Source organism: Primulina tabacum, chromosome 6, assembly GCF_025594145.1.
Source record: "Primulina tabacum isolate GXHZ01 chromosome 6, ASM2559414v2, whole genome shotgun sequence".
In the NCBI taxonomy this organism is placed as follows: domain Eukaryota; kingdom Viridiplantae; phylum Streptophyta; class Magnoliopsida; order Lamiales; family Gesneriaceae; genus Primulina; species Primulina tabacum.
This window is the reverse complement of record NC_134555.1, coordinates 7,946,554-8,018,642: the sequence shown is the minus strand read 5'-3', so window position 1 is coordinate 8,018,642 and position 72,089 is coordinate 7,946,554. Positions and strand designations below refer to the sequence as shown.

The 72,089-nt window shown below is 36.0% G+C and overlaps 6 protein-coding genes and 1 pseudogene across 8 annotated transcripts; 6 read left to right on the top strand and 1 right to left on the bottom strand.

Moving 5' to 3' along the window:
* The first annotated feature begins 20,387 nt into the window (after nt 1–20,387).
* LOC142549091 (putative galacturonosyltransferase 10) lies at nt 20,388–24,983 on the top strand. Of its 2 annotated transcripts, none has more exons than XM_075657852.1 (2): nt 20,388–20,792; nt 23,430–24,983. In XM_075657852.1, the coding sequence occupies exons 1-2, from the start codon at nt 20,640–20,642 to the stop codon at nt 24,879–24,881; spliced, it is 1,605 nt and encodes a 534-aa protein (XP_075513967.1). In that variant the 5' UTR covers nt 20,388–20,639; the 3' UTR covers nt 24,882–24,983. The 2 variants fall into 2 exon arrangements, with proteins under 2 accessions (XP_075513967.1, XP_075513968.1); XM_075657853.1 differs by lacking the exon at nt 20,388–20,792 and adding an exon at nt 20,817–20,952.
* Nucleotides 24,984–46,023: 21,040 nt separating this feature from the next.
* LOC142548053 (formiminotransferase cyclodeaminase-like protein) lies at nt 46,024–47,875 on the top strand (annotated as a pseudogene).
* A 2,378-nt stretch (nt 47,876–50,253) lies between these two features.
* Nucleotides 50,254–53,092, top strand: LOC142549994 (uncharacterized). The gene is made up of 3 exons (XM_075659238.1): nt 50,254–51,252; nt 52,666–52,815; nt 52,997–53,092. The coding sequence occupies exons 1-3, from the start codon at nt 50,254–50,256 to the stop codon at nt 53,090–53,092; spliced, it is 1,245 nt and encodes a 414-aa protein (XP_075515353.1).
* A 1,881-nt stretch (nt 53,093–54,973) lies between these two features.
* Nucleotides 54,974–55,873, bottom strand: LOC142548052 (serine/threonine-protein phosphatase 7 long form homolog). Its single transcript, XM_075656417.1, has 4 exons — nt 55,576–55,873; nt 55,386–55,498; nt 55,216–55,303; nt 54,974–55,115 (listed from the first exon to the last, which is right to left on the bottom strand). The coding sequence occupies exons 1-3, from the start codon at nt 55,864–55,866 to the stop codon at nt 55,300–55,302; spliced, it is 408 nt and encodes a 135-aa protein (XP_075512532.1). The 5' UTR covers nt 55,867–55,873; the 3' UTR covers nt 54,974–55,115; nt 55,216–55,299.
* Nucleotides 55,874–62,675: 6,802 nt separating this feature from the next.
* LOC142549993 (uncharacterized) lies at nt 62,676–63,350 on the top strand. The gene has a single exon (XM_075659237.1). The coding sequence runs from the start codon at nt 62,676–62,678 to the stop codon at nt 63,348–63,350; it is 675 nt and encodes a 224-aa protein (XP_075515352.1).
* Nucleotides 63,351–63,458: 108 nt separating this feature from the next.
* On the top strand, nt 63,459–64,421 carry LOC142549991 (uncharacterized). Its single transcript, XM_075659236.1, has one exon. The coding sequence runs from the start codon at nt 63,459–63,461 to the stop codon at nt 64,419–64,421; it is 963 nt and encodes a 320-aa protein (XP_075515351.1).
* Nucleotides 64,422–66,217: 1,796 nt separating this feature from the next.
* On the top strand, nt 66,218–70,621 carry LOC142549090 (protein ULTRAPETALA 1-like). Of its 2 annotated transcripts, XM_075657851.1 has the most exons (5): nt 66,218–66,377; nt 66,619–66,883; nt 68,213–68,537; nt 69,685–69,739; nt 70,241–70,396. In XM_075657851.1, exons 2-4 carry the CDS (start codon nt 66,643–66,645, stop codon nt 69,689–69,691), a joined length of 573 nt encoding a protein of 190 aa, XP_075513966.1. In that variant the 5' UTR covers nt 66,218–66,377; nt 66,619–66,642; the 3' UTR covers nt 69,692–69,739; nt 70,241–70,396. The 2 variants fall into 2 exon arrangements, with proteins under 2 accessions (XP_075513966.1, XP_075513964.1); XM_075657849.1 differs by lacking the exon at nt 69,685–69,739 and having other exon boundaries at nt 70,241–70,621.
* Nucleotides 70,622–72,089: the final 1,468 nt, after the last annotated feature.

The following is a 72,089-nucleotide window of genomic DNA, read 5'->3' as shown; positions in this document are numbered from 1 at the left end:
GTTACATCCAATAAACTAGGGATTTTACTATGATATTCATGACAATAATATTTTATGCAAATATGTTCAATAATAAATGTCGTTTTTATTAATAATAAAAACATAATCTAATTACAATGCTTTAAGGGCACTATTCCCAACATCCAGACTATAAATAACATATGACACCAAATGATAACAATAAAATACCATTAAGAAATACAAAAATTAGATTTCTCTCCTTCTTAGACCTAGTTAACACCAATATAAAATTCATACAAATGTACGACATTTGCTCACTATGAATAAGACGTATTTCACGTACAATATAAGAACCTAGCCGAAATGTCAATCTCCTATATGAAGTGCACCTATCACAACACCATTTAATATATCTCTTCATATGCAACCATAGTTAAAATTCATGCATTATATCTATGGTTCTAGCTACTCCATTGCTACAAATCAAACAAAGATCATGTACCTTAATAACAATTAACAACTCATGCAATGGATGTAGAATGAAAAATTTATTCTATTTAAAAAAATATTCATCAGGAACATTGAAAACCTCATTTTCAACCATTCAATTTTCACAACTATCACAAAACAAATAATAATCATGCAACTTGGACATGCAACTCGTTCCATCCATGCAATATTTTAACACGTCACAAGAATTCAAAGCTAATGCATACAATTCATTGCTACTGCTAAGTCTTATCCATTTTAAAACTTGTGGCAAATCAATATTACCAACAATCAAGCTTACCACATACAACTTCTCACGGCTCTCACATCCATAAAGACTAGACACGATTGTAAAACTTAAATCATGTCCCTTAAATATCACATTGCTAGCCATGTTTCCAAACTCTTGAAAACAGAAAAAAACATAACTATGGTAAGGAAGCAATTCATATCTCATGGTCGTTTTGTTGGCAACTAACTTACCTCATCTCGATTGCTTCTAAATTCATATGGGTCAACAACACATGGCATTCTTTGATTAATATAAAAATATATATTTATTAAATGTTTTGTATAATATTTTATAGTTTAAAGTGTATTAAATATTTAAGTTTTATAATAATTTGTATAAAAAAATATATGTTTCATATGATTGTATTATTTTTGTTATTTTTTTACATGTTCGGAAAAACAAAAACAACTTTTTATAGAAAAATGAGAATGAGATGATACTTAAATATGTGTAAAGATGATTTCAATGTCCACAATATTGATGAAAAGCTTGAGATAAAACTCTTCTCACAATTGAGCAACAAGTGAAGTGGTACCAATAGAATTACAGTTTTACCAAGCTTGAATATTTTGACCATATCTATCACAATACTTAGTAAAAAAATATGAAAATTTACCACAATTCAGAAAATTTACCACAAATATATGTGTGTATCAAAATAATTTTTAATCTGTGATTACAGGTACAACATATTGAGCTATTGAAGAAGTCAACTTGGTACCTTAACAGTGGATGCTCAAAACATACGAAAAGAAATCATTGACTATCAAATTCCAAAATCAATTTTGGAGATGATTCCAAATGTTAAACTGTGGGTAATAGTAAGATTATTCATTATAATATTGTCATAAATTATGTATTATTAGTTTAAATCAAACATGAGAAAACTCTAATGGTAAATAAGTTAAAAAGTTATTGAGGAACTGAGTTTACCAACAAGATGCTTAAAACTTACCTGGAAGACAATGAAATCAAACACGAGTTTCTACTGCAAGATTACCCCAACAAAACAGTGTTACTGAGAGATGTAATAGAACACTCAAGGAAGCAGCTCTAACCAAGCTAGCAGACTCTGAAATTTCTCAACGTTTTTGCTGAAGTTGTCAACAATGCTTGTTATATTCAGAACAGATCGATGATCAGCAAAAGGTATGGAAAGATACCCTATCAGATCTGGAATAAAAATAAACCAGAAAGCTCATACTTCAGGGTATTTGGGTGCAAGTGCTTTATTCATAACAATAATAAAAATCATTTAACTGCCTTCGCTACAAAATTAGATGATGAAATATTTTTAAGATATTCATCTGTTAGTAAAACATATCGTGTTTTTAATACTAGAACTTTTTCTGTTGAAGAATCGGTTCATTTAGAATCGTTAATTATCCCAAATATACCCAATGCACACTTAAATGATCTTTCCAATATAATGGAAATTATCACTCTTTCAATCTGACAATGATGATGGGATTTAGATTAGACGAACAGATGACTTGCACTGCGAGCTTGAGATTCCTACAAATCAACCTGATGGAAAGACAAATCAAACTTGGGAGATCAAGCTGATGAGAAAAGAAATAAAATACAATAGATCGAGCTTATATCCATATCAAAGTGAACCAATTGTAGATCAAGTTCTAAATCAAACTGAATATGTTGGGGGACAAAATGATCATATTCAAGAACTAAATTATACTCCGATAAATTCAAGTCTTCTTGGACCAAGTTACCGGTGGAATAAAAAATATTCACTTGAGCTGGTCATAGGTAATCTTTCTGCTCCATTAAGATCTATGAAACATATGATTGATGAATTTTTTCATATTTTATTCATATCATAGAATGAACCTAAAAAAATTGATGATGCTGTAATTGACTCAAATTGGATAAATCTCATGCAAGAAGAATTAGCACAATTTGATAGAAATAAAGTGACATTTAATTCCCAGACCATCAGATCAATCGAACAAGATGGGTGGGTTTACAAGTAAACTTTATGAAAATGGTATTGTGATCAGAAATAAAGCAAAACTAGTACCACAAGAATATAAGCAAGAAAAATAAATAGATTTTGATTAATCATTTGCACCAGTAGTTAGATTAAAAGCAATCGGAATATTTCTTGATTATATTGTATTTAAGAACTTCAAAGTATATCAGATGGATATTAAAAGTTTATCATTAAATGGTTTATTACAAGAAGACATGTTTGTTGAATAACCTCATTGATTTGTGAATTATGTACTACGTAATTATGTGTTTAAATTAGATAAAGCACTATATGGTTTGAAATAAGTTCTCAGAACCTGGTATGACACGTTATCCAAATTTTTAATTGAGCATGACCTCGCCATAAGTACAGTTGATAAAGCATTATTTAAATTCAGTAAACGAGATCATAATATGTTATTTCAAATATATGTAGATGCTATTATTTTTGGGTCAACTAATCTCAAACTCTGTCAGAAATTCTCCAAGATGATGGAAGACAAATTTGAAATGACCATGATCGGTGAGCTGACATTCTTTCTTGGCTTACAAGTCAGACAACTTTATACTGAAATCTTCATAAATCAAGCTAAATACACAAAGGAACTCCTCAAGAAGTTGGGTATGGATAATTTCTCAGCAGCTTCAACACTTATGGGCTCCTCAATCAAGCTGTATAAAGATGAGATTGGACCATCTGTTGATGTGTCACTATTTCGAGTATTTATTGCTTCCTTATTATACTTAGCTGCCAGCAGACCAAACATCATATTTGATGTCTGAACATGTGCTAAGTTCAAGGAAAATCCTAAACAATCACATTATATTACTGCTAAATATATATTGAAATAGCTTAAAGGTACTCAAAATGTTGGAAGCTGGTATCCAAAATATTCCAGTTTCAATTTAATTGGTTTCTTGAATGCGGATTATGCATATTGTAAAATAGATAGGAAAATCACAAGTGAAACTTGTCATTTCTTATGTGACAGACTAATCTATTGGTTCAGTAAAAAGCAAACATCAATTGCTACTTCAACAGCTGAAGCAGAATACCTAGTTGCCGAAAGCTATTGTGGATACAATAACAGCTCAGAGACTGATGTTCAAGTTGATGAGTCTCCTATCTTCTGTGACAACACAAGTAGTATATCAATTACATATAATCCAGTACTATATTCAAGAACCAACATATTGACATAAGACACTATTTCATACAAGATCATGTCATGAAGAAGAACATCAAACTGGAACATGTCTAAACAGATCAACAAGTTGCAGAGCTTTTCACCAAGTTATTACCCAAGATTAAGTTTTTTACATTAAAAATATTTTAGGACCGATAGATTTAAATTGATAATGCATGATCTTGTGGTGAACTTTCATATTAAGATGATAAAACAGTAGTCGAGGTCATAAGCTCAAATGATCTGCCAGCTCGAGTTATCCGACAGCTCAAGCTGGTGATCAACTCGACTTTATCATATAGACCTTAACGGTCAGCAAGTTGCCGAATAGCAAACTAACAAAAAAATTCAACTATCCGCATTATTATGACACATATCTCATTTAATTTTACGCGACACATTTATTTACCGCCTCAAATGGCACGAATCTGGCGTTTCAGTTTTTACCTTTCAAATTTTAAAATTCACCACAATCATGATGACACGTAGATTGACACGTTTGTCTTACACGAAAAATATATCCATAAGTTTTTCAATTCATTTTTTTTACAGTTACTGATTATCGTCTTCCTTGCTAATCAAGCTTACAAGCATTTTTATTTCTCTCAAAACTACTCACTAACAATCAGAATGTCTTCATTCATCAGCAATGCTTTTAAAATGGACTTCGATGCAGTTTATCTATTGTTGTATGATGATATGCTTGCCATGTTCAAAACTCTATGAGCCACAATACTGTAAGGAATTCTTGGCTGCTCTAGCCATATCTATGAAGAAGAGATGTCTTAGTTCTTTGCATCTACAAGGATTGAAAATGAAGCTGTTTTTTACACTATCGCCAATCAAAGCTTCTACTTTAATGAACAACAATTCACTAACACCTTCGCTTTGACAACGTGAGGAATCACAGAGTTCAACAAATTTTCATTTTCAACCATTGAAGTAACGAAAGTCGAGTTTTCACTATCGGATGCTCCTCTCAAATCATTCGGAAAAAAGAAATATATGAAGATTTAATTCAGACTATTGAATGATTTACTGGCCAAACCCCTGACACCAAAGGCATGTTCCTTCGATGCCTTCAAAGTGGAAAGATTGGAAATGATGACCGCTATAACTGCATATATCAAAATCAACCGGTCTGTTGTCTTATACAACATATTAGTGACAATGGTTTCTCATCCAGACTAACATCACCAAGGATCAAATATGCCGACTAATGGAAAAGACTCAAGAACAGCTTGGACTATCAACCAATCTGCACGTTCATAAGATGCTAAACAAAAAGTCTATTGATATTTTCAAATAAAATAACATCATCACTACATATGATCTGTTGAAGGTAAAGAAAGAAGTTAATGAAGAAAAGAAGAAGAAATCACCTAAGAAGGCACCAATCAAAAGAAAACTAAGAGTTGAGGTGTCTGACTCAGAAGACACTGATTCTGATCAAGAGAAGCTATCTCACACTCAAGTCTTATTGGTAGCTCCTTAGAAGAAGAAAAGAACCAAGAAAACCAAACTGATAAAGTACTTCAACGAACCTATCATACCAACTCTCATCCCAACTGTTCCGACCAGCAAGATTCTACAAGGCGTCAAGATAGTTGAAACAAATATTGTTTCTCATGAATCGGACTTACCTCATATTGACCCCAAAGCTAAAAGAAATGACAGAATTATTGAACCACCCAAGCTGTTGTCAGCTGTTCAAACGGGTATTAGTCTGACCATACAGGAATTTGAAAACATAGTTCAAATTCAGTCGAAGAAGTTTGATAAATGGGCAAACTACAGAATGATTGGACATTATTCAAAGATCAAGACTTTGAAAAACTCGAACAAATGACAGCTCAAGAAATCAAGTTTTGGAATGGATTAAGAGTCAGATCATTCTTGAAGCTCTGAAGAGAAGAGATTTTCCGGCCATGATGATAAAGGAAAGTGGTTTAAGGCTCCTGATAAGCAAGTAAAGACAAAATTTCAATCCTCAAAACCCAACAGCACTTGGTGACTCTACAGTCATCAGTCAATTGGAGATGGACGCACATTGGCTGTCCATAAGAGTTAATCTGAACAGAACTCCAATTACCTCTATCTATTGAAGCACTTCATGAAGAAAGCTCTTCAGATCACATGGATTTGGGGGAATAAATCAATCAATTCGATAGGGAAGAACAAACGATGACTCAAGCTGACCAAAGACCACATCTGATCCCTCCATTGATCAGATTCTCAAAGAGGTTTTGCACCAGAAACAAAGTGAACAAATTAAGAATGACCCAGTGACCTCGCTGTGACACCCTAATCAAAGGTGCATAAATGCATTTTAAAGTTTATTAGTATAACTAAATTTTATTATTTTCATTTTAGAATTTTACCACAATAATTTTTAATAATAATAATCATTTTTACCACATTATTTTTGGTACAAATTTTATTTGTCCAAAGTATCTAGAAATACCTTAAGATACATCACAATACAATTAAAAAATTTATCAAGTACTATGAGGTTCTCATTTCAAGACCAAATACCCAAAATATAATAAAATATTATAATTAAGCTCAACGCATATGTTAAGTAATTAAGTACAATAATCATTAGGTTCAATGTAAGATAATTTATAATTAGGTTCAATACATAGGTTTAATGTAATATAATAATTTGATTCAAATTATATAATAATATTAAGTTTGGATAAATATTATCTTTTTTATTTAATAAATAAAACAATAGATATGAATAAACATGGAATCCACTATATATATCTCTTCACACTCTCAATTCAGAAATCAACCGAAGAAAGAAACAGAAACGAGAGAAGAAAGAAACGAAAGAGGAAAGAAGAAAGGAAGGGGAAAAGAGAGAAAAAATAGAAGAAAAATCTATAAACCTTTCCGAAAAATTCCAAAAAAATCACCAACTATTCACCTCATATCTTAAAGCCATGTAGCACTGGAGGTGATGTAGAAAGATCAATCAAGAACAAGAAAATCAAACCAAGATATTCCGAAAAACGACAACAAAATCCCGTTTCAAGCTAAGTAATCTACGCTCATCTTTCTTATAGCTACACACCAAACTATAGGTTGACTTGAACACAAAAATTGTACACATTGTTGCATAGATAAGGTACATACCGTCCGTCCTCCATAAATATTGACGGAACTAACATTTTCGAAATGCCGGAGTACCTTAGTTTTTCATAAAACGATATTTAAATCTGATATTGATCGGATAGGAATTTGAAAATATTTTCAACATAAGAATTAAAGATCTAACAAAGTTACATAAGCTGGAAAAAAACCGGCCGCATATGGCCGCCGGAAGGCCAATCATGCGCCAGAACTGTCGGCGCGTGTACCTCACGCGCCGCCGTATCGTCGTTGTTTCGGTGGCCGAACTTTCCTGGTAATGTTTCCGACTTTTTGGCCAACTTTCGTAATGTTTAGAGATATTTTCTAATTAATATGAATTTTACGAACTTAAGTAAAATCAACCGGTTAAATTTTGAACAAAAATAATCTGGAAATGATTAGCTATTTACTTAAAACTCTAATTTATAAATCATTCATAATATATTTTTAGGACTTGCTCCAACAATTCGGATTACTAATCAAACCTAAACTGTAAGTTATCAAGTGAGGAAATTACTATTCATTCTTCTATTAAAGCCTTTGGCATTTGGCCTGAAAATTTCAATAGCATTTATTTAATGTTCAAATATCATCCACAGTTCATTTCGATTACTGATATACATTCTTGCATATTTTATGAATGGATTGATATACCATTAATGAATGGAGTCATGGACAATAGATTTTGGTCCGGAAATTGAGTCCACTGGACAATGTGGCTTCGGCCCGGAAAGTGAGTCCAATGAACAACGGGTCAAAATTCCCGGGTATATGATTCATCTGAACAACGTGCACCGAATATTTCGGTCCCGAGAATGGTTCACCCGACTCGTAAAAAAGATCTTATAATTGCTCAATTAGAGCCACCAATGTTAAATCATTAAATTTTTATTTATCTATTATTCTTGGTAAATTTAACATTGCATAGAATTCATAATATCTAATTTGGTATGCCTATTACTTCATGCATAATTATTATGAAGCGCTATTTTAACTTATTTAAAAGCTATATACTAATTTAAACTCACTAAGTCCTCAAAAACTTAATCCTCTGTTTCTTTTTGTCTATTGCAATTTTCAGACACAGGAACCCCAGAATTGGAACATGAGGAAAATAACTGAAGCTGAAATAAGAGTATTTGAAAGTTGTGATGATCTGTTTATAAATAAATCTTAAACTTCCGCTGTAAAATAATTGTACATATTGGAAATAAAAATGTAAATATTTGTATATAATCTTAGTATAAAATATTTAAATTTTTATCTACAATATTTTTTAATAATAATAATAGTAAAAATAAAGATAGTAGTTCAATAAAGAAATATTGTAGAAAATGTGACACTCAGTAAGGGAATAATTATGAATTTCTAAACTGGGCATCACAGAGGTGGTAACAGAGCCAAGTTTCTTAGAGTCTAGAGACAGGAGCCTAAGGTTTATTATAATGTCATAAGTTAATCTTTATGTTTTCCTCATAATTGAAATGTCTCCTTTCAGGATGACGGAGTCTAGTGGGACATCAAGGAATAAACAAACTATAATCATCAAACAAATGGAGGAAGAAATAAAAAAATTAAGCAAAGAAAACTCGGATTTGAAATGCCTAGTGAATATGTATCGGGAGCATTTTGAAACCTTTGGAACAACTAAAAATTTTCATGGATTTATTGAAGAGCGGATGAGGGCTGATAATCTAGCATATCAGGGAGATTTGGGTCATGTACTATATGAAAGAGACCATACCCTTATATATTTACTAGACATGCATGAATTCTATGACCGAGGTTTGATTAGTTTCTTAAAAGGAGTATCACATCCTTCGATCAACATTGACCACTTAATCATGCATGGGCGTGAACTGGTTTATCAATCTATCCAAGGAATGGAACCTGGTGTTATCGGGCCATCTTACACAAATCAAGATAATCATACCACAGCTCCTCCCATCACTAACACATTTGAAACCGGAGGTAGTAGTTTGACTAAAAATATTCCACAGGATGTACCAGCCTCTTTTGTAGAATATCCTGGAGTCATGAACACAACAATAGATCAAAACCCCTTTATGATAGAAAATTATCTTTTGCCATCACCGGAAGTTGAATTTCTTTCTGACCTCATGTGGGAAAACTTTGTAGATGAACTTGTTCCAATGACTATCATACCTGAAAGCGAAAATGTTAATGAGCTTAGTTATGAACCGGACCCAGTTGAACAGTATACATCACTGCCGAATACGGATCAAAATGTTACCATGGGAACCACAGGCACAAATGAAGGCACGAGCCACACAACTTTTATAAATCTCTCAGACGACGATATATGGAGACAATGACTATTTGGCACTAATATATAACTAGTATTAATAATCATCATCTTTTGTAGGTATGATGATTATCAAGGTCATTACTTTTTGTAGGCATGATGACCCAGTTTGCTAGTTCTGTTATGATTAGGTATTGTAAATATTTGAAACATGTCTTGTTTATAAATAAAACTGACTGCTTACCCTATAACATAACTATGTACATTTATGATATATATATATATATATATATATATATATATAGTGCAAGATATGTTCAAAAAAAATTCATATTTTATATTTATGTGTTTAGAATGACGTCTTCACAAATAGTACTCAAGCCAGAATCAAACAAGAAATTCCCTCTCAAGATGACCACAACTCGGCAACTAGTGGAAATTCCAGAAGCGCTCAACACAATCCCCACAAGAACAAAATGTACAAAATATGTTTGAAATAATGTATCAATTTGTGCAGTTTTGTTAGCAAAATCCACCACGACCTCGTGATCAAGATCAAGAACATCACATTGAGGCAAATGATCGAGCTCTTGAGAGATTTTTGATATTCAAACCGCCAAAGTTTGAAAGCAAACCAGATGCGTATCAAGCAGAATCTTGGCTAAGCAAAATCAACAAAATATTCTCTATTCTCAATTATTCTGAAGAACAAAAGGTGAATTTTTACACTTACTTATTTGAAGAAGCAGCTCACAACTGGTGGCGTACGGTGGAACATAAGTGGATAAAAAATCACACCCCAAAAATGTGGGACAATTTTCTGCAAGCATTCAAAGGTAAATATATAACTCAAGTTATATTAAATACCCGAGAACGTGAATTTATGGATTTAGTCCAAAGTGACATGACCGTAGCTCAATATGAGGCAGAATTCCACCGTCTTATACATTATGCACCACACTACATGGAAGATGAGATAAGAAAAAGAAAAAATTTGTTCAAGGATTAAATCTAGATATTCATTGGGCAACATTGTCCACAGAAGTCGCCAGTTATGTTTCTGCTGTCAATCAAGCTCTACGAGTAGAAGAAGACATCAAGGCACTTCTTAAAAAAAGAGGAAGAAGAAAAGAAAATCAGGAAGCCCAACCTTTTTGAAGATAACAATCGGAAAAGAAAATTTGAAAAAAGAACACAACCAGTCGGGCAAGAAGAAGCTGTCAAATGAAAAGTTCCAAGAAACAACAGTAAAAAGTGTGGATATTGCGGATTACCAAATCATGAAGAAGAAAAGTGCTAGAGAAAAGGTGGGAAATGTCTTATTTGCGGAAGTGAGCAACACCGTATTCAAGATTGTCTAAAAAGAACGCAGAAGACTCAACCCACAACAAAGCCAAAGATACCCGCTCGAGCCTATGCCCTCTTAGGAGACAAAGAGGAGGAAGTTGACCCCACTGCAGTCGTAGAAGATACTGTTACCATATTATCCAATTCTGCAAAACTTTATTTGATCCAGGAGCTACTCATTCTTTTATCTCAAAGTTTTTGTTCACAAAGTACCACTGTTATCTGAGCAGCTACCATATAGCTTCAAAATTAGCTCACTTTTAGGGACAACAATGATTACTGACATCATTTACAAAAACTGTCCCTTAAACTTCCAAGAAAAAGAATATCTAGCAGATTTGATTGAATTACCTATCAAGAACTATGATATTATTCTTGGAATGGACTGGTTATTTAGACACCAAGCCTAGCTCAATTGCTACACAAAATAAGTTTATCTTCAAACTTCTCATCCAATCATTTCCAAAGCTAACCATACCATGGGAACAGTATCAACAGCATAAGCTAAGGATATACTAAAAGACAACGGACAAGGATTTCTAGCTTATTTGATAAATAAGCCAAATGATCAACTCAATATCTCAGAAATCTCAGTTGTACAAGAATTTCCAGAAGTTTTTCCTGAAGAGATCAATACTTTACCTCCTCAGGTAGACGTAGAATTTTCCATTGATCTAATACCTGGAGCACAACCCAGATCTAAAACTCCGTACCGAATGGCACCTTCAGAGTTAAAAGAATTAAAACTTGAATTACAAGAGCTCCTGGACAAGAAATACGTTCGGCCTAGTACATCTCCATGGGGTGCTCCTGTATTATTTTTCAAAAAGAAAGATGGAACTCTAAGGATGTGCATTGATTATCGAGAACTTAACAATATTACCATCAAAAACAAATATCATCTACCACATATCGAAGAATTATTTGATGTCTTACAAGGGTCTCAAGTATATCCAAAACTTGATTTGCGACAAGGATATTACCAATTGAGAATTAAGGAGGATGACATCTCCAAAACGGCTTTTAATACCCGTTATGGACACTATGAGTTTGTGGTAATGCCATTCGGATTAACCAACGCTCTTGCAGCTTTCATGGATATGATGCATCGAATATTTCAACCATTCTTGGACAAATTCGTCGTCATATTCATAGATGACATTTTGATATTTTCAAGAAGTCATGAGGAACATGCTCTACATCTACGATTGATTCTCAAAACTTTGAAAGAACATCAATTGCATGCCAAATTCAGTAAGTGTGAATTTTGCCAGAAAAAGTGTCATTTCTTTGCCACTTTATCTCTAAGGACTGGAAGTAGATCCTGCAAAAATAGAAGCCATATCTCACTGGAAACAACCAATCAACATCACAGAAATTAGAAGTTTTCTCGGCCTAGCAGGATACTATCGAAGATTCATCAAAGATTTTGCGAAAATTGTTGTTCCCCTGACACAGCTAACTAGCAAAGACAACCCTTTCTTGTGGAATGAGGAGTGTGAGAAAAGTTTTTGCAAATTAAAAGAAATGCTTACTAGTGCACCTGTATTAGCTTTACCAGAAGGGAAAGAAGGATTTGTGGTTTACACAGATGCCTCAAAAGAAGGCTTCGGATGTTTATTGATGCAAAACGATAAAGTTATTGCATATGCATTTAGAAAATTAAAAAATCACGAGTTAAATTATCCCACTCATGATCTGGAATTAGGAGCAATAGTGTTTGCATTAGCAAAATGGAGACACTACTTGTACGGTTCCACTTTTGATATTTATACAGACCACAAAAGCTAGAAGTATTTATTTACTCAAAAAGAGCTGAACATGAGGCAAAGAAGATGGATTGAATTTTTGGAAGATTACGATTGTTCCATTCTTTATCAATCATGTAAAGCTAATGTAGTGGCTGATGCTTTAAGTAGAAAGATTAGCATAGCTTGTTTGGAAATGAAAGAAGTAAGAGATGGGTACACATCCATTCACGTGGGCACTTGGCCGGATTGAGAATCGAACCTGAATTTCATACCAGAATTAAGCAAAATCAAGAATTGGACCAAGAAGTTTCAAAACTCCGTACTGATACAAATTTCGTCACCAATTCACAAGGAATATTATTCTATCATGACCGTATTTGTGTGCATAGCTCAATGAAAAAGGAAATAATGGAAAAATCACATCAGTCTCGGATCAGCATTCATCCAGGAGGATCTAAGATGTACCAAGAGATTAAAAAATACTTCTGGTGGAAAGGAATGAAACGAGATATTGCAGATTTCATTTCACAATGCCTATCTTGCCAAATGATAAAGGCTGAACATCAAAGACCAGCAGGTCTTTTGCAACCACTTCCTATACCAGAATGGAAATGGGATCAAATAACTATGGACTTTGTGACTGGATTACCCCAGCTCCCAGGAGGTTTTAATAGCATATGGGTTATCGTTGATCGCCTAACTAAGTCAACACATTTCATACCCATAAGTCACAAATATGGGATGGAAAAACTGGCTGATCTCTATCAGAAGAAAATTATACGGTTACATGGTATCCCCACTACCATAGTATCTGATAGAGATCCGAAGTTTATGTCAAGATTATGGAAACAAATTCAGGAATGCCTTGGTACCAAATTAAATTTTAGCACAGCAGCACATCCGCAAACTGATGGTCAGTCTGAACGAACCATTCAAATATTGAAAGACATGCTTCGTGCATGTGTACTGGATTTTGGGACAAACTGGGGAAAGCACTTGCCTCTAGTTGAATTTTCATACAACAATAGTTATCAATCCTCAATAAAAATGGCACCATATGAAGCAGTATATAGAAGAAAATGTCGCTCTCCTCTTAACTGGGATATGGATGAATGGAGAGGCACAAAGAATGGACAAGAACGAGCAATCAGAACTGACATTATACAAGAAGTATCGACAAACTACAACTTATCAGGCAACGAATACAAACAGTTCAAAGTCGACAGAAGAGTTATTCAGATAAGAGGCGGAAAGATTTGAAATTTGAAGTCGGAGATTACGTATTACTAAAAGTATCACCAAGAAAAGGAATCAAGCGTACTGGAAAGTAGGGAAAGTTGCATCTCGATTTGTAGGACCCTTTGAAGTGATAGGACGAATAGGCACTGTGGCTTATCGTCTATCTCTACCCGAAAATATCTCTGGTATACATAACGTATTCCACGTATCACAATTAAGGAAATGCAAAGTAGACTCATCCCAATTGATTGACCACCAACAGATAGATCTGGAAGAAAATCTAACCTATGAAGAACAACCTGTGAAAATTTTGGACCAAAGAATAAAGGAACTTCGTGGTCGACCAATTCAGTTGATAAAAGTCTTATGGAAAAACCACAACATTGAAGAAGCAACGTGAGAAACAGAGAAAGATATGAGATGTCAATATCCTCATTTATTCCAATAACTCTTAAATCTGGGGACCAAATTTTTAAAAAGAGGGTATATTGTGACACCCTAATCAAAGGTGCATAAATGCATTTTAAAGTTTATTAGTACAACTAAATTTTATTATTTTCATTTTAGAATTTTACCACAATAATTTTTAATAATAATAATCATTTTTACCATATTATTTTTGATACAAATTTTATTTGTCCAAAGTATCTAGAAATACCTTAAGATACATCACAATACACTTAAAAAATTCATCAAGTACTATGAGATACTCATTTCAAGATCAAATACCCAAAATATAATAAAATACTATAATTAAACTCAACACATATGTTAAGTAATTAAGTACAATAATCATTAGGTTCAATGTAAGATAATTTATAATTAGATTCAATACATAGGTTTAATGTAATATAATAATTAGATTCAAAATATATAATAATATTAAGTTTGGATAAATATTATCTTTTTCATTTAATAAATAAAACAATAGATATGGATAAACATGAAATCCACTATATATATCTCTTCACACTCTCAATTCAGAAATCAACCGAAGAAAGAAACAGAAGAGAGAGAAGAAAGAAACGAAAGAGGGAAGAAGAAAGGAAGGGGAAAAGAGAGAAAAATAGAAGAAAAATCTATAAACCTTTCCGAAAAATTCCGAAAAAATCACCAACTATTCATCTCATATCTTAAAGCCATGTAGCACTGGAGGTGATGTAAAAGGATCAATCAAGAACAAGAAAATCAAACCAAGATATTCCGAAAAACGGCAACGGAATCCCGTTTCAAGATAGGTAATCAACACACATCTTTCTTATAGCTACACACCAAACTAGAGGTTGACTTGAACACAAAATTTGTACCCCTTGTTGCATAGATAAGGTATATACCATCGTTCGTCCCAAAATATTGACCGAACTAACATTTTCGGAATGCCGGAGTACCTTAGTTCTTCATAAAATGATATTTAAATCTTGTATTGATCGGATAGGAATTTGAAAATACTTTCAATATAAGAATTAAAGATCTTACAAAGTTACATAAGCTGAAAAAAAACAAGCCGCGCGTGGCCGTCGGAAGGCCAATCACGCGCCGGAACTGTCGGCGCGTGTACCTCACGCGCCGCCGTATCGCCGTTTTTTCGATGGCCGAACTTTCACGGTAATGTTTCCGACTTTTTGGCCAACTTTCGTAATGTTTAGAGATATTTTCTAATTAATATTTGTGAGCTTAAGTAAAATCAAACGGGTTAAATTTTGAACAAAAATAATCTGGAAATGATCAGCTATTTACTTAAAAATCTAACATATAAATATCATTCATAATATATTTTTAGGACTTGCTCCAACAATTCGGATTACTAATCAAGCCTAAACTGTAAGTTATCAGGTGAGGAAATTATCATTCATTCTTCTATTAAAGCCTTTGGAATTTGGCCTGGAAATTTCAATAGCATTTATTTAATGTTCAAATATCATCCACAGTTCATTTCGATTACTGATATATTTTCTTGCATATTTATGAATGGATTGATATACCATTAATGAATGGAGTCATGGACAACGGATTTCGGTCCGTAAATTGAGTCCACTGGATAACGTGGCTTCGGCCCGAAAAGTGAGTCCAATGAACAACGGGTCAAAATTCTCGGATATATGGTTCATCTGAACAACGCGCACCGAATATTTCGGTCCGGAGAATGGTTCACCGGGCTCGTAAAAGGATCTTATAATTGCTCAATTAGAGCCACCAATGTTAAATCATGAAATTTTCATTTATCTATTATTCTTGGTAAATTTAACATTGCATAACATTCATAACATCTAATTTGTTATGCCTATTACTTCATGCATAATTATTATGAAGCGCTATTTTAACTTATTTAAAAGCTATATACTAATTTAAACTCACTAAGTCCTCAAAGACTTAGCCCTCTGTTTCTTTTCGTCTATTGTAATTTCCAGACACAGGAACCCCAGAATTAGAACATGAGGAAAATAACTGAAGCTGAAATAAGAGCATTTGAAAGTTGTGATGATCTGTTTATAAATAAATGTTAAACTTCCGCTGTAAAATAATTGTACATATTGAAAATAAGAATGTAAATATTTGTATATAATCTTAGTTGAAAATATTTAAATTTTATCTACAATATTTTTTAATAATAATAATGGTAAAAATAAAGATAGTAGTTCAATAAAAAAATATTGTAGAAAATGTGGCACTCAGTAAGGGAATAATTATGAATTCCTAAACCGGGCGTCACACTCGCACTATTCAAAAGATCTTTCTAAAATTTCATTGCTTACAACATCAAAGATGCTGCAAAACCCTGGACATCACTATTATTCCTTAAATAACTCCAACATTTGTTCTAGAGACTGAGATCACACTGGCCATACAACGGAAATCAGTAGCAATAATTAATTCAAGTTTGACGTTGCATCCCCGACAGTACAGACATGTGTCTCACCTCCTTAACATATCAATACAACAAATCAAACGAATTAAGCATCTTCAACCCAGCTCCCATATATTGATGAGATAATTCAAAACATGTTTCAAATTCCATCCATCAGTACTCCACAAAAGCAACCAGCTCTAGAAAAGAAGAGATATCAATAGAACAGATCGCTGATGACCCTGAACTGCAAATACCTATACCCATTCAAACATAACAAGAAGCGCCTGAACTTGAGATGACACACACTTCTCCACCAACCTCACCTCCAAAGTTCTAGGATCAAAATCAAGGATATAATCCATAATTTCCATAATTTGATTGAATGCATTTCATTCATCAATCATTGATGAATATGCATAATGACATCAATGGATTTAGGGCCGATTAGATGGAATCTTCTCTGGATCTTGATCTTTTCAAGACAAATCTTTCTAAACAGATTGCTGAAGTACTCAAGATTATGAATATGCAAGCCAGTTAGATATTCGAACTTAAACATACTCAAAACATACATATTGTTGATCTTATCTGCCGAATTCAGAAGCAATAAGTTGTGCTGACAAGACATAATGAAACCCTTGGTATTCAGATCTCCGAGATGCTTACATTTTACAAGGTGGAAAGAGTGATGTCAAAAAGAGGGAAAAGACGAAAGAACAAGACTAATCTAAACCTTCCTCCTTGTTATCTCAGCATAAGAAGTCACATGTTGGAAGTTCTAGTGATAGTGGTCGTTGTCATCATCACATCAGCTCAAGTAGCACCTACAAACCAAGCCATAACCCTCATCAACAGTTCAAGAAAGGACAAACCAGAAGATATAATTTTCATAATTTATTGTTGTACATTAATGTGTGTTCTTAAAAGTGGAAAAATTGTTAAGGAAAAATTTAAATCTAAGTTTTGGTGATCACAAACTAAAATAATATAACTCAAGCGCATATTAATGGAGACTATTAAACTGAACTAAACAAGACTACAAGTACGGTGAAAAACCTGCGATGTTTCCAGCTAAACTGATTTATAGATCGAGTTGTTCAACTATTTCAATCTGATAGAGATTATTCATCAGCACGACTTGAACCAAGTTGTTCGAACAGAACAGACCAACTTGAAGATCAATCTGTAAACATTCTGTGTTATCTATGGGTTTATAAAAAAGTTATCAGCAGTTACCAACAAGAATAAACAAAAGAATATATGTTTGTTACTCTTTTCAGCCACTGTCCAAAGTATTTGAAATAGCCGACACTATATTTGGAAAAAAATGACACGTGGCTATATCCGCATAACTGTCGGCTACCAAGTACATCTGTGAGTACAAGATATTTTATTGTCGTTGAGGACCAACACCTGTAAATAAAGAATGTATCAAGACTGAAGATCTCTTGGAAAAACTACTAGTTCTTTAATAATCTTCGTCAAGCATTCAAAGCGCACAACATCCCTCAAAAGATTCATTATTAACTTGTTCTTGCACACACTCAGTTTCCTATCAGATCAATTAAGGATCAATATTATACATTTTGTATTCTCCCTTATCTTTTTACGCACGAGTGTTGTTGTAAATCAATAGTAACTGTCAGAAGTTTGTTTCTGAAAAAATCAATTTGAAAAAGAGTGCTGGGAGTTTTTGCTCATTAGGTTTTGTGGAACCGAACTGAAGTGGGTTTGCACAAATTTTTGTACCAATCAAATCTTTTAGTGAAATCTTTCTGAAAATAGAATAAGGGGAGACATAAAAGTTTATCTTTCGAACCTCCACGAACAACTTTCTGCCTCTTTAATTAGTACTATTTACTTGTGCTTCTAAGACTATTATTTGTGCTGATAAGTGAGCTGAAGAAATTGGGCTGTTGCTTTTTATATCATACTCTCTAAGTAATTTGAGCAGTTTCCGAACTTAGAACACATTTTTGGTAGCTCAAATTACTCAATCTGATTGAAATATCGACTTGAATGGTTAACACAACTTAAACTTAACATTATTTGACATAGTTTGCATAACTATTCATTTACCCCTATAAACTATTATATTCGATCTTAACAATTATTTATTTTTTCAAAAATAAAATAACTCTATCACGCTATCTTGAACGGTGTGATAGAGTTAGATATATTTTTAAATAAAAAAAATGCATCACGTCATCCCAAATAGTGTGATACATTACATGTTCAAATTATTCACACATGTCTTAATTTAATTATTAATATTATCTTTCACGATAAACAATCAAAAAGCCCCACACAATTGGGTACAAAAGTTTGCTAGTTTTATTCATGTGATAAAGACAATTTAAAGGTGAGAGTAGTTTCTAAGGTATAGAGTTTGTGTATTTTTCTTGACGATCATGCTCTTTTCATCGCTCTCGTCGGTCCTAGTGGAAACTTGGAATCATATGTAGATCGGACTTTAAATTATGAAAGCATGTATGTTTATACGTTTTTTTTTAAATAAATTTTGGTTAATTCGATTTTAACAAGTTCGGTTTGATTAATTGGTTTGTTCGGTGTTAACCGAATATGCACTCTTAAATCTATTTGTCTGTCTATTCAGGGACTTTTAACAATCTTTGCGGCCTCTATTTTTATTGGTTGGTTCGTGAACCGAATTGCACCCTTAGTTCTATTTGGCTATCAAGGAAATTTTGTCGTCGCTACTTTTTGTTAGTGAACATAAAAGTATTTAAAGTCAAGCATACATTTATTTTTCATCAAATCTCTTTTAACCATTTTAATAAATGGGTTTGAGGATTGAGTCATGAAACACACCCATTTTTCTCTTATGTCAATATCATGTAATCAATTATGACAAATTATCAATTGTATAACTACCGTAATTCATGACCTCAAATTCATTTAGTGAGAATTACATAACTCCAGGGAATTTGGAAATTTTCGATTCTATCAATTGAAACAAAGTCAAATAGTTTGAGATACACGATCTCAACTTCATCCATCCATTCAAACACAACTTATTTTTCCGATCATTCCGTAGTTATTTCAATTTTTTTTAAAGATTTTTTTTTTGGAATAAAATTCTCTTGACAAAAACTTGCGTGAGACGGTCTCACGGATCGTATTTTGTGATACAGATATCTTATTTGATTCATCCATGAAAAAATATTACTTTTTATGTTAAGAGTATTACTTTTTATTTGTGAATATCGGTAGAGTTGACCTGTCTCACAGATAAAAATTCGTGAGATCGTCTCAGAAGAGACATACTCAATTCTCATCTATATAATAAGAAGTTGAATTGAACCAATATTTATTATTTTCAAAAATAATGATTTTCCCACATTTATTTTAAAAACTCTGTCCAAATTAGGGGTGGGAAAAAATACCGAAATACCGTACCGAAAAAATACCGAACTTACCGAAAAAATCACCGAAATTTTCGGTATCGGTATCGGTACAGAATATTTTTTTTTCGGTATTTCGGTATATATCGAAATACCGAAAATAGTTTTTTATTATTATTTTTTTTAAATTTAAATTCGATATACCGAAAAAAATGTCGGTATACCGAAATTTTCGGTGTCGGTACGGTACCGGTATGAACTTTTTTCATACCGAAAATTTGGTATACCGAATGTGTGGTATACCGAATTTCCGGTATCGGTATGAAAAAATTTCATACCGATATTTTCGGTACGATATACCGTACCAAAGATATACGATACCGTAGATCGGTACGGTATACCGTACCGTACCCACCCTAGTCCAAACCGACAAAAGGAGAGAATTGGCTGTTATTTTTGGATCAAAACCTCAAATTTAGGATACACCTATGAAAACTGAGTGGTGAATAAGTGAACTTACGGTAAAGTTTGAGGACTGAATGGCAGTTAATGCCCAGCTGCCTCGACGTGTGACATATCTCATTCATCACCACAATTCCACCTGCTGCTTCACTGAATTCCTCTCTTCTTTGCTATTACCATCACAAACCCACTTCTAATCGTCCTCCCAGTGTAAAAAACTTTAAAATTTTCACTTTTATATGATATTTTTCAGGCTTTATTTGAAGATAGCTTTGGAGGAGTATTTTATAATACATAAATAATAAATGAGGCGCCGAGGCCCAGATTTTAGGAGACCAGTGAGGCGGCGATTTTCGAACATAATTTGGATAACTCTTTGTGGGTTAGTGATTTTTCTGTTTATCGTGGTGCTGAGCAGAGAGAATCGGAAACCCAGTCCAAGATCGGTTTATACTAAGGTACATTTCGATCTGTATATATTTCTTGTGATGTCATCTTAAATTTGGGTTATTTGAGGTTCGTAATATTCTCTCTTTGTTAATAATTGATGAAAATACTTGAGATGATGCCACGGAGAAGTACAGAACGATGTCTTGGATTTTTAGTGGAAACTAGAAGGTGAACTGTCATTATCTTTCATTAAGATCGTAAAACCTCTTGTATTCATGATTAAACAATCTTCTTGGTGTTCCTTGTGTTAATTGTTCTTTCTTTGTTTGGTAAGTGGTACCTGCCCTTTCCGGAAAATTTACTTGTAAATGATTTTTTTTTCATTCTTGTAACCTATGAAGTGCCAAAGCCGCAGACTTTTTTTTTTTTCATTTGCATTTGATTTCTTTATGAACCTTATGGTTTTCTAGCTGTGGACTGGTGGTGATTGTGGGCCCATTTTCGAGGCACAACTTTGTCCGCCCAATATTTTTCATGCAAGCATTGGTGTGTTGAGGATGCATGGATAAAATTATTTCATGAAAGTGAATGACATGAAAATTGAAAGTGGAATCCATATTAATGCTTATAGTAGGCAAAGAATTGAAGAAATCTTCCCTCTGTCTGTGAGTTCTCCCTTGCTTGTTGATACAAGTGAAGTCTTTGTAGAACTATTGCAAGTTGAATTGAATAAAAACACTAATTTAACTACTGTTACTGCGATTGAAGGAGCGATACCTTTCCTAGTCCTCATATGACTTGTATATTTACTTGTGAATGTGATTGATCAATTCTTCCATTTTAAAGTCAAATGATGATGCAGTAGAAACTATTCAACCGTTGGAAAATGAACTCTTTCTGTCAACTGAACTGAAATTGGAGCAGTTATAAATCTACTCTCCACAAGATATGTGAAGCATGTGTTATTAGATATTGTTTACGAGATACATTAAATGAAAAGCTGTTGGCGACATTGGGAAGCTTGAATAGGAATCAAATTTATCAAAACAAAGTGTTTGCAGAGCGCCTTGAGTAACTGGCGAGATTGAACATATATATATATGTGGTGGGGGTATAATGGAGGGCTTAAGCTGCGTAACCACCTTTCCACTCAGATTTAGGTTTTGAATTTGAAGATATATGTAAGTATCCTATGCTCTCACCATACATGCATTGTTAAGATATGACTTGGGCCTAATCCATTCCAAAAGTTAGATCAATTGGGTGAATTGTCAAAGTTCATATTCTAAACTCTCAAAAACTTAATCTAGCCGATCAGTGACATCTAACACACCCCTCTCACGGAATGAACAAATGGAGCATGAAGTTTGCCACACCCTTCTCACGGAATGAACAACTGGAGTATGAAGTTTATAAAACATTAGCAGGTGACTCTTAAAGGCGGTCCAACACATAACGGTGGCATGTGTTCTGACCATGTTAAGATTAGAACTTAGGTCGAACTCTGCTCAAAAGCTAGTTCAAGAAGGGAGGATTGTCCAAGTCTATATATACAATTTTCAAGAACTTAATTCAGCTCATGTGTGAGATCTAACATGTATGTTTCTCTCTACATTATCCTCATCTCCTATTAGATAATTTTGGTCAATGTATAGAATCCTTGAGATGCCATCAAGACCCGAAGGTAGATTCGACTCTTGGTGTGATATATATGGTCATTAATAATTGTATTGATCGAAAATGAAAGGACTTCTTATAAGTGAACAGATCTAGTGGTGCTTCTCTAATTACTTGTAAGTTGATCATAGCATGAGGTATAAAGGAGTCTGCAATGTGCAGTATTTTCATTGTATTTTGTGATTTCTTTTTTACACCTTTAGCTAATAAGTGGTTAGAAACTAGGACTATTTCCTCATGGCTTGGTTTAATATTTATTATCTTGGATGATGACTAACATTTTAAATTCTTACAAACTGAGTAAGAATTTTTGAAGGGGATGAAAGGGTGAAAATTAAGATTCAAGATCTCTTGTTGGTCAAAGGCATATATTTTATAGCTAGTTTTATGTAGCCTATTCAAGGAAATTTGGTTCGACTAATTCACTCAAAATTACCAGTGAATGCAAATTTGGGACACCTTTAATTATTTTTAATATTAAGTTTTTATGCCCTTTTGTTTTAATTGAGCTTAATTATCTTTTGAAAGTCTGTTTGTGGTTCCACCTTTAGTTTTTAATTGATAATTTAATTTTTATAGCCTTTAGTTTTTTATGTATTGCACAAGATGGTATCGGACAGGATGTGTAACAGCAAATTCATGTTTAGGTGCTGAAAGTTGTTAAACAACTTTCAACATGGGTTGGTATGACGACTGCTTGCAATCTTATCATTTTAAGGAATTTTTATGTTTACAAAGCTATTCAGCAGTTATTAAATCCGAAGCACTGAGTTAACAATCACTCAATTATCCCAAAAATGATGTTCTTCGGAAAGGTTATGGAAGCTAGTATTGAACTGCCTCTGGTTTTTTAAATTTAATTCCTGGTTTCCTCAACAAGATAGGCCACTGGGCATTGACTTATGTGTCTTGTTCATCATATTATTTCTCTGTTTGGCTCACTCTTAAAATTGTTGTTTTGTTCGCGATGCTATTCTAATCTAGAGTTTAAGTTTCCATAATTAATTCTGTGCTATTCTATCATGCAGAGATCATTTAGACATGATAAGATCATAGAAGGGCTTAATATCACTGACGAAATGTTGAGTCCGGACTCGGTAACAAGGCAACTGAATGACCAAATTTCTCTAGCAAAGGCATTTATTGTCATTGCAAAACACAACAACAACCTTCAATTTGCATGGGAGCTTAGTGCTCAAATCCGCAACTCAGAGATCCTCCTCTCGAATTCTGCTTTACGAAGAACTCCTTTGACGACGAGTGAATCAGAGGCAGCAATTCGTGACATGGCACATTTACTTTTTCAGGCTCAGCAACTCCACTATGACAGTTCTACCATGATCATGAGATTGAAGGCTCAGATCCAGGGTCTCGAAGAAGATATGAATTCTGCAAAAGATAAGAGTTCCAAATATGGGCAAATTGCTGCAGAAGAAGTTCCGAAGAGCCTGTATTGCCTCGGTGTGCGATTAACAAGCGAGTGGTTTAAGAACGGTAATTTACAGAGGAAACTCGAGGAAAAGAGTCGAATAGCTATGAAACTCAAAGATAACAGTCTTTACCATTTCTGTGTATTTTCTGACAACATCCTCGCAACATCGGTTGTGGTGAATTCAACTGCCTCAAATTCCCAAAACACTGATAAGGTTGTCTTCCACATCATTACTGACGAGGTGAATTTTGCAGCAATGAAGGCCTGGTTCACGATGAACAGTTTCCTAGGAGTGACTATTGATGTTCAAAAGATAGAAAACTTCACCTGGCTAAACGCTTCTTATGTTCCTGTTCTTAAGCAGCTTCAAGATTCTGAAACAAAGAGCTACTACTTCTCTGGCACGGGTGACGATAACAGGACTCCAATCAAATTCCGGAACCCGAAATATCTGTCCATGCTCAACCACCTCAGGTTCTACATCCCCGAAGTTTTTCCCGAGTTGAAGAAACTGGTGTTTCTCGATGATGACGTGATTGTCCAGAAAGATCTTTCGCCTTTATTTTCTATAGATCTAAATGGGAATGTGAATGGAGCAGTCGAGACATGCATGGAAACATTTCATCGGTACCATAAGTACTTAAACTACTCCCACCCTCTAATTCGTGAGCATTTTGACCCAGATGCATGTGGATGGGCCTTCGGGATGAATATTTTCGACTTGGTGCAGTGGCGTAAAAGAAACGTCACCGGCATCTACCACTACTGGCAAGAAAAGAATGTGGACAGAACCTTATGGAAACTCGGGACCTTGCCTCCTGGACTGTTAACCTTTTACGGATTGACAGAACCGTTGAATCCATCATGGCATGTGTTAGGATTGGGATATACGAGTGTCGACCCACAGTTGATAGAGAAGGGGGCTGTGCTGCATTTCAATGGCAACTCCAAACCTTGGTTGAAGATTGGAATGGAGAAATATAAACCTCTTTGGGATAAATATGTGGATTATAGTCATCCTTTATTACAACAGTGCAATGCCCATTAGTTTCAAATTCATGGTTTACATAACATTTGGACACCAATTCTTTGTACACTGGATGAAATGTGTAGAAGTAATTTATGATATGAGCAGGGCACGTTCTTTTTATTTGTTCCTTGTTCTAATTTGTTGTTGTAATGTAGTGTTATAGATTTAATTATATTTGTTTGATAAATGAATTTTCTAACTTTCTTGATAAAAAGCATTGGCATATATAAAATATATGTAGCAATAAAACCATTGTATCGATGTTCCATGAGTAATTTTTAGTATACTTTTTTTGTAGTCTTGTTTTCGACTCGTGATTTCTATCTATATTTTGGAAATCACCGTGGGTGAGAATCTCCTCGTCTTCGATTTCCATGACAAAAGCGATCGTAACCGAACATTGATGGTAGGGCCATGGAATTTCTTCCAGAACTTCCAGAGGGCTCAAAGGGCTGCAAAATCCTAACAACGTGGCCTTTGATGTAACACCTATGTGGATTCAGTGTCACAACCTACCGATTGCATTCATGAACGTAGAAATCCTACGAGTTGTTGGATCCATGATCGGCATATTAATTTTCAACTAATCTACTTCTAATCTTACCCTAAATATTCTTTTTTATTTGATTTATTTAATTTTTTTTAATTAGTTATTGAATGTGTATTTTTTAAATTTAGTGATATAATTATAATTATATTTGATATAATTAATATTATATTATTAATAATTGCGATATTATTATTAAAATGATTAATTTAATTATTTTAAATATAATATTGAATCTATATTATACGAACTGAAATAGAAATAATTAAAATTGGTTAAATAAAATTAATACATGATATTAAATTAAATAACATATTACAAATACAACTTCAAATATTTGAAGGACCATATTCATCCCATAAATTATCAATTAAAGCATTTTGTAATGCATAGTGAAAGTCTTTGTCTTTTTTTTAATCGAGCGAGAAATTTTCGAAATCTGATCTGCTCATTGATAGCTATTTCTATCATTGGAGTCGGTGTTTCCCTAGCATTTTGAATTGGTGCACTAAGATCACGTTCATCTTCGATTATCATATTATGCATTATATATAATACATGCTTTCATTATATCATTAAAAATATTTTTCTTCCAATCATGTGCTGGAGATGCCACAATCACAAATCGTGATTGAAGAACGTCAAATACACGCTCCACATTTTTCCTGCATGACTCTTGTTTCATCGCAACATACTGCTTCTTTGGACCACGCGGATCATGGATAGTTTGCACAATAGTTGTTCATTTCGGTTAAATACTATCAGCTAAATAATATGCAGTGTCATATTCTTCTGTTCCAATAGTATAATGAGCTCGATGAGAAAATCCTTGTGCAAGATTGGAAAATAGACTGGAAGACTCTAAAACTTATATCATTATTGGTTCCAGGCATACAAAAATATGCATGTCATATCGAAAGATCGTAATCACCTACCGCTTCTAAAATGATTATTGGAAAACCACTACGACCTACCTATTGTCCCGCCCAAGCCATGAGGCAATTTTTCCACCTCCAATGCATATAGTCGAGACTTCCCAACATTCCAGGAAAACCTCGTTGCTTGCCAACATAGAGAAATCTAGCAATATCATTTGCAGTAGGTGATATCACCTGCTGCTCCACAAAAACTTCCATTATAGCTCGACAAAAGCGTTGCATACACTGAATTGCAATAGATTATCCTATTTGGATGTATTTATCAGTAGCATTCGCATGTAAGATATATGCTAGATTTCTCAATGAAGCTGTTGCTTTTTGATTAGTCGATAGCCCGAGCCGTCCCAAACTATCGCTTCTTTGTATGAAATAAACATGGTGATTCTTTATGACATCTATTATCCGAAGGAAAAGATTTCGAGACATTCAAAATCTTCGTCGGAACATTGCTTCATTATAGACTGGATTCTCAGCAAAATAGTTGTTAAACAACTTATGATCATCAATTCCACATTCACGTCGAATGACTATATGACCTGGAAATGACCCTTCGTGTGTGACTTCTTGTTCTTGTTGGATGATGTAGGCAACAACTAAATCTTGTTCTCGAGCTATAGTTGCAATATTGGTCTTCTTCTATTTTCAAAGTTTTCAACAAATTAATATTGTCTTCATTATTTGACAATGAAGATGAGTCAGATGAGTTTTCATCAAATAGAGAATATGTATTCATTTTTAATTTAGAAAGAAGGTAAAATCTGTATGAAAGTATGATACTATAGTTACATTATATAGATGTCTTGTAGATGCATTTTGGACTGGTAGATGAGTTTGGAGTGGTAGATGAGTTTTGACTGGTAGATACATTTGGACTGGTAGATGAGTTTTGACTGGTAGATACGTTTGACTGGTAGATGCGCTTTTGACTGGTATGGTACCTTCCCATTATATATAAACTTCTATTATAAACATTACAATCTACAACCAAAAAATGTCGTTGTTCAAAGAAATTCAATGGACTCCACTTTCCGAACAACTAATTACGCTATTGAAGAAGACAAATGCATGTCTCATGTTTATCTTGACGTTTCGCAAAATCCTATCATCGGTATAAACCAATCCAAAGAACGATTTTGGAGTCGGATTGAAGAAGCTTTAAATGCCGGCAAATCGAATAACATGCCAGTAGGCAATATCAGATCATTGCAATGTCGCATGCAAGTTATCCTTCGTGCTGTTAGAAAATTATGTGGATATGTTAGTATAATTGAAAAGCTGAAGTCGAGTGGCACATCTGAAGAAGATATTGTAAGTATTATTATTATATTTACATGAATACTCTAAATCTATTTTTTTATACAAGTAATATATTTTGTGCAGTTGAATATGACAAATGATTTAATTATGCAAGATAAAAATTTCACTAAAAGATTCAAGTTAGACCATGTTTGGCTTATAATGAAAGATGTGAGAAATTTTCGGCCAACGACAATGCATCAATGCTAGTATCCAAACAACGTGTTACAAATTTGGATTCATCACAGTCGGATACTCAATAACCAGAATATCCAATATCAGGTTCCCCTGTAGTAAATTCATTCTCAATTAATTTAAGCAGTGATGAAAATGTAGGTGGAACTCCATCTCAACAACCTCTTGGAGTGAAAAATTTCAAATTAAAGAAAAAAGAGAAAAGAGAAAAAAATTGTTTCGGAATTAATTTCTACGATGAAAGAAGGACATCGCGAGCTTATCAATGTATTGCAAAAGATATCTATTGATATGCAACAAAATTATGATATTAAGCTGTTAGCATTGCAAAATGAGAAAAAAAAAAAAAAACTAGAAATTCGTCAACAACAAATAGAAAAAATTTAGGAGGAAAATAAAATTTTGTACATGGATCTAAGCACAATTGGCGATCCAGAAATGCGTCAAATTGTTCAAAATGAACGAGCAAGAATTATGCAAAAAAGAGATGCAGAACGTCGTTAACATGAGGGCATCGCATTTGGAAAATATTTTGGTGATTTTGGAGGATCTGAATCTGGATCCGATTTTCCAAATTATTGATGATTTAGTTTGTTTATCTTTTATTATATTTGCATTTAAATTATCTAAATTCGAATTCATATTTTTATTTTAACTGTGTGGTTGAATGTATAAATATTATTCAATAAATTTTTGTGTTAGATGTTTTATTATAAATTTATTTAAAATCTATTTATAAATTTTTATAATTGAATATTTCAGTTTTTATGATTAAATATCTAATTATAAAAATAATATAATAATATCATATTATTATATAAATAATATTTATAATTTTTAATATAAGTATTTATAATAAAAAAAAAACTTCCCTCTACGTCAATTTTGGCGCAGAGCTCATGCTATTTTGACGCAGGGTTTGGAGATGTCCTTAAAAGGGCTCCTACGACGGGCAAGAAGAAAGACTCAACTTTTGCTAATCCGAAATCTGCCGAGCACCCACCATGAAAAGATGACTCCGCTATAGGAGAGCATACACTACATAAAGTTACTGAGAAAACATATGACGTTGTGTTCCATAGGATTAATGATCAGGCTTTCGAAAACATCACTAAGCTAAGCCCAAAAAATTGGCAACGAGGGGACCGAGGCAACAATGGTGAGCATAGTAAAAGCATCTATCGTGGGCAGAGCCCTATGGGCCGGGTACCAAAATGAAATTGGTCAGTGGCTAAGGACCAAATAAAAAACAGGCACAGAACTATGAAATGGAGTTCGAGGAAACCTCTCTATCGGCGGAGGCTGGATCTCAATGATTCGCTTAGCTTGGAACGCCCGAGGGTTCGCTTAGCTTGGAACGCCAGAAGGCTTAGGAACCCTCGAGTATTCAGGGATCTATGGCGTATAATAGCAACGGTAAAAGTGGACTCATTTCACTATGGAAAGAAGAGGTAGATATCACAGTAAAATCCTTTTCGAGAAGCCATATTGATTGTACAGTTAGCGAGGCTGGAAAAATATGGCATTTTACCGAGTTCTATGGCCACTCCAATGCGAGCATGCGACATCTCTTATGGGACCTGTTAATACGGCTAGGAGCCTTACAAAAGTTTGAGGGATTTACCATGGTTAGTTGGAGGAGACTAATGAAAATCTGCCTTGATGATTGAGAGATATGGTCTGTGGTGGACTGGTGGGGAAGTCTACACTTGGTACGATAAACGAAGGCCAAGGGACATCATCTTTGAACGGCTCCATCGTTTTGTTAGTAATTTTACATGGTGAATGCTATATCGAGCCATCACAGTAACATTTCTTGAGTTTTATGGGTCCAATCATAAACCACTTTTCTTGGACCTTGACACACCAGAAACTCCACAACTCCCCAGGCCTTCCAAAGGAAAAATAGGTTCCATTTTGAGCACTGTTTGGAAAGTTGGAAATGGTGACTCTATAAGAATTTTCACGGACAAATGGCTACCAAATCTGAAGGATCCCATATCTGAGGTTGGAACTCATCTAAATCCAGAAGACAAAGTCAGTAAGCTGATCCAACAAGACAACTGGACCTTTCATAAGAGAAAATCTACCGTCCTACATTGCGGACCAAGTGCTTGAGCTTCCACTAAACTTGCAAGTATAAGAGGACTCTCGCTTCTGGCCCAAGGTTTTGAAAAGAATTTATATAGTAAGAAATGGATATAGGGAAGAAATAGGAATGCATGAACCTCTTATGCACAGCACCGATCATAGCTCATATGACTGGTGGAAGTTTATGTGGTCTCTTAATTTACCACCAAAAGTCCGCATTTGCTGGTGGCGTCTTTCAAATGATTTGATACCAACAACTGCTAATATGACGCATCATGTACCAACATCGCCGAGTTGCTCACATTTTGAGTTCCACTACGAAAGTACTATTCATGCTTTATTTCGACGCCGAACTCCAAAGCTATATGGAAAAAATTGGTTTCTGGGAACCTATTAAGCAATTAGGAGATCCTGAAACTAAAAATTTTATCGGATGGTTGAAAATGCAAGTTGCTAGGAAATCATTCGAGGAGTTAGCAGTTATCATATGGGCAATTGGAAATCCCGAATGGAACGAGCGCACGAGACTAGTAACGACATGAGGCACGGGATGTATTAAGATTGGATTTTGATTCATGTGTCAATTATGAGAATCACAAGTTTGGCATTGGAGGAATGACAAGTGACTGGAACAGACACGTCCGCTGGGCTTTCAGAAAACAAATCCTAAGGCCGTTATCAGTGAAAGATGGAGAATTAAGAGCAATCAAGGAGAGACTTCATAAATCAATCCAACAACGTGAGATGATTAACCAGATAGCTTCAGACTCTTAATTATGTGTCTTTTCTTTTTAGCGAAACAAAATTGTCTACTTAATTATAGATTCTAACCCATTTTAGTCCCTAATTCCAATTTTACCCCTGATTTTTTCCTTTGGCCCCTCATGATTCTGCGAAATAAATTAAATCTTATACCTTTTGACTAAAATGATGCTAGGTTGTGTCCACCGGATTTTACATTGTTTGTTTTGAAGATAATTGAAGAGAATGATTGATGTCTTCAACTTTTTTTGTCTTTGTATTTATAAAAATCTTGGTGAACTTGAAATCATGACTTCAAACCTGTAAATTATTATTTTTATTATTGTTGCTAGTTGTTGTCTCGAATTATTGCTGCTAGATACCTTTTGGCGACTCAATAGCGGTTATGTCTTTATTATTAGTGGTTGATTCACATGCTCTCTTTAATATTTTTTGGGGAATCTTTTGTTTTTTTTTTGTGATCCTCGAGGACATGTTTTGCATGGTCCTTCACCACTTGGATTTATCTCTGCGATATGCTTATGGTCATATCTTGGCCGAAATTCCTTCCCAAATTCTGGCTCTTATGGGTCAGGCATATATTCAACGTTCATCTCCCAATATGAGTCATATTGCAGAATTTTCGGCGAGTTTCTTTGCATCCAGGTAGCTTGTTATTTCACATAAAATTTATTTTATTTTCGAATGCCTCTTCTGCAAATACTATAGTTTTTTTCGGTCATTATGTTTAACAGGAAAGATCCATCAAATGAATTTTGATAAAATTTTAGTGAAAACTTAACTTTGTTAACTCTATGAGACAACCCTTATTCCCCATGTTGTCCCGAGGAGACGTCATCTTAAATAAAATCGACATCAAAAGGATTGCCATATGTGAGCCTTTCCCAATCTTGATTTTGTAGCATTAGTAAATGACCTCCTGATCTTGATAAATGGAAAGCCATGTGTGATCCTTTCCCAACTAGTTTTGGTGTTGCACTGAAGAAGTATAGCTCCAAAATATCTCATCTGTAAGTTTCATATGCTATTTCCTGGATCTATTTTGGTAATAGTTCTATCCCTGGGAAACCGGGTGATGTGGCATAGACTGAGAGAAGATCCTCAAATTCCTAACATAAATTGACATCCTTAGGATGGTTGTTGGGTTGCACACATACTTGGATATCTTCTTACTACATCAACCCGACCTGTAGCCGAATAAATTTCTGATGTAGTTTTTAATTTATCCCAATTCTATAGATATACCTAACTGATAAATTATAGACTCGTTAGTGTCAACCTTATATCTACCCTTGTCAGTTTGAGGTCGAAGATTGATCTCACCATCCTAAGGTGAAATGTTGACTTGATTACTCGATATAGGAATCTGAAGCCTCAATTTTTGCTGGGGTAGACTCATCATGAAATGATCCTGAATTAGCACTTGTGCTAGAGGTATTTGAATAATTAATTAAACCCTAAACCTAATACCTCCTCTTGTGGCTGCCCTCCCACTTTCTCCAGCAGCCTCCTTACGTTTTTTACAGCATCTTTCTCTCCTCCTTTCAGCTGCAAGTCACGGTCCCCATAGATTTTCAAAAAAAACCTCCCCGCCTTCCCGGCTCACGTCTCGCGCGTAGTCCTTCGAGTTTTCAAGCGTATAAACATTAAAGCATGCCATGTATCTCCTTTCTCATTATTTACACCATATTTATATGCTGATGTGTTTGCCATATATGTAGATTTCGTAGACCTTGCACGATTAAAACGTTGTTGCTTCGATTGCTCATGTAAACACATGTTCTTGCGCATAATTCACATTGTTTGTAAGGACCGTGTATCGTATTATCGTAAATCTTATGTTGATTATCGATAATTAATGAAATTGTTATGCTATTAAGTGTGAGGCCCGAGGCCGAAGAGGCCGGGGGGTGATCGTCGGTGCCATGATATTGCACGGACAATGAGCGGCTCCTGGCAGGCTTCTAGGTGGAGGGAACATGAATAACCGATCCCACATCGGAATGAGAGGGATTCCGAGACTGTTCAATGTAATGGACTGTACAGTTAAAGAAGGCTTAAAAGATTTGATTGGTAATACTCATATCACAAAGGTGCATCTTCTTTTCGGTAGCTTATCACATAAAAACTCCAAAGTTAAGCGTGCTTGACTTGGGGCAATTTTGGGATGGGTGACCTCCTGGGAAGTTTCCCAGGGTGCGTGTGAGTGAGAACATAAGCACGCTGGAAAGACCCGTCTTGATACAGTGAGGACAGTCGACGAATCTGGGGCGTTACAGTTGGTATAAGAGCCGACCTCTCTTAGTACGGTGTGGTTCGGGAACGAACCAAGCGGAAGCTGGTGGGCATGTGAGGCCCGGGGCCGAAGAGGGCGGGGGGTTATCGCCGGTGCCATGAGATTGCACGGACAATGAGCGGCTCCTGACAGGCTTCTAGGTGGAGGGAACATGAATGAATCGATCCCACATCGGAATGAGAGGGATTCCGAGACTGTTCATATCTACAACTTTTATGTTGACCACTTTCTCTAATTCAAAAATTAAAATATAGTTTCGGGCCGAACAAGTCGCGCTAAGGGGCAACTTCTGCGCGCCCGAGCGCGTGACCAAGACTTCGGTCGTACCAGGCACGCCCGAGCGAGAATTTTGTTCCGCCCAGGTGAGAGTCCCTCGAATTGCACACTATTTAAGAATGATAAGGATGAGTTTTTCCATATGTATCTTTTTATTTCCTCTGAAGCTTCGAAGGGAAAAGTTAGAATTCAAGTTCTATCGTTTGAATCTATCTCGAAACATTGTCCAAACTTGAAACAAATTATATATTCGGAATCCTCGCATCTAGAGCTCTCTTTTGAGGTAAGATTCTTCTAGTTTCAGCACATGTATTTATTGAAGTGCTGGAATAGCATGTATTTGAAGTCGAGATCCATATATGCGATAGAATAACCGACAAGAAACTCGTATTCAAAGTTGGAATTGAATTATGTTATGATTTAAATTTGATATGAATTTACAAAGTTTCAAAAGATATTTGAAACTCATATTGTTGATTTTGAATTATTTTGTTGATTAAAATGAATGTGTTACTGATGTAGATAGATTTTTATACTGAAATCTAAGGCTACAGTGGACTGGAAACAAAGAATTAAGGTATGTTGCGACCGAGTAACATACGACAGGTATCTGTATCATATGATATATGTTTGATTGATTTGATTGAGAATATGTGTCTATGTGCCTTAATTTTTTGAGTTGATGTGGCATACATGACATATACGTTGAGCTATGATCCTTGGATACCTATTATGACTGGATTTGATTCTAAGGTTTGTGAACACGATGCTATGTTTGGCATTATGTGGCCCTTAAAGTATAGTCATTAGTGGCCCCGATGATTGATTGAGATTTGGGATTTGATGGCGCTTTGTCGACGCTATCATATGAGTATCCCTGATTGAGGCCGGTGAGCCAGCTCGAGCATTGATTTGATAGCAATTCGATTGATTCTGATATATGCTCAGTGGATGAGCATTTGACCTGATACCTCCACGACATGCATGCATTGCATATCATATATCATTGTTTAGATACTTGTGGTATATATTATGGTTGTTGCATACGGAGCTTTGTTCACCCAGATGTGGTTGTTGTTGTCTTTGTGTGTGGACAATGACAGGTACTACAGGATATCAGGAGACCGGAGAGGGTGCTTCTGGAGGAGTCACTGTTTGAGCTAAGTTTTAGTGGTCTTTCCCAGTATATATATATGTATCTATATACCGAGGCATGTCCCGAGGATATGAGTTTATTTGTATGTATTTGTTTTGGATTATGTGTGGGCTTGTTTTATATTGTGGCGTGATGAGACGCGACTATATTATATACTATTTTAAGTATTATAATTACAATTGACACGTTTTAGGCTCACTGTAAAGAAAAATGTTTACTCGTTTTTCGCTGTAATTATTTAACCTTAATCAAATTGCATTGTAATAACAATTAGGGGTTAAGGGCCCCACATAGTGTATGGTATCGGAGCATTGCTGGGAATGCTCGATTGAGTCTTATGTACACGTAATAGACACAGATGAATTGTAAGTATGTGTTTGATTTATTTGTATTACTTGCTCTTGCTTGAATTAGTTTGAGTAAATTGTTGATGAGATTGACGACATGAGATGATGATGATGTGTAATTGATATTTATTTGTGATGTTCATCCTTTGATTTATAGATGGATCCCACAAATGAAACTGCAAGTAGTAGTACTGAGAGGATGGTTGGACAACTCGAAGGAATGTCCATGGATTTAGTGATGGCTCGAGTCCAGGATCTGAAACCACCGAGGTTCTTTGGCACTGAGAGTGTAGAAAGAGCGGAGGCCTGGTTGAAGGACATCGAGCACTTGTTTAATATTGTTGAATATTCCAAGCCTCGGAGATTGAAGCTTGCCCTATATCAATTGAAAGACCGAGCAAAATCTTGGTGGGAAGCCGTTGAGATTGGACTGAAAGAGGCCGAGATTGAAGTCACATGGGATGTCTTCAAGGCCCAATTTCTTGAGTAGTATTATCCTCATTCTTATACACTGCCCAAGTGTAATGCCCGATATTTTATAGCATGTCGATATGAGATTACTGATTTTGAATTGATATGATTATAGACGGGCTATTCCGAGACCAGATTGGCCAAAGCATAGGAAGGGTACAATTTTTGGACAAAACTATTGGCGCCCGAGCAGTAGAAAATGACCGCCCGAGCGCCAATGTTCAGCAAAGAAATGTCTCGGACATAAAGTTTGGCGCCCGGGCGGTAGTTTTGACCGCCCGAGCGCCATTAGATAACAAGGAGGACCGAACATTCCGCGCCCGGGCGGAAATTCATGACCGCCCGAGCGCCATTAGATAATATGAGAGGGCCGAACATTCCGCGCCCGAGCGGAAATTCATGACCGCCCGAGCGCCGACCGAAGTTCAAGAAAAGAAGACATGTTGCCTTATCATGCATTAGGATATATATATATATACATATATCCTTCAGAATTCAGTTTAAACGAAGAAAGGAAATCGAGAAATACTTCAGAAATCCTTACGCCTTTATTTTTCGATCCGTCCGTCTGATTTTGAATTCGACTTCAGTACTGTGTTCCTAGCGACGAGAGCTTTAACTGGACGTAAGTTTTACTACGTTTTGATATGTTTTGAAATTATGATACTGTCAGAATCGGTATGATTCATATATGGTGTTCTTGACATGTTAGACATCGTATAATCGAAACCGGATTGAAGAACAGATACCATATGGAATTGTTATTATTTTTAGAGTTGATTTGATTGAGATTTGATATTAGATTGGTGTTGTTATTGATTATGAGTTATGGTAACTGATATATGTTGATATTGTATTGACGGGGATATTCAGATTGTTCCGTTATGCCGTTGATTTTGAGTTAGATTCAGATTGATCAGATTCGGTATTGATTTGAGCAGTATATTGATATTGTACTTATTGATATTGTCATTGCCAGATTGAGTATTGACAGAATTCGAATTCCAGACTTGAACGTTGTCAGAACTGCTATTAAAGAAAGGTATAAGTCAATGTCGAACCGGGAGAATGAATCGAGTGTGAAATACTTGAGTTTTCCTAAACCACATACTTATTGTTATTGTGTGCATTGATTGGATTGATTTGCTTATTCTATTGATTTGTAAAAAGCATGTATTAGACGATTGGTCTTGTGACAGACGAGCCTGATGGTGATGGAATCGTCACTGACCCATTGCACATTGTCACCGAATAGTGATTTGCGGAGGTTGCCAAAGTCTGTGACGGATAGGTCAAGACACTGGATGTTTGGTTTATATCGATGTTTGATTAGAGGTGGATTTACTTCTTTTACTGAAATTCGATATAGTATGCCAACATCTGGAAACCGGGATCCCTAGACTAGGAATGAGTCTAGGCTGAGATATGGAGTCAGGAGTTGATGAACAGATTTATATTGAATTATGTTTCAGATTTGATACATATTACTGATATATGTCTCGTACCTTATATTGATTATATGATTGCATGTATCGTTGATTTATATTGGGATATATTTCTCACCGGAGTTATCCGGTTGTTGTCGTATTTGTATGTGTGCATGACAACAGGTGGGACAGGATCAGGGTCGAGGAGATGAGAGATCGTGAGTAGAGTGGAGACTACGGACTTGGATTCTAGATAGGGTTTGAACACTTGATATGTAGTTGTTAAACCTTAGTTTTAAATGATTGTATATGGTACAAGACTTGTACTTTGTTTTCGATGTATATATTCGAATAAATTCCATTACGTTCCGCATTTGACACTTGTATAAAAAAAAATTTAGACCATGTTTATTATAATTGATTTAATTATTCCCACAGACGATTAAGAAATGAATTAGCGTCCGGGTCCCCACACCAAGAGAATGAATTTAATAGCCTGCAGCAGGGAACGGTTACTGTTGCAGAATATGCTTCGAAGTTTTCTATTTGTTGAAGTATGTGCCTCATGTAGCTGCAAATAAAAAAGTGAAATATAACAGGGTTGTGAATGGATTGCATCCTGCTATATATACTTTTGTCATTTTAGGTTTGCCTACGAGCTACGCAGAGGCAGTTGAACGAGCAAAGGCAGCTGAAGGTGGACTAAGGCAAGGAGGTCCTCGATACACTCCTTCACCTCCAGTGTCAGCTCAGCAGCCTACCTTTCGTCCGAAAGGTAGAAAGTTTAAAATTACTGGTTCTACTACTTCTTCATCTTCTTTGAGTTCCAGTGGATCCCAGAGAGGGAGTCCCGTTATTGCTCCGTATTGTAGCCATTGTGGACACAAAAATACTATTGAGCAGTGTCGGGAAATGTTTGGTACTTGTTACCATTGTGGACAGGAAGGTCATTTTTCTCGTGTATGTCCGAATAGGGGTACGACTTCTTCCCAAACCCAGCCAGGATTTCGAGGTGGCCCTAGTATGACGAGACCTGCTGTTCCTGTTGCAATCGAATGTTCTACGATATCGAGGACCTGGTAGTCAGAGTGCCCAAGGCCCTCCTCAAGTTCGAGTATATGTCATGACCGAAGATCAAGCAAAAGAAGCTCCTGGTGGTGTGATTGCAGGTATCTGCATGATTTGCCATTATACTGCACGTGTTTTATTTGATAAATGGGCATCTCACTCATTCATATCTCATGCATTTGTTGCATCTCATGATATTATTTGTACTCCATTGTCTGATACTTTGTCAATAGCCACGCCAGCAAGAAAGATTATTCTGTCTGATCAAGTTGTGCATAATTGTGCATTGATATATGAGGATAATGTGATTTTCCTGGATTTGATTGTTCTTCCAATGCACGACTTTGATTGTATTGTTGGCATTGATATCTTGACAACAAATCGAGCTATTGTCGATTGTTTTCATGGAGTGGTTCGATTTCGACCTATTGATGGACCCAAGTGCAATTTTTATGGCAACGGTTCCCAAGCTAAAATTCATTTGGTATCCTCTCTGAAAATGTCCCGATTTTTGTTTAGCGGAAAAGAGGGTTATCTTGTTTATGTTGTTGATATTTCTAAAAAGGAACCCTCTTTATCTGATATTCCTGTTGCGAAAGAGTTCCCAAATGTATTTTTCGATGAGATTCCTAATTTTCCTCATCATCGAGAAGTTGAATTTAGTATTGATCTTGTACCGGGGTCTTCGCCTATTTCTAAATCTCCTTATCGCATGGCACCATTGGAATTGAAAGAATTGAAAGAACAATTACATGATCTTCTCGATAAGGGATATATTCGACCGAGTTTATCATCTTGGGGAGCTCCAGATTTATTTGTTCGAATGAAAGATGGTACTATGCGAATGTGTATCGATTATAGGCAATTGAATCATGCTACTGTGAAAAATAAATACCCACTTCCTCGTATTGATGGTTTATTTGATCAGCTTCAGGGTATTTCTGTATACTCTAAGATTGATCTTCGTTCTGGGTATCATCAAGTACGAGTTTGAGAATAAGATGTGCCTAAGACTGCTTTTCGTACCAGGTATGGCCACTATGAATTCTTAGTTATGCCTTTCGGTCTCACGAATGCTCCTGCTGTCTTTATGGATCTAATGAATCATGTCTTTTGAGATTTTCTTGATCGATTCGTTATTGTGTTTATCGATGATATTCTTGTATATTCAAAATCGAAAAAGGAGCATGCTGAACATTTGAGACTGGTACTTCAAACTCTTCGTAATGGCCATTTATATGCTAAATTGTCCAAATGTGAATTCTGGATGGACAAAGTAGTATTTTTAGGCCACTTCATTTCGAGACATGGCATATTTGTTGATCCTGCTAAGGTTGAAGCCGTATTGAATTGGCCAAGACCTACGAATATTCCTGAGATCCGTAGCTTCATGGATTTAGCTTGTTATTATCGTCGTTTTATTGAAAGATTTTCGAAAATAGCTAAACGTATTACTCAACTGCCACAGAAGAATCAGAGATTAATTTGTTCAGATGAATGTGAAGCTAGTTTTCTTGAATTGAAGACGAGATCAACCACAACACATGTGCTTACTATTCCCTCAGGTACCTGAGGATTTGTAGTGTGTACAGATGCATCTGGTAAAGGTTTGGGTTGTATTCTGATGCAACATGGCAATGTGGTTTCTTATGCGTCTCGTCAATTAAAATATCATGAAACTCGTTATCCTGTTCATGATCTTGAATTGGCCTCCATTGTATTTGCTCTGAAGATTTGGCGTCATTATTTATATGGAGAAAAGTTTATTATTTATTCGGATCATAAGATTCTGAAATATCTCTTTTCTCAATCTGATTTAAATATGAGACAATGCAGGTGGATGGATCTCTTGAAAGATTTTGATTGTGAGATCCAGTATCACCCTGGATTGGTGAATGTTACTGCGGATGCCCTTAGCCGTAAAGTTTATGATTCTGTTTTAGCCTATGTTAATGTCGCCAAAGTACACGAGGATATATGTACTTCTGGTTGGACTTTTCACTCGAATTGGAATTCTGTCATTGTCTCAGCATTGCAAATTGAGCCTAATTTAATATCTAAAATACGAAAGGCCCAACGAAGCGATGCTCAAATCCAAAAATCTAAAGAACTTGTATCTGCAGGACATCAGTTTGGATTTCAGATTTCTTCTGATGGTTCTTTACGACTTAATGGTCGATTGGTAGTTCCTGGTAATTCTGATTTGAAATCTGCCCTTCTTTGTGAAGCACATTGTAGCAAATACAGTATTCAATCTGGAGGTCAAAAAATATATTTGACATTGAGACCTAAATTCTGGTGGAGACGTATGAAGAAGGACATTGCTGAATTTATTTCGAAATGCCTTGTATGTCAGCAAGTGAAAGCCGAGAGACTGAAACCTGGAGGATTACTCCATAGTCTTGAAATCCCAAAATGGAATTGGGAACATATTGCTATTGATTTTTTAACTCATTTACCTCATTCGCCCAAGGGCTGTGATGCTATTTGGGTTATTATTGATCGGCTTTCGAAATCTGCACATTTCATTCCGTATGAGCGGACTTATCCTTACAAGAGAATGGCCTGTTTATACATCGAGAATAATGTGAGACTGCATGGTGTGCCAGTCTCCATTGTATCAGATCGTGATCCCAGGTTTGCTTCTAAATTCTGGGATAGTTTCTAAGAAGCTATGGTACGCATTTGGCTATGAATACTACTTATCATCCTCAAACCGATGGTTAGACTGAGCGTACAATTCAAACGTTAGAAGATATGTTACGTGCTGTTGTGATGGATTTCAAAATGGGATGGCAAAATGTCTTACAATTAGTGGAATCTTCTTATAATAATAGCTTCCAAACGAGTATTGGTATGGCACCGTTTGAAGCTTTATATGGGAGACTATGTAGGTCACCGTTATTCTTGGAATGAAGGATAAGGTTCAATTGATTCGACAGCTAATGAAAGCTGGTCAGAATCGTCAAACGAGTTATGCGAATAAACGAAGATGACCCTTAGAATTCCATAAAGGTGATAAAGTGTTTTTAAAAATATCTCCTTTTAGAGGCACTGTTCGATTTGGCATGCGAGGGAAATATTGCGTAACAAATCGATTCCTTTGGTTCGAGTTCAATGGACACGACATGATGTGGAAGAGTCGACTTGGGAATTAGAAAGCAAGATGTGAGAATCATACCCACACTTGTTTGATTCGGTTCCATCCGTTCCATTGTATTCAATGTATAATGATCCATTTACTTATTTTAGTTTTGATATGTACTATAACTGGTGACGTATTATATGTTTGCCAGTGTTATGTATATATGGACACTTGAGATTTCGAGGACGAAATCTTTTAAGTGGAGGAAAAATGTAAGGATCGTGTATCATATTATCGTAAATCCTATATTGATTGCCGATAATTCATGAAATTGTTATGCTATTAAGTGTATGAATTATATAATTGACAATGAAAATGAGAAAATAGGTGGTGATAATGAAAGATTATTTTAGAAATTGATTTGTAGTTGAATGATGTGCTGAACCGCAATAGAAAAGTTACACATTTTACAGTTTTCAGCATAATTATATGAGTATTAGTCCAAATCAAATGAGACATAATTCATTGGAAAGCTAATACATAGTACTAAAATTTTCATACTTTGAGTTTTGTTCAAATTCATTTGGAAATAGGGGAAAAATCATCCCGCAATGTAACGTGTGCATTGCAGTTTCTGCACTGAAATATTTTGGGAGAATAACAATAACTCTCGTGTCCAATATACAAATTGAGTGAGGCCAGTGGAAAATGAAATCCATGACATATATCTATAACTTTTATGTTGACCACTTTCTCTAATTCGAAACTTAAAATATAGTTTCGGGCCGAACAAGTCGCGCTAGGGCGCAACTTCTGCGCGCCCAAGCGTGTGACCAAGAATTCGGCCGGGCCGTATCGGGCGCGCCTGAGCGAGAATTTTGTTCCGCCTGGGCGAGAGTCCCTCAAATTGCACACTATTTAAGAATGATAAGGATGAGTTTTTCCATATGTATCTTTTTATTTCCTCTGAAGCTTCGAAGGGAAAAGTTAGAATTCAAGTTCTATCGTTTGAATCTACCTCGAAACGCTGTCCAAACTTAAAACAAATTATATATTCGGAATCCTCGCATCTAGAGCTCTCTTTTGAGGTAAGATTCTTCTAGTTTCAGCACCTTTATTTATTGAAGTGCTGGAATAACATGTATTTGAAGTCGAGATCCATATATGCGATAGAATAACCGACAGAAACTCGTATTCGAAGTTGAAATTGAATTATGTTATGATTTAAATTTGATATGAATTTACAAAGTTTCAAAAGATATTTGAAACTTATATTGTTGATTTTGAATGATTTTATTGATTAAAATTAATGTGTTATTGATGTAAATAGATTTTTATACTAAAATCTAAGGCTACAGTGGACTGGAAACAAAGAATTAAGGTATGTTGCCATCGAGTAACATACGACAGGTATCTGTATCATATGATATATGTTTGATTGATTTGATTGAGAATATGTGTCTATGTGCCTTATTTGTTGAGTTGATGTGGCATACATGATATATACGTTGAGCTATGATCCTTGGATACCTATTATGATTGGATTTGATTCTAGGGTTTGTGAACACTATGCTATGTTTGGCATTATATGGCCCTTAAAGCATAGAAATTAGTGGCCTCGATGATTGATTGAGATTTGGGATTTGATGGCGCATTATCGACGCTATCCATACGAGTATCCCTAATTGAGGCCGGTGAGCCAGCTCGAGCATTGATTTGATAGCAATTCGATTGATTCTGATATATGCTCAGTGGATGGGCATTTGACTGATACCTCCACGACATGCATGCATTGCATATCATATATCATTGTTTAGATACTTGTGGTATATATTGTGGTTGTTGCATACGGAGCTTTGCTCACCCCAGATGGGGCTGTTGTTGTCTTTGTGTGTGGATAATGACAGGTAATCCAGGATATCAGGAGACCGAATATGGTGCTTCTGGAGGGAGTCACTGTGAGCTGAGGTTTAGTGGTCTTTCCCAGTATTTATATGTATCTATATACCAGGACATGTCCCGAGGATATGAGTTTGTTTGTATGTAGTTGTTTTGGATTACGTGTGGGCTTCTTTTATATTGTGGCGTGATGAGACGAGACTATATTATATATTAAGTATTATAATTACAATTGACATGTTTTGGGCTCACTATAAAGAAAAATGTTTACTCGTTTTCCGCTGTAATTAATTAACCTTAATCAAATTGTATTGTAATAATAATTAGGAGTTAAGGGCCCCACATTTTTCTTGCATTGATGTGTAAGGGGCTGTTGATCTACACTGCTAAGGGGCTAGACACATCAGTTATGGAGGAATCTAGGTGCTGGAGTTGAAGATTGGGCGGTTTAAGTGAGAATGCATGAGGGCCGATCGAGGCTAGTATTTGTTTGGGTTTGGTATGGCTAAGAGCTTGGGTTTGTGGTGTGTCGGCTGTGCAAAGATTGTCCCTACCTTGGACCAGACCCTCGTGGATCTGATCCGAGGCCCGGAATGGCTCGAAGGTTGCTAAAACTAGGAAAGAGGTTGATCGTGCACGGGGTTAGAGGATTGGCTAGGTTGGGCACGTTTTGGTGGCTAGCATGTGGTTGCGTGTTGCAGCATACGTGGGGCTGTGAGCTTGGGTTAGGTCAGTCCAAGAGGATCCTAAGGTGGCTAGGAAGGTTTGGTCCAAGGCCGGTCCAAGGCGGTAAGTCCTAGGGTCGAAAATTTGCAAGTTTAGTGTACTAGGGTTTGAAGATATGTTGTGTAGAAAATTCCTGCAACCTTTGGGGCTTGTTTTGTGAGTCATAAGTGTTCTGGAATGAGTAGTTTAAGGGCTGGTCATCTAGCTTTAAGTCACGGTTTAATTTAAGAAAATTTTGGTTAAATTTCGGGTTGATTCGGGCTAAAACCGGGACCCGGTCTAAATTTTAAAACGAATCGTTTAAGTTTTGAAAGTGGCTTGATTTTACGTCTAAGAAAGGCTTATTAATATGTTTTGAGGTGTTTTAAGGAGTTTTGTAGGCTTCGGGTCGAAATTTTGAAATCTAGGGGTAAAACGGTCATTTTGGGTTTCCAGGGGAAAAATGGTTATTTTGCACCCAGGCCGAGTTAGAAGTCCTGGAAGCGCCCTAAACATGATTTAACATGTTATAAATGTTTATATTATCATGTGTATGACTTTTTTATGAAAAAATACGTTGTATACTTGATTTTAAGGAAAATTACGTATATGCATGATTTTGTTAAGTGGTTAAAATGATGATGAAGTTTTTGAAGGATGAGAGTTGGTTGTGACTGACGATATATGTATACGACGAGCTGATACCAAGGCTCAGTTGATTGGTAATATCGTCGCTGATGTCCCTGCCGTCGGGTACCACGGTTATATATAGATTGATCCATCGAATAGAACTGATATGGTAGAGCTGATACGAAAGTCACAACTAATGAACTGAATTCAATAAAAAAAATGTATACGTATATGATGATATGATGTGATGTTTTGACACGCTATGTCATGATATGAAATGTTTTAAGTTCACGTTTCTTTTCAAGTTTATGAAATGTATTTTCAGTACGGTACTTTTCACTGTTGCATGTTATGTATATGTGCTTGTTATTAACATTACATGTGTGTTGAGTCTTTAGATCACTAGTGTGAATGATACAGGTGAGCATTTTGATCAGGAGGTTGGAGGTTCCGAAGACTGAGTTGTATATATATAATATATTTAGTTCGTAGAATTTTAAAACGAGCAGACGTTTCAATCAATTTCTTTACAACATAAAAAAGTTATTTGTTGATACTCCTTAATTTCTTGTGGTTCTTTTGTAATGATATGAGATGACACAACTCTGTCAAATTCCAAGGACTTGGTATTTTGACGAAGAATAGCTGCATTACTATATTTTCTTTGACTCGTGGTTTTTATCTATATTTAGTTAATAACATAGTATTCATCTACTAGACATATATCATGTTTCAGGACTATACAAAACTTGAGTGTATTTTTTTTCATCTTTGTATCTCGAGTATTAAAATAGTTGATCCCTATAAATTGTGTTTTGAATAAGATAGTCATTATTCCGGCTATCTCAATAAGAGATTTTCTAGCTAGGACTGACTCTTTGGTTTCAGCCGTAGTCATGTTTTAGACAAATTTGACTGATATCATAAGACTCATTTCTAAAAGTTTGATGAATCTTTCTTCGTTGAGATCGAGTTTTTTTGATACGATTCTCATAGATCTTCTTTGTTTTTAAAGTTCAGTATATCAATATTAAACATAACTTCGTAAGAATGTATTAGTTCTAAAACATTTTTATAATATGATGTATAGTGGAATGATAATCGATTCCTCTTTGACCGGGTTCTTGTTGGGTGTGGTTTCCTCTATCCTGGAAATTGATTTGAAATTCTCCCACTAAGACCTACTCTTCCCAATATATTCATTAAGGTTGCGTTTGGTTTGGAGGATAAAATAAACTAATGATTAGTAAGTAAATGATAAAGAAAATGATTGTTGTAGGAATGTAATATATGGTGTTATGTTTGGTATGATTTTTAAGTGTAGGATAATTTTGAATTTTTTGATGAAAGGACAAAATTTGCCCTTTCTTTTTTTTTTCTTCTTCCAATTCGGCGGCGACGGCGGCGGTCCGGCGGTGGCGGCGACGACGGTTCGGCGGCGGCGGTCCGGCAACGTCGGTGCGGCCAGCAGTCAACGGCTGACGGCCGGCCGGAAGTTATCGGTCGGCGGCGACGGTCGGTTGTCCGGCGTCGGCCGGCGGCGATCGGTCGGCATTCGGCGGCGATTGTCGGCCTGAGGCGACGGTCTGCCAGCGGCGGCGATCGGTCGGCGGCGGCGTTCGGTGGGCGGTGGCCGCGGTCGTGGCGGGAAGTGGTGGTGAGTTTGGATATAGGAGAAGGGTAAAATTGGAAAAATAGGAAGGATTAAGAGTTGGATAAATAATCCTAGGGGTTGAGGAGGTATTATTTTAACCCACCTAATATAACCTAATCATTCATAGGAGGTATTGACTTGGTTAAATAATCACGCGTACCAAACAAGGGATAAGGTGGGTTAAAAAAAATAAACCCACCTTATCACCCAAACCAAACACACCATAATAGTATTATCTTCAAGTTTTTTTAAAATGAGAATTTATTTTGAAGATTTTGGGTTCTCAGAATTAGATAGTTGCTTGCAATGAAATTACGGCCACATGCTATTTCAATGCTATAAAACTTGTTGGGTATTTATTCATTTTTCTACCACTCGTGATTCCATGTCAAGGGCTGGCGATTTTTCCCTGGAAAATGTTAAAACAAGCGCTAGGCTGCTGCAAGGTTTACATATCTGAAAGCAGAAACAAGACTGCATTGGTGGCAATTGAGAAGGTAGCGAAATTGTATCCAAATTCACTTACAATAGAGTTGGGTATACCATTGTCTCAGAAATGGGTTAAAACCCAATTTCATGTTCATTGAGAAACTGTGTTTTTGAAATGGCAAAAGTAGCTTTTCAAGAAATTGATCTTGAAACGCACAGTGGGACTCACCCTAGGCTTGGTGTCGTGGACCACATTTGTCTCCACTCTTTGGGTGTCATCTGCAGCAACTGCTAAATCTTTGGCTTCTGATGTTGGCTCAAAACTTCAAGGTCTATTTTTTTTTTTGTAATAACTATTTGGAAAGTTTTTTGAAGTTGAATTTCTCAGTTTATGGGATATGAAATTGTAGCTATGTTATCATATTCTTCTTGGAAAATTTTGCAAGAATTTTCTCCCTTGAGTCGATGGTTCTTATACATTTTCAGAATAGGTAAGGATTATAGGAGTTCAGCTCATGTGTTATAGGTTTATGGTAAGGATTAACGAAATCACCGAGTGTGAGTAAAAAACATAATCACGTAGTTTTGGGTGAAACATCTTGAGTTCAGTGTGAGATTGATAAGAGGGTGTGGTTTCAGTTAATGTTGGAGATGCTTGTTCATACGCAGTAGAAACTCGGTATCATGGATTCTTGTGCTCAATTTATAGAGGAGAGATTAAAATCTTAGGTTCCTATATGATATTTGTGATTATCTATGGATCTGATGTGGAACTCATTAGATGTAGGCGTTAGTGGTGAGTTCAGAGCAAAAAACTCTCTGTAACATGGTAGCCCGGGAAGGATATTAAGTCACGATCTCTCTTCAGGGTCAATTCAGTTGATTCATTTAACATTAATATTCGACCTCATTGATTCAAACATGTAGAAACTTCTACACACGCTCTTTCATAATTGTTTGCACAATATTGATTAGCCCAAACAATAATCTTGAAAACGCAATGGTGAAGTTTTAAGATTAGTTTTTTTGTTGTGTTTCTATTTTACAAAGGTATCAGTCTGTGGTTCTTGGCACAAGTTCTTTCACGCACGCCGATCCACATTATCTTGATTTTTCTGCAGCCATTAGAGTTTATGATTTCTTCACATTATAACTCTACATTAGTTTCCTGAGTCTGCAGTTGCTACCTTCCTATACGGAGCAGCACATCATGAGGGGAGATCCCTCGATTCTATCAGAAGATAGCTTGGTTACTTCAAGCCGAATTCCACGATGAATCAGTGGACAGGTGGGCTGAGATCAGAATCTTTGCGGCTGACTCCAGACGAGGGCCCTCCTCTAGCTCTTCAAAGAAAAGGTGTTCTTGTGATTGGAGCAACACAATGGGTTGATAACTACAACATCCCACTTTTCTCTAGTGACATTGTCACAATTCATAAAATTTCAAGAAGTGTAAGTCGTAGGGGACGCCGCGGGCTCACGTCTGTGCAATCCATGGAACTTGCTCGTGGTGACGACGTGATTGAGGTGGCTTGCAACTTACTCGAAACGACTAGAACTGGTGGCGATGAAGTTCAGCTTCATGTTGAGCGGCTTGCGAGGGATGGAAGTGGGGAGGGACTACTATACTGATCTTTCGCAAGACAGCTTAGTTGATAAATATTTCGAGCTGATTCGTACCGCTAAAGATGCAAAGGCCAAAGTTGATTAAGTATCATCGGATGTATTTGTATGACTTATTTTTACTCCATTAATTTAATACCATTTACATTTGTTTTTGGTTTTTGGTCTTTCATTATGCTTTCATATTATAATTATTTTAAATTTTGTATAGTTGACAAAGATCCTTAGGCATGTTATATTTAAGCATTTGCAAATTGCAAGTGACATTTAATTTTTGTAGAAACCAACTGGCTAATTGATTAATCATTAATAATTTCAACATCTGAGTGTATCTAAATTTGTGAAGTATGTATACTTGTGATCAAGTTATGTTCTACTCTTTACCAACACTTTCTTGAGCGACTTTGTCACACAAGATTTACCTAGTGTGGTTTATCTGGTTGACGTAGTTTATAAACTACTGTGTTTAGTCCGAAAATTTACTCGATGTATATCTACAAAATAACTGCCGCATGTCATCCTTTTATAAAAATATATATGTTAATAATTCCATTGTTGACAAAGGGACACAAATCATGATTTTGATAAGGATTTTGAAGAGCATTAATTATTTGACTAATGAAAACCAATATTTATCTAAATAATCAAAAATCATTTTATAAAATATCATTAATATAAGTTATTAGTTATGGAACAAAATTCTCTACTCCATTTTGTGATATACTTTTTGTTATACAAATTTACAAATGGTATACTTGACTTTAATATTATTATTCGACAAGAAAATATTTACATTATTGAAATTATTATTCTCAAATCAAAAAATGGAACGGAAGATTTCATCCTCTCAATCACTTATATATCAATGGATTCGACTAAAAAATGATTATACTAAAAAATAATTATGAAAGCAATAAGCATACAACATATGCATCTTGGCTAACTAACTAAAATAAGAAAGAAAATAAATAGCTGTAAGCTTTTCAATTTTCAAACCGATTTGTAACCCAATATTGACCGAATTTGTACGTTTTATTACAAAATATTTTTTAAATTATGTTTGTGTTTGAATACATAAATAAAAAAATACTTTTTAAATTTATAAATTTAATTTAATAAGTTTTTTTTTCGAAGAGTTTGGTTACAAAAGTATTTTAAGTTTTTTTTATTGAAAAAATCTTTTAAAGCTCCAAATTTGGCTTTAAAAAAACACTAATTTCTGCTTTCTTATAATGACGTAATAACCTGTCACTGAGACTAACTTTGAGCCGAAAAGGACTACACAAAATGGCGGATATTTATGCATAAAAAGCCAAAAATAAAAGTAAATTAATTAAAAAAAACAGAAAGGAGAAAGTACCCTAAAATAATTTTTTATAATTAATTTAATTTTAAAAAATTAATTCAAAAATAATTTAAAAAAAATTTCAAAAATATCAATCCGTGCTTACGAAGCACGGACCATGAGTACGTGGAGCCAGGGAAGCACGGACTTTGTATATTTTATTTTTTTTCCTTTTTTCGATTATTATTGACCGTCCATTTCTTCAACTTACACGTGAACTCTGTAATGCTGAAGTTTCACGTGAACTATGCATTCTGAAATTTCACCTGAATTGAAGTATTCTTCAACATTGTTGTATATATAATTGATGATAACTTCGACGAATGAGATATCAATTTCATCTAAATTTTTCTCTCAAATTTCATTGGCAAAATGTCTAACATCGATGTACTCTTATATTTTGGTGGTCATGTAGTTATCGATAATGGATCTGTTGAATATAGCATTCCATTTGTTAGACCAATACGAGTATTACGGTATATTAATTTGTTGGAGTTGGTTGAAGTTTTGCATAAAATGTTAGGAATCGATCCAACGAATTTTTTTATGAAGTTGTCAAGAAAATATTCATTCATGGAGAGATCATCTTGACATGAAATTCAAGTCAATCTCGTTGATGGTGATGCTTTACAGTTTATAATGCAATGTGATAATATGCATGTGTTGCATTTATACGTGGAAGCAAATTCAATTGAGCATCATGTTGGATTTGATGATCCTGAATCCTACGTTCCACATGCATCCGATTCAGGTTTCAATAACAAACCCGGTACTTCTACATATAGTGGTTTCCAGGATCAAGAATCTTATGTTCCACAGGTTACTGAAGGACTCGGTACTATAAATTTCGATGATGTAAGTGGGTCTTGGGATCAATATATCAATGTCTCGTCGGAACAAAATCATGCTCCATATTGGCCGAATCCAACATTAGATATCAGTGCTCATTGTCCGGATCTGGCCACTAATGATGATATTTGGAGAACTGATTCTGAACCCGATATGTCATATAGCGAGTCTGAAAAAGAAGAAGTGAATGATGATGATGAAGTGAATACTTTTACAATTCCTGATGAGGGGACATCATTTCGATAACAACCTCGTGCCACATTACAGAGGCAGACCGTACTATTTCTTTCACACTTCTGAAATGCCATCATTTTTCAATAAGTTTTTTGGGGAAGAGCCTCCTGATTCTGTCGATGTACCTTCTGGAGTACAAACAAGCTATTACAATCCGGATAGAGGTGAATTATGCGTTAATATGTTATTTAAAGATAAGAATAATCTTATTGCATCTGTGAAGGATTATTCAGTCAGAGTGGTCAGGCGTGAGTATCGTGTCGTAGATAGAACACGCATTTTGTGGAAGTTACGGTGCAAAAATAATTATTCTACAGTCGTTTGTCGATGGGGACTTCGCGCTTCTTTCAAGACCAAGACTGGTTATTGGAAAATAACAAAATATGGCAGGCCTCACACATGTATATCTACCTCTGTTGGTATAGAGCATAAGAATTTGAACAGTGATATGGTGGCACATAAGCTATTGGGAGTTGTTCATTGTGATCCTTCGTACGAGATTAAGTATATCATAGAAAATGTGAAAGATAAATACGGATATCAAATCTCGTACACGAAGGCATGGCAAAGTTTGAAACGTGCTATGAAAATTGCTTATGGTACATGGGAGAGCTCCGTTCAATTACTTCCAAAATATATGTGTGCTTTGTCCAAATATAATCCGAGCACAGTTGTGGAGTGGAAACATCTCAGAGCCAACATTGAAATGAGTAAGACACCGAACTATGTTTTTTGGGCATTGAGGCCGTGTGTTGATGGGTTTCGGCATTGTCGAAAAATAACTAGCGTCGATGGTAGACACTTGTATATCAAATACAAGCACAAAATGTTGATCGGTGTCACTCTGGATGGGAACAATCAGGTTCTACCACTAGCATTTGCTATTGTTGATGAAGAAACAACATATTCTTGGAAATGGTTCTTGGAGAACCTAGGCAGACATGTTGTTCATGGTGAAAATGGTGTGTGTCTTATTTCTAATAGGCATAAGGGCATCGTGCGCGCAACTGAAGATATACCATATTTTCAACCTCCTTACAGTGTGCATCGTTTTTGTTTGAGACATGTTTGTTCAAACTTTAACGCTAAATTCAAAGACGTGCAATAATGGAGGCAATCTGTGAGAACCCGAAATTCCAGCAGTAGCTAGTATTTTGCAGCGGGTAGCAATATTCAGCAGCAATGCAAACACTTCAGCAGAAAACCTAGCAATTCCAGCAGCAGAAGAGTTCAGTAGCGCGAGTTTCCAGCAGACAGCTACTGATTCTGCTTTTGACTTGTAACTGAAGCATTTATCATGGAATAAAGGCTGTAATGGCATATAATGGCAGATTATGGTCATTGATTTGGGAGGCTAACATTCAGAAATTTGCTATAAATAACACCCTCAAATCTCTGAATTTGTGTTACACAAATCTTGAGTATCACTTGAAAATTCGAGTTAAGAGAGTGCCATTGTTCAAGCAGAAAAATCCAGTAGCAAGAACAACAGATTTCAGACTTCAATCGAAACTCCTAGCAAATTACTGTAAGTGAGCTTATGTATAAATATCTTGAAATCAGTTTGATAATTCTTGTTTTATGTATTTATGATCTCTGATTTTTGAAGCACTGAAACCTACAGAACTAATGGTAGAAATATATATTCTGAACATTACTGAATTCTGATTACTGGCCTCACCCCTTAGAGGAGAGAACATATAGGAGACTGATATCAGTTTAGCCATGAAATTCACAAGCGTGCTCAGTGCTTACTTATTAAATTTATGATTTCTGTTCTGAATACTGATTTCTGAATACTGATTCCAGAATACTGATTCATGTTCTGAAAATAAGAGTTTCTGTATATTATTTGTATTACTACTGTTTCTGTTGAAAATGATTTTGAAAACTGGGAGTTATTCCCTCCCCCGCTTACTAAGTGACAACCATATCACTCATCCACCAAACCCATCTCAGATAAGAACGAGGGAGAATTGTTAGAAAAAGAAGAGCAGCATCAGTTTTGGGGCTGGTGAAGAAGACTGTTGTTTTTCAACTATGTTTCCGCTGTATCTGTTAAGACAATGTTATGTCTGGTTTTACATTTCCGCTGTAAAACATTAGTATTTGAGTTTGTATCAGACAATGAATTATTTAGTATTATGAATAAAAAGACTGGTTTCTGAATTTTGTACTTCTGAGGCTTGTAGTTTTCGAATGTAAATTTGAGAGCAATGCCGGTGTCGACTAACCCCGTCCCTAGGGCGTGACACATTCAAACAAAAAAACATTTTGGCGCACCGATATTTGGCTGGAATTGCGAAATAAAAATGGAGTTTGGCTCATGACGGTGGTTGGCATCGTGGGGTGATGACAACCAATATGTCGGAGTGTTTAAATAGTGTGTTGAAAGGTGCTCGTAGACTTCCTATATCTGTCATAGTACACTTGACACTTCTGAGGTGTGTACAATATTTCATTGAACGTTGTGGTTCAGGACAATCAGCTATGGTCAGATTATGCATGTCAGAAGTATGAGAAATGGGCGAGAAAATCTAGTGAACATCGTGTTGCCAAATATGATGTACGTGAGCAAAATGCTTCGGTTGCAACTGTTGGAAGACCAAGTCGTGGCCAACATATGCAGGTGGTGAAGTTATCAACGAGTGATTGTTCATGTGGTAAATGGACGATTTTTGGTATCCCATGTTCCCATGCTATTTGCACCGCTAAGTGGCACTCCTTAGATCCGACAACACTTGTGCAATCATGGTATAACATAGCTGAGTACTTAGCAACGTACGAGGACATATTTCAACCTCTTGCAGATGAGCGATACTGGGATCCTCCAACTTTCGAGTTGCACCACAACCTGGTTAGACGTGAAAGAAGAAGAGTTTGTAGGGACAGAACGACTCGAATGAGAAATGAGATGGACAGATCGGTAGTTAGAGAGAGACAAAAATCGATGATGTATTTTGTTAAATTGTAATAACGCTTTGATATTTTAAAAATAAATTGGTTTTTATTTATTAAAAAGGAGAAAAAAAATTTCAATCGTAAAGTTAGTGCTTTCTACCGCTCGAGCGCGAGTTGCGCTGGATATTCCAGCGCACCGCACGCACTCGAGCGGAAGAAAGCACTAAATATTCCAGCGCACCGTTCGCGCCCGAGCGGTAGCCCGGCATACCGCTCGAGCCCGAGCGGTAACAAATTACTGCTCGGGCGCGAGGCGAGGTGCGCAGGAAAAATTCCAGCGCAACTCACGCTCGAGCGGTAGATTTCTACCGCTCGAGCGCGAGCAGTGCAACCTCCCCTCCCTTTTATTTTATTTTTCTTTCCTTCCCCCCTTATCCTTATCTCATTCCCCACACAAAATTTCAACTCCATAACTCTCCTCTCTCTTTCTTAAAATTTTTTCTCCAACACTCCCTTGAAAATCATACTTCAACACTCCGGTCATCTTCTCCAACATGACTCCCAAGAAGGTGAAAGGTAATCCCAACTTTTCCTCTTCTTCTTTCAATAGCACTCGATTTGTGAGTGAGGCGGCTCGTGCTAAGTATGACCATGTCAAGATTCATAGAAACCCGATTATTGAGCATGGATTTCGTAGACAATTTGAAGATCGATACATAGGGCCTCTTGTGGGGTTGGAGAGGCGGGGATGGGCAAAATTCGGAGCTCAACCGAGAGCGGCGGTGGTATCGGTGGTGCGAGAATTTTATGCAAATGCGGGTGAGAGGACGGACGACAAGGCCTTTGTTCGGGTAAACTTGTGTCGTTTGATTCGGGTACAATAAATGCATTTTTAGAAACGCCCGAGGTCGATGATTCCGCCTTCCAAGCTTTGGTTGCTGACCCTGACTACGCTGTGATAATCGACACCTTGTGTCATCCAGGGGCTATCTGGAAACCAGTAGGGGGTCACCGAGTTGTTTTGATGAGAAATATATCTGACGGCCGATAATGCCCCTTGGTATTTGTTTTTGGGAAAGAGAATGATGTCGGTCTCACACAAGAGTGAAGTACAAAAGGAGCGGGTCGTGGTGCTATATGCGTTATGTCAGGGTTACAACATCAACGTGGGAAAGCTAATCAATTCTCAAATAACGATGAGCGTTCATAATAGACACATCGGACTTTTCTTTTCGACTATCATATCAGAGTTGTGTGCGATGGCAGGGGTTGTATTCCGTGATGATGAGGAGTGGCTGCAACCAATGAAGCCCATTTGTGGACAAGACTTGCAGCGGAAATACGCGAAACGACAGGCGGAATTGCGGATGCATGCGGGAGATACAGGTGGATCAAGCACCGCCGCCCCGCGCCGCCCACAACCGCACAGGCGGTCCCAAAACGACAAACTAGATGAGGCTCTTGCCTTCATGGCTCATCAGGAACAAGTCAACTTGAACTACAATGAACATTTCGCCTATGTCGAGTGCATGATGCACACAATGCTAATCCACAGGGGTGTTGACCCAGGGACCATCCCTCCACCTCCGTCGTTCATTCCTCCGTTCCATTTTCAGTATGACTATCAGCAGCAAGGGGATGAATCGGGAGTGCCACCACCAGAAAATGATGAGGATGAGTCGTGAGCAACGATTCAAGATGATAGCTGAATGAGGTATGTGATCTCATGCTTTTCCTTGTTAATTACTGTACGTTTGAGAAATTGCATGTACTATAGTTTGTGATTCTTTATTTTTAATGTACTGTTCGCAGATGAGCACGGAACAAAGAAAAAAAACAAATTGGAGGACATGGACGTCACTTATGTTTTTTTCGTCTTGGGAATTGTCGCATCACCCGATTAGGACGATGCATCTCCACGATGTCAAAGCAAATAAGGAGACAAACACATCGCCAAATTTTGTTGTCATATGAATCAATAATCGTCTTCACATCTATGTCATTTTTCTGGTAAACGATCCAATTAAACTGTAAAAAAAAAAAAAGAAATGTTCAAATTAAAAATTCATTTGATGAAAACAAAAATAACTTCATTTAATCACTATTAAATATTAAAATTGTATAATACCTCATTATGATTCATACGATCTAGAGAATCCCTTATAATTCTTACAGAATGTGTTGGCGAATGTGTGTAGCTAAATCCAATTTTTCACCTACAATTTAACAAAAATAATTATATATCAAAAAATTATAAGAGATAAATTTGATATTAACACAATAATTTTTAAATATTACCGTGCACCATATGGAGAAATTGGAATAATAGCATCTGGATCAATGGGAGGTACAACTAATGTTAACCCATCTCGGTCGGGGTTAACACATTTAATCCTACTCCATGCCCATATCTGCATATAATAATAAAAATAGATCAACAAAATTAACAAAAACATTGTGTTAAATAATCACATTACATTAATTATACCTGCAGGATATATAAAGGTCCAGCCATTGTAGTCTTCTCTATACGTGACGCGTTACACAACTCACGGTATAGAAATACTAAAACTGCACTACCCCAACTATAAGACTTGACGTTATCAATATCCCGTAGCAGTTGCAAAAATATTAGTCTAGCAGACCCTCCTTGATAGTCAAGGAACATTATTCCTTCAATAATCATTAACGCTACACAACGGGTATATTTCACAACATCTACTTCTAAAGTATCATCACTAACAAGGTTAGATATGCAATGATCGTATAGTGCAGTCATAGACAAATGACCACTGGTCGAGCAAAACTTGCACTGTTAAATCCTTAATAAAAATATGGTTTTGTATGCTCAAAATTTATCGCAAGTGCACGATGTCAAGTAATAGTATAATGTACATGAGTACGAGTATCGTTCCACTGAATACTGTATTTAACAATTATTATTTTCAGTTATTAAATCTTTAGCACCGAAAATCGATTGGTTGTTTTATTATACTATAATCAAATAAACATGCAAATAAAAATATTCAAGAATGGAATAATGAAATATAACATCAAAAAATAGTTGATTAAAAATTTATGAGAAATGAATTTGTTGGGAATATCGGTTCACCTACCCCTCGTTAATTAATTAATTCGTTCAATAATGATTATATGCTTCCGACGGGATTTCCTATTCAATTGAACACACTCTCTCGAGCTATGCCAAACTAATTCTACTCAATGAAGTAATTAAATGTCTTTAATTATTTATCAATAGTGAATTTCATGTCGATCTATGAAACCCCCAAGTTTTCGACCCTTAGGACTATAACTATCGGCGCGTATCCAATTTCATATATCTATGTAAATTGTAGATCCACGGATTATACTACTCGTTCCTATCACAAGTTATTCTCTCGAACTCACTCGCAATATAAAATTGTTATTAAAGTTAGCTACGCTTTAACAACACGATAAAACAATAGTATAATCAAGAATACATCAGAAATTGATATGTGAATTAATTTAAATCAAAGTTTGGGGCAGGATCCCCTTAAATCCCAAAGAATATTAAGGTTTAGCTACTAGAATTCATAGTGGAAATAAACACAACAATGTTTAAGAGAGAAAAACTAAATTAGAAATACTAGAATTGACGAAAATTGCGAAGAACGACGCCCGGAAAGCTTCGAATCTTCAATCCAAGCGCAAAAATCCTCTCCAAAGCTTGCGGCGGCTGCTCAATGAAGTCTGAATGCATCTAAAAACGTCCAAATCCCCTTACCATATCATCCACCTTTAGAAAATAAGGAATGGAATCGTCCAGAATTTTTTCCAAATTTACGAGCGCGCCCGGGCGGACATAAGTTTCCGCCCGGGCGGATGGTCTTCGCATATTTTCTTTTTTCTTTCTTCTTTGGCGCGCCCGGACGGACATAAGTTTCCGCTCGGGCGCATAGCTTTCGCACAAATTGATTTTTTCAAGCTCTCAAGCGCCCGGGCGGACATTTATGTGCGCCCGGGCAGAAGTCCTTCGCAAAAATTCTCTTTTTCTTCAGTTTTGTACGAATCTCCTGCATTTTCACCAACGAGATACATGAGTAACAATAAAACATAATTTATTCTAAAATGTGACAAAATGCATGCAATCTAAACGATAAATGCAACACAATGTGACATAACATGATATGAAAAACAAGTAAAATCCCCCTATATCAACCCCCCAATACTAACCTTTTGCTCGCCCTCGAGCAAAACAGGTGACAAGACAAAATGAAATATTACACAAAGTAGCTCGACATTGAATTCATAGTCATCAACTAGCCTTAGCGAAACTCAATATATTTCCTTGTCGATCAATGTAACAACACAATTCTTCGCACTTCCCTTGGTCTAGACATCGTTTCAAATAAAGCCTGAACGTGTGTGTGTGTTGTTAGTCCTAGCATCACAAATGATAGAGGGTTTCATTTTCAACCATTGTCAGATATTTAAATCAGTCTGTTAGTGTAAATCTTACTCTTCTCTATTCCTCTGCACTCAGTAATCACCAGCAACTATTTTTCTCTTTTGTTTCTTTTTTTCTGAATAAGAATACAGTAATGAAAGGACTATATTTGAACTTTTCATTTCAGATTCAAATCCATGTGTTTTGCATTTTTAGCCAGGAATAGGATTTCATTCCTTTATTCGGCTCCACAGCACCTTACATCTCCAACTTTAGCCAGGAATAGGATTTCATTCCTTTATTCACCTTACATCTCCAACTTTCTCTTTTTTTTTTTTTTTTGTGTTGCTGATAGATACCTCGATTCAAGAGAATATATTCAAGCTCAATTCACACCTTCAAACATCTTTGTTCCCCACTTTAGTTTAAAATTTTCACCATCTTGTCATGCATGCTTTTAGTTCTAACATTCGTGTAAAAAGAGTTCAATACTCGAAATAAAACTTCATGTCTCTACCACAGTACGTGCTAAAAAAATGCGATTACACGATCAACAAGGCATGTCTCATCACTTCTTAATCATCCTTGGCTAATAAGTACTATATCGAATACTGTCGGCTGACACACAAACATATGCAAAACAACTAAAACTACATGCCAACGAACAATATGAACAAAGCATCAACACGACAAAGACGACACAACACCCATCCACCCCCCAATACTAAAGTCGAGCAGTGTCCCCAATGCAGCAGACGATAGAAAAAGAGACAGATAGGAACAACAAAATGAATGCAGTATACCTTAAGCATGCACGATAAACGAAAATAAATAAACTGAACGAAACGAAATGCAATAAAGAAAAGAAGGGATAGAAGTGACTCCCATCTCACTGATCCTCCTCCTCGTGCGTCTCCGGGGGAACGATGCCAGCGTCCGGCTCTGGTGCATCGGCGTAATGAAAATGGAACGGCGGCGGGAAAGCTGGCATAGGGGGCGGCATAAGGGCCGGGTTGATACCACTGTGGCTCAGAGACAGACGTAGCATGGCGTCAGTGGCGATCTGATAAGTCTGACTCACAGCCTGCCACTGGAGCTGATGATCAGCAAATGCAGCAAATTCATCCATCCTCTCATGCAGAAGGCGACGTCTAGGTCGCGGGGCCGGTGGTGGAGGCTGCTCTGGCAGTGGATCAAAAGTCAAACTGTCCCAGATAGGGCCAAACTGAGGGAACGCCTTCCGCCGTACTGCGGTCTTCTGTAGCCAGCTGGCGTCATCGATGGGCCTTGGTCGGTGGCAGCCACTCCTCGTCGTCCTGAAAAATCACCCCAGCGCTCGCACATAGTTCGGTGATAACATGGGGAAAGAATAACGCCACATTTGGATTATGGATGCTCAGCTGGATCTGTGAATGAATGATTTTTCCCGCGTTGAGCGGCATATGTGTGATCAGTGCATATATCAACACTGCCCTTTCCCTCTGGACGTCACTCGAGTGCCCGACTGGCATCAATCGTGTGGTCAGAAAAGCATACCACATCGCAGCCGGGACTAGCAGATATTTTTCAGCGAAACAGGTGTGCGATCCAGGTGTCTTCCACGGAGACCCCGGATAGCAGATGCGGCGCATCATCAACTCGAAATCGGGTTCTGCCGCCCATGCCGTATACAACGAATCGTCCACCGCCGGTGTCTCAAGCACCCTATTAATTTTTGTTGAACTAAAATCAACCAATTTTCCTCTCACAAGCGCCTTGCTATCGCTCCGCTCAGACGCATTGGCGTAAAATTCTCGCACCACTGGTGCCACTGCGGCTTGCGGTTGCGAACAAAATTTACCCCATCCTCTACTCGCAGTTTGTCTAATAATAAGAATATTCTGCTCAAGCTGGACACCTCGCTCCCGAATCGGAGCGCGATGTATTTTCGCATGCTCATATCGTTCCCTAGCTGCAGTATTCACAAATAATTGGGAAGTACGAGATGACGAAGAAGAAGCACCGTGACTTACCCAAGCTTTTTTAGGTGCCATCGTTGATGATGATTTCTGAAGAACAATAATCCCGGAGTAGGAGGGTGGTGACGGAAGTCAGTGGTGGCCGAAAGAGGGCAGCGGCGGTCGGGAAGTCGCTAAGGTGACCGGAGATTTCGCAGGGGTGGCCGGAAAGTTGAGTTCTTGACCGGAGAAATCGCTTCTTGACGCTCGGTGAAGGCGGAGATGCAAGAATGTACCTGAAATGTGCACCAAATAGGTGATTCGAGTGAGATTGAGATTGAAGGGGCGAAAATTCGAGTGGGGGCGACTAGGTTACGAATGGGGAGAAGAAAAGAAGGTTGCAGGATTTTAAATCTACGCGATCCGCCCGGGCGGACCTAAGTTTCCGCCCGGGGAGATGACTCGCGGCTTAAAAAAAAATTTTGAAGGGGCGCGCTCGGGCGCATATAAATATCCGCCCGGGCGGACACCTCACGGCAACTCAAAATTTTTTGATAAAAGAATCGCGCCCGGGCGGCAATAAATTTGCGCCCGGGCAGAAGCTTCACGACATTTCCCACTTAGTATAAAAAGTAATTTTTTTCATGGATGACACAAATAAGATATATGTCTCACAAAATATGACAATTGAGACCGTCTCACACAAATTTTTGTTTTTATATAACTAGAAATAACAATAATAGTTTAGACAAAATATCGATTTAAAGTATAGGTAAGTCAACTTTTTTTAAAATCTTAAGATACGTTATATTCACGGTGCTAAATGAATATGACGATAGATATATAAAAGTTGAGGTTTTTAGTAGTCCGAATTTGTGACAACAATTAGTTTTTATGAAAACATCTGATCCATTTAGATAAATAATTTTTTTAATATAACTTACTCATAAATACAATATATCATCCACTTTAAAAATTCAAAATTTCACATATCTATCTCTATAAATTACGTATTTAATATAATTGCATATAATTGTCTGATTAATAATTAAAAACTGTAACAAAATTTTATGAATGAACTCAATTTGTTAATTATCATGATTATGATTCATATACGTGTTTTGAAACCCAAGCCAATGAGCCATATACCAAACAAATAATCCTCTTACAGACTCCTAATGTGCTTCAATTTTAAGATTCAAATTGATTCCATCAAAATAAAATAATCGTATATACACATATTGTTAGAAAAATATGATGATAATAAATATGTAATCAGGGGCGGATGTATTGTTGGGCTGTACAGGGCTGTAGCCCAGCCCACTTTTTTTTAATACTTAGTTAAAATAGTCCAGACCAGCCCAGCCCAACCCAATTTCGACCCACCTCAATTCTACAAAATTTTGGCCCACCTCACTTCTACAAAATCTCTCCCAACTCCTTTAGCCAGAGAAAGAAGCGCAATCGGACTCAGCAAGAAATCGAATTTCTCATCCGGCAGGGCAACAATCCAGGTAAGAATCGGCTATATATGTTTGATTTTGTTTTTGATGGTTTCTCTGATTTGTGGTTTCTTGGTTGCCTTTTTCTCTGTTGACCATGACCTGTTTGATGAAATGCCGATCACCTTTTTATTTAGGACGAAAAATCTGTGCTGTGAAAATCTGAGGCATGTATGTGTATTTATAGAGAAATTGGATGGAGTGGTTCAAAGAATTGCGAGCTAATCGAGGCCTTTTAATTGTGCTCGTGATGGATTTGTGTAAATGGTAGTTTTGTTAAGTATCTGGGAGTTGAATAGCATTCAATTCTAAATTGCTTGATATTAGATGCATAACTCTGATAAACTACGGAAATACAATATAGGATAAGGTTCTGGCATCCTGGTTTTGGAGGTGACTGTTGTTACAATTATGTCAATAAAGTCTATTCTCCTTAAAATGTGAGGGAAGCTATTGTACACTCTGTAAAAAGAATGTCCCTATGATCCCTCACCATCTTTTTCTTCCAAAGTTGTCAACCGAGGAGGTTTAGAAGCAGAGTTACTTTAAATTATAATCTCATGTTTCTTTTGATTGTTTCATAATGTCATTAACGTTTATGAACTGATTGACCAAGTGTCAAAGCAGTGAAAGGTAACATAGGGTAATTATGTTTCATTGGGTTGGTAAAAGCCTGGAATATGTACGATTCTTTTTGTATTTTTTTTTTCTCTTCTGGTTCAAACAAATTAATTTACTAAACCTGTTTTTATAATGAGGAAATTTATGAGTTATTTAAAAATTTCAGTTAGAGATTTCATCCTACTCAATTAATTTATGACCAGTGGCCTTTACGTGTGTATCTGTGTATTTTTCGAGAGTGGGTTAGCTCCATTCTTAATAATTCACCAATTAATTAATTAAATGTTTTGGTGATTCACCATGACATTTAATTAAGTAAACTACTACATTTGCTCATTAAATTCTTCTCGCACAAAGTTTGATTCTTGAGTCTTGATTGTTTGTTGTTGAGTTATTGGTTGACAATTAGTTGTTTATTTGTTGATAATTATTTTATTACTTGTTTAGGATTATAACTTGAACTATTTCAAAATGGAACATCAATCTGCTGCAAAGAAAGGAAAAACATTGATATCCTCTTTCTTTAAGAAGAGAGATCGTCAAGCAAGTGAAGATACTTCAATTTCTACAGTCCTTACAATGCAGCATCAATCCAGTGAAAGTCTTCCATTTCCCAATATCCAAATTCCTTCATGTTCCTCTCCTAGAGACGATCATCAGTCATCATCTACTTGTATTGAACGAGATCCGGGAAAAAAAAACAGATATGTGAATATAATGTTAATGTACGAGATGAGATAAGACGTTCATATCTAAATATGGGGCCTTATCAACCAGATATGTTGGAGTATCCAGGTACAAAATTTGGAAGTCAGAATCGTCGTTTTCAGAAAAAATGGTTTCATAAATTTTATTGGTTGGTGTATTCGCCTTCAACAAATAAGGCATATTGTTTCTATTGTTTTATTTTCCTAAATGATGTTAATTCATCTAATATCTCGGCATTGGTCAATGATGATTTGACAATTGGAAAAGAGTAAAACAAGGAAAAACATGTGCTTTTCTTGCCCATATTGGTTCTGCAGCTTCTTCGCCTCATACTATATGTGAGAGAAGGGCTGAAAATTTGATGAGGCCCTCACAACATATTGATAAAGTGATGCATGCACAATCTAAAGAGGAAAAAGAGAAAAATCGTCTGCGTTTGAGCACCTCATTTGTAGCTGTTCATTGGCTAGCACTTCAAGGTTGTGCGTTTAGAGGTAACGATGAATCTCTATCTTCAGCTAATCGTGGAAATTTTCTTGAATTGGTGAAGGCTTTTGCAAAAATGAATACAGAAATTGATGAAGTTGTGCTTGAGAATGCTCCAAAAAATACCCAATATATCGCTCCAGAAATTCAGAAAGAGATTTTACATATTATGGCCAATAAAGTACAGCAGATGGTTCGTGAAGAAGTTGGAGATAAATACTTTTGTATTCTTGTTGATGAAGCCCGAGATATATCTAAACGAGAGCAAATGACCATTATATTGAGGTTTGTGAACAATCATGGGATTTTGAAAGAAAGATTTTTTGCCATCAAAAGTGTTAGTGACACTACCTCAATGAATTTGAAAAATGAGATATCAAATGTTCTTGTTCATCATGATCTCCATGTTAAGAAAATCAGAGGCCGAGGATATGATGGTGCTAGCAATATGCGTGGAGCGTGGAATGGACTTCAAGCATTATTTCTCAAAGATTGTCCCTATGCATACTATGTCTACTGTTTTGCACATCGTTTACAAGTGACATTGGTTTCTGCAGCTAAGGATGTTAGTGTTATTTGAGAATTCTTTTCTCATTTGGACAATATTGTTAATATTGTTAATATTGTCACTTCTTCTACTAAATGCATTGTTGAATTACATACTGCACAAAGAAATGAAATTGAGTATATGTTGTCAATTGGAGAACATGATTCTGGAAGTGGTGCAGACCAGATTGGTAATTTGCAACGAGCAGGAGCTACTCGTTGGAGTTCTCACTATGATTCGGTAAAAAGCTTGATAGGTATGTACACTGCAACTTGCAAAGTTTTTGAAGTTCTCAGTGATCATTCTCCAAATGGAAGAGCTAAGGCTGAAGTTCGGGGGATTTACAGAAACATGGCAAGCTTTGAATTTGTGTTTATTTTGCACTTAATGCATAAAATTATGATAACAACAGATGCTCTTTGTCAAATTCTTCAAAGAAAATCTCAAGACATTTTGACTGCTATTACATTTGTCACTACTACCAAAACTAGCCTTCAAGAATTTAGAGAATGTGGGTGGAACGAATTTCTTCATGAAGTTAAAGTTTTTTGCTCAAGAAATGAAATTGATGTGCCTGACCTTGATTGTCTATATAAGATTGGACGTTCCTGTCGGCAAACTACAATAGAACATCATTATCACTTTGATGTTTTTAATGCAGCAATAGATTTCATTTTGATGGAGTTAAATACTCGGTTCAATGAGTCATCGGTGGAACTTCTTTCTCTTAGTACAGCTTTAGATCCTAAAAATTCATTTGACTCATTTAACAGTGATGATATTTGCAAGCTTGCAACGAAGTTTTATCCTGGAGATTTCACAGATCAAGAAATTGTTGCTTTGGAGTATGAATTGATACATTATAAACTTGATGTGATGCAGAATTTAAAGATTTCTACACTTGTTGAGTTGTGTCAGCAATTGACTGAGAGTGGACGGTCAAATGTTTACGTTATGTTGACTAGATTGATTCATCTTGTTTTGACATTACCTGTGTCTACCAGCACTATTGAGCGGGGTTTTTCAGCAATGAAGCATGTGAAGACGACACTTCGCAATAAAATGGAAGATGAATTTCTTGCTGATTGTTTGACACTCTATTGATGAATTTCTTAGCTAAACATATTGATGTAAATTCTATTATTGATGAATTTTATGTTTTAAAATCACGTACGGCACAACTTCGTTGAACGATATAATGTAATTTTTTTTTAATAATATATAACTTATCATATTGAGTTCAAGTCCCCCCCAACTCTTATTCCTGGATCCGTCCCTGTATGTAATGTTTGTGACATACATCCAAATCAATTAATAAAAAATATAACGTTATCGTTTTTTTTAATTTTATTTGTATTGATTAATGGTTTCATATATAATGTTATCTCAAATTCAATCAATCAAATCAAACATACCATTATTTACAAAATATTATTCAACATTCTACTCAATATTTTAATAATCTACACATTATTTATCTATCAACCCAACGAAACGCAACCTTCATAGAAATATAGAGTTGTATAATTTATCTATTTCGTATTTTTTTAATAACATGACAATCGACAATTGCTTCCCTTCGATGCACGTTTGATAAACTCGCGGACTAACACAATAGACTATAAATTATATTAATCAGATAAACCATATTAGACAATCTCTATGTAAAAAAACTCTTCTGAAAAATGGTTGATAAGAGAATCGAATTCATGACCACTAACTACAGAATCACTTATCTACTTTTATCTTCGTTATACGACATAGACGTTACGGTATATTTCATGCGGTTCGCTAATGATGATAGGAAGACTTAAAAAAGTATTAGACCAAAGGTTACTAAATGTGACCAAAGGTTAAAAAGGGTCTCCACGAAAAACGAGCCAAAGTTACTATAAAAATAATAGCAAAGTACGCATTTTCCAAAACCTCGTTCCCTCCCCATGACAAGTATTTCCTCCACATCCCCATAACCCAACTCAACGCAAATTCCACCCACATATTACATCCGATAATTGTCCATTATTACTCTCATACCCATTTTATTTATGGCAAAAACCTATGTGACACGTTCTCATGGATCGTATTTTGTGAGACAGATCTTTTATTTGGATCATCTATGAAAAATATCACTTTTTATGCTAAGAGTATTACTTTTTATTGTAAATATCGGTAGGGTTGACCCGTCTCACAGATAAAAATTCGGGAGAGCGTCTCACAAGAGACCTACTCATTATTTATTTTAAGTTCATTTTATACTTTCCACATTCTAATTTTTGTAGAAAACATGATTATAAAAAAAAAAAATATACGGATTTATAAATCACAAAAGTGCCAAATTGCTAGAAATATTAAAACAAGGGCAACAAACGCTTGCACCAACCCATACCCACTTCCACATCCTCCTCATCTTCTCACAACCATGGATATAATATAAACAAACACAAAAGTCTTGTGTGACGATCTCATGAATTAAATTTTTTATATAGATCTCCAATTCGATCCTGTTCAAAAAAAATATTATTTTTTTACTTTATATATGAATCAAATTGACATGTTTCACGAAAAAAAACTCGTAAAAATGTCACAAGAGACCTGCTCATATAAATAAGCCGTAACATTTTGATTTATGCGTACTGCACGTGATGTATATTTTAAACACATACATAGATATATTAAATGTATGTATATATCATTGGAGTCAAGTCATGCAACTAGTGCTGCTAGTGTCTCCAAATTTTTTTTCCCATTTACTTATTCATTATTTCATTGTTATTTAATGAATACAGATTGAAATTTGGGCACTACATTAGTTTGGCCAGCTCTGTTCTCTCTGCCTAACACAAACAAATTCATTCAACTAAACCCCAAATAATTAATCATATTACCCTTCGTTTTTCTGCCCTTTTCTTTTCTATCCCCACACACACACACACACACACACACGGGCTCTATAAAACACCCCATCGCTCCTCCTTTTCAACGCTTCTCTCCAGCAGATCTCTCCTGTTTTGAGATGCGTACGTTCTGATACAATCTCCCTTTTTCAAGTCCCTCTTCTAGGTTCTTCCTCTTTCCCTCTCTACAATCTAGAGCATGCTCGTCTGCACGTATATGTGTGTGAATAATATATATAAATGTATATGTAATGAGTGTGCATACATACAATCTATAAATGCGCACACAAAAACACGCAAGTGGCGGAGAACCCATTTGGTGTATTCAATTGTTTTCTTTGTTTTATTCGTTTTCTGATGTGGGTTTTGTTTTCCCTTTGCCTTTTTCTTCTCTGGCTGTGACGCAGAGCGTGCGAGAGATTTGAGACACAATGAGTGAAGATAGGAAGAGGAAAAATATGGAGAATAATGGTGGAGCAGGAGGAGGCGCAGTCGTTTTGTTCAGCGATGAGGAAGTGAGAGACATTAGTGGATTCCAGCGATGTGATGATTACGTAATAGTGACGTGTGGCTGCACAAGCCACACTTATGGTGATGCTGTTGGGACTCTTAGGGTTTTCGCTTCTGGCGAGCTCGAAATTCGCTGCGAATGCACCCCGGGTTGTCAAGAAGGTTTGTAACTATACCTATATATATGGACGTGCGCGCTATCATATGATTGTTCTTTGTTGTTTTCGACGCAGGAGATTATGATATGCCTGTGTCACGTAACAATAGTATTTTTACTAGTAATGGGATTCTAATGTGGTGCATGAATGCCTCGATGGCTTTGTTTTATGGGTTTTAATAAGTAGAGTTAGGGGTTTGATTGGTTTATATGTAAAATGTGTTCTGATTTGTCATATAGGATTGATGTGTTCTTGTTATTTGGTGAATGCTTCAGTTTCTAGCTATGTATGTCTTCATGTGGGTCATGATTAATGTATTCTGGTTTTTCATTCGAAGATTGTGTTTTTATGGAGTTTGAGAGGTACCAAAAGCATAAACAGTGGATGAGACGACCTACCCTACCACATTCCCGGAGTATGATTTTATGTATTTGGGCAGAGCTCTGTTGTTCTGTTTGAAGCAAACAAAATCTGAAATCTTTTATTAGTTTGTGGGGTGTTACTTGTGGGTTGCATATTTGATTCTTGTATATGGATTTGATTTCAAGTTTGCATTTTGCTGTAAAATCTGGTTCAATTCTTGTGATTGCTTAAAAAGGGCTGGGATAGGACTGCTTTATGGTTGAGATTCCTCCTTGTATATGTGGCAGCATGTTGAGTTTTCGTCCTGGAATTCTACGCTAATGGGAATTAATAAATAAGCTCTTCTTCTCAAGGATCTAAGCGTCAGATATATTTTTCTTTATGAAATAACCACTCAAATTCCTGTTAGTTGAGCCAGATATATGACGACCGTACATAGGTCATGGAGTCAAGTTATGTTAACGCAAACATTTTCTAGTACTGTTTTGGATCACAGCTCGGACAAGAGTTGTATGCCTTTAAGATTCTTTATGAAAATTTGTGTGGTTTGAATTCGAAGTTAGTTTGAACATCTTCTAAAGTCTGATTAACCGTCTGTCTCATTATACTACATGTAATGCCACCTTGTATATGCTTAGAAATGCACTAATCAAACTTTTGTGGCCTGATTATGCAGTTTACATAAAAGTTTCCGTATGGCATACTAGATTGCCAAAGGAATATGGAATCTAAATAATAAAATTTTGTTCATAATTTGTATTTGCCTTGTACTTTTATTTTCTTGCCACATAAATTAGCCAAATGTATTTTGGGAAATGCATCGATTAAATGTCTTACATCTGCAGTCTGCACATAATCGTGTTCCACTTCTGACTGGAGCACGGTATTAGTACTCAATCAATCAATTAATTTTGCCTCGTTTTGATGGGTTTTACTGGCTTTGCTGAGAAAGTTGAATTTATGTGATCAGACAAGTTAACTCCAGCTGCATTTGAGAAGCATTCTGGTCGAGAAACAGCTAGGAAATGGAAGAATAATATATGGGTTATTGTTGATGGAGAGAAAGTTCCTATATTTAAGACGGCCCTGCTCAAGTATTACAACGAAGCATCAAAACATGCAAATGGATCCCAGAGATCAACTGGAAAAACCACCGGTCATCATGATGAGTTTATTCGATGCAGTCAGTGTAACAAATTGCGCAGGTTCCATCTTCGCAACAAGGAAGAATGCCAGATTTACCATGATGCTTTCTTAAGCGTGAACTGGACATGCAGTGATATGCCTCATGACAAGTATGCTCTTGTTCGCCGAAATCTTGAAATTTTTACACGGTGACATTCTTGAATTTCAGGCCATTTCAAGTAACCTCTGGCTTTAAATAATTTATTTGTTTGTATTCATGCTTATCACCTTGTTATCTCAAAAGAACTTTTTGGATGTATAGAAATGGTCTTAAACTACTGTTTCCCATGACCACTATATCATACATTTTGGTATGCGGGAGTAAACTTCATGATAATAAATTTCCTCCACAAGCTTATATTTGTTATGCTAGTTACCTGTTTTGACTATAAGAGTTTGTGCAATTTAGGCTGTTAACTTGCATTTGAAAATGTAAGAGGGCAAACTACCTAGACTTTATCTTCCTTTTCTTCGCTTCAACCCCAATTTTTCCCCTGCAAGGACTCAAACATTGGTTAGATGGGATATTGTTTCCTCCAGGATATCTCAATACAGCAAATCCTCCAGATTTATGGTCCACCACTGGGGACTCATGTGAGGATACTATCACACCATGCTTCCTGTTCATTGCCTAAAAGTAGAATTTTCTATCAGTTTCCTTTTGGGAGAAAAAATAGTCTTGGTATTGTATGAACATGAGCTTACTTTTCTAAGTCACTAAAGTATCAATATGTGTTTTTGACAATAGAAATATCATGAAGCTTCAGAGTAGATATTCTAGTAAATCTTCCTGCTCATAATATGCACCAAATCTTCTGATTGTGATGCGCTTATTCTGGGGTTAAAAATTTAAGATTCTCCATGACTGAACCTAATTTGAATCAGCCATTTGGTTTTGTTTCGCAACCAACCATTTGAGAGTGGTTATATTATATATTTATCATCATTGCTTGAAAGACTAAACTTTGCTATGCGCCACTGGACTAGCAAGCTAAAAATTAGAAGTGGTTGCTAAATATTATGTGATGAAAAGTATTCATCCTCACCCAATAAACTACATCAGGACCGGTCTAGCACTTCGGCACAAACTAAGCTTATAAATTTTCTTAGTGTCTTCATCACCTTGCCTTGATCTACACTTGAATTTGAACTTTTGAGACCTATTTCACATTTACCTTCCTTATACTATCGTTTCTCGAGTTTTGTATTGTATTTGCCTTCTTGGCTTTCTGTTTTATACTAATGTCGTGTTTGCAGTTTGTAAATTTTGACTGCTCTCCATTATATCTTACACGCAAGATAAGATGTACAGGTGAGCATCTAGTTTATTTAGGATTACTAAGTTCGAAGATGATATTCTTACAGTAAAAGAAGTGCTTTTCATTTGCAGTCAAAAGTAGGTTGTGTTCTACTAGATTTTTGGAAGATGTGGAATATACTGTATCCCCGTTACGATGTGGTCAAGGTTTTACACTTTGTTATGGTGTAATATGGTGTGCAGTCGCCATTGTGGTCGCAGTGTTCCACGACTTATTATTGTAGGAGAAGAATGAATGACTAAGATTATAGAATTATCTCTTTTGGTAATTTGGATTAATTACTTGCACGAATGATAACAGATTCAGATTAGTTATTAATAGGACTCATTGTGTAGAATCTAAGTTGCAGACAGCCTCATCATGTGAGCCTAGAGACGTGACAGAAATTGAGTTACAGTCACTAGTTTTGCAGCATTCAATAGATACACATCCATTTTCGTCTGAATAACTGTTTTCGCTGCGATAAAACTGATCTTATACTTGATGTGTATCAGAATTACATGTGATGACGATGAGGAACGAGCAAGCCGAAGGGTGTATAGGGGTTGCACTCGGTCTCCGACTTGCAAAGGATGCACCACCTGCGTGTGTTTCGGGTGTCAGACTTGTCGGTTTTCAGGCTGCTGCTGCCAGACTTGCATGGATTTCACTACAAATGCTAAATCTTGATAATAATAATAATAAAAACGATGCATCTCTAATTTATTGTCTTTTTTTTTGTTTGGTTCATTTTCTTTATTATTATCCTAACCCATAGTGAAAGCAGCAGAATTTGCTGGATTTTTACCCCTTGCACTTGAGATTACAGTTTCCATTTTCAGTGCTTTCCCCTGAACTCTTGATCATTAAATTTTAGTGATCGAATCTTTATTCTCTATACTTTTGTTTATGGAAGAAAAAAAACATAGTACACCAAGAAAAAGAAAAATAGCTTATTCATTGAGCGTGATGTCTCAAGAAATTAATGTGTGACAATATAATTTATTTTTAAGAATGACTTTCTTTTTCAAGATGTTATTTGAGACAAACGAATGGTCATGTTCAAGGATCGTGGCCAGACAAACTAGAAACATAGAGAAATTCTGTGTAATTATTGTCAAGTTTACCAACGAGCACAAAGAAATGATCATATTTATTGTTGGAATTTGAATGAAATGTGATTAATAATTATTCCACATTGGAAGTCAAATCAAAAGGTGTCAAAATCAGATACGATCTATCAACCCAACACGGTTCAATTCGAAAAAAATCAGGTTTGGGTTTAAGGGTTTTCGAGTACGGGTCAGATCGGATTGGATCCGATAGCTGACCTGGAAAAAATGATCGGGCGAAAATTTTAAAATTTTAAAAAATATATATAATTAATAAATATTACCTATATTTTTATATATTATATGTCCGAAAAAATATTTATTGTATATTTATATCATAAATTTTCATAATTTATTATTTATTTTGAACATTTTTTATTTTTTAAATAATTGTTTGTCTAATTTAGTAAATATACTTTATTTTTTTACAATTAGATTTTCAAATTTAAGTCATTTACATGAGAGAGATTTTATTATTATATGTTTAAATTAAAATATTAATATTATTTTTTTGAATTTAATTTAATTTTCTTTAAAAATGATTTATAAAAAATTCAAAATCAGGTTATACGGGTTTATCAGGTTGATCGGGTTGATTCGAATTCGGATTCGGATTGAGAGTTTTCGGGTTGGCTCGGGTTCGAGTTGAGTTCGGGTTGAATAATTTTTGAATAGTACTGTTACTCAACCCGACCCAACCCACTCGAATTGACATCCCTGGTCAAACCAAGTTATCTTCTCTTTATTAAAATGACTTTGGGTTTGGGCTCTGGGGCATGGAGGAGGGAGGATGCAAGTGGGCTGGGGTTCGGTGCAAAACACTGGCGCATGCTGGTTTATGACCCTATCATTATTTTTTGGACAAAAATTATTTGGAGATTATATTTATTATTTTCAAAAATTAATGTCTAAATAAATAGTAAATCCACCACGTGAGAAGCACTCATTCGGCCAAACAGTACACTGGAAAATGCATCATTTCAGTACATGCGCGTCTGCCCAAAACGCTGCATTTCCAGTACATCCTTGTCCCCTGGTCATCGTTTCCTCGTAAGATTCTGTACCTTCGTTGCAACCCGGGAATAGAAGTTAAAATGCTCCCTTTGTCTGCACTCATACTACTTGCATTCATCATTCATATTGAAAAAAATGTTTCTTTCCTGGCTTGAAAGTTCTTAGCATATCGAGTTCGTTGATATAACGAGATTTGTTGTGCTATATTCTTTTGATTAAAATTCGTATCTTATGGATG

Bases quoted from the DNA above. Each gene is read 5' to 3' on its own strand.
- LOC142549090 (XM_075657849.1), top strand. From the start codon at position 66,643: ATGAGTGAAGATAGGAAGAGGAAAAATATGGAGAATAATGGTGGAGCA. The intron at 66,884-68,212 runs GTTTGTAACTAT...TTATGTGATCAG, and splicing joins CACCCCGGGTTGTCAAGAAG to ACAAGTTAACTCCAGCTGCA. The intron at 68,538-70,240 runs GTATGCTCTTGT...GATGTGTATCAG, and splicing joins AGTGATATGCCTCATGACAA to AATTACATGTGATGACGATG.
- LOC142549993 (XM_075659237.1), top strand. From the start codon at position 62,676: ATGCATGCACAATCTAAAGAGGAAAAAGAGAAAAATCGTCTGCGTTTG.
- LOC142548052 (XM_075656417.1), bottom strand. From the start codon at position 55,866: ATGACTGCACTATACGATCATTGCATATCTAACCTTGTTAGTGATGAT. The intron at 55,499-55,575 runs GTATAATTAATG...TATTATATGCAG, and splicing joins GACCTTTATATATCCTGCAG to ATATGGGCATGGAGTAGGAT.
- LOC142549994 (XM_075659238.1), top strand. From the start codon at position 50,254: ATGCCATCATTTTTCAATAAGTTTTTTGGGGAAGAGCCTCCTGATTCT. The intron at 51,253-52,665 runs GTTTGTTCAAAC...GTTGTGGTTCAG, and splicing joins ATCGTTTTTGTTTGAGACAT to GACAATCAGCTATGGTCAGA. The intron at 52,816-52,996 runs GTGGTGAAGTTA...AACCTCTTGCAG, and splicing joins GTCGTGGCCAACATATGCAG to ATGAGCGATACTGGGATCCT.
- LOC142549991 (XM_075659236.1), top strand. From the start codon at position 63,459: ATGTTGTCAATTGGAGAACATGATTCTGGAAGTGGTGCAGACCAGATT.
- LOC142549091 (XM_075657852.1), top strand. From the start codon at position 20,640: ATGAGGCGCCGAGGCCCAGATTTTAGGAGACCAGTGAGGCGGCGATTT. The intron at 20,793-23,429 runs GTACATTTCGAT...TCTATCATGCAG, and splicing joins CAAGATCGGTTTATACTAAG to AGATCATTTAGACATGATAA.